The following is a 72,089-nucleotide window of genomic DNA, read 5'->3' on the forward strand; positions in this document are numbered from 1 at the left end:
GAAACAAGCCAAAGGAATAAAAAAACTGACAAGCATTCTTCTTTACTGTCATGCAAATAAGCTGAGCTCCATTACTCTCAAACATGACAATGCATCAATTTAACCTTTAGTTACTTTCTGATAATACTGTTTCTGTTAAATTGCTTTCTGGTAGTATTTTTATTTTCATTTTTTTTAAACAAATCATTCAAAATGAGTGTACATTTGGACAGATTGTGATTTTTAAAAGGACAAAAACAGAATATATTATTATTATCAGACTACCAGCTTTTAACATTTAAAAACTGTTTTTAGAATTTTAACATGTAATGTTACGTTACATGTTCACTTTGCAAATGGATAGATTTTTTAGATAGATAGATAATTCACAGAAATTACTTCACATACAACAAAAAGAAATGTATATATTTAAAAGGAAAAATAACTATAAAGCATTAATGTAAAAAACAATTTATGTACATAAAAAGAAAAAAAACACCAGGTTTAATTTTAAATTATGATAAATTGACAAGCATGATAAAATGCTGTTTTTTACTGGTTATGATATTGATATTTACTGGGCCTATCAGCAGACTTAAAAGGATTAGAAGTCAATTTGACTAATATTCATTGGAGATGAAATGTGCCAACAAATATGTATTTTTTGTTGCTACTCTCTAACAGGTCATGTGTTCACTTTTGTTTAGGGCCTTTCTTGATAGTGTGCCACATGGCCAGGCTATTTTTAACCTGACACTGACGTCTGGATGACATCAGTGACAGCTGTGTTTAGCTGACTATTAATCTGTAATTGATCAAAGAAGAAGAGGAAAAACTATTCAGGCTGCTGTTAGGAGGGATCTGGTTCTAGGCTGCTTGACATAAATCGATGTTTAAGATGCTCTTTTTATGTAAAACATTCTGCTGTGTGAATTTTCTCTGACTTCTCGTGCTTTTCTTGATACGTAATTAAAGATTACGTACCATGCATGCCAATTTTTGGGTATTTTATGTTAAAAACCACATTTGGGAAAACAATGTTGAAAGTACATAATTTCTGTCAATTATTTCCCTGGACATTAGTGACCTGTTTTCACTGACACTGAGGTCCCTGACCATTAGGAAAGATAGACTTTGCGGCAATTATTCTTTTATCTTTTCTTGCAACAATAAATAGATAAACACTGTAAGAGGGATGAACAGTCTGATTTCTAGTAAGACATGGTTTGAAAGCAGTGCTAAGAGCAGGTGGAGCATCCTGCATAATGATCCCCACACAGTTTATGAAACCATTAGAAGTGGTCGATTTAAAGTTGTGACAGTTCAAGGGAACAGGGAGCCATAACATATTCAGAATGGTCCAGAGCAAGGTCGGTGTTTTAGTACCTCTCCATGTCTATGCACTGAAGCAGACAAGGATGCAGCACATTTCATTTGGGATCGCTGGGGAAGACAATGTAGAGCCATGACTTGTCTAGACGCCTCGTGCTCGTCCTTACCACGGCGGCTTTGTAACAGCCCTGTGTGAACTGAGTCTGTGACCCAGTCCGTGCCTGTATCAAAGAACCAGCAGATTCTTTGCAGCCAGACAAAGCAATGTTCTCTGCCTGCTTTGTAATGCATGCACTTTACATTGCAATGTAACATTGGCTTGGACTTGCTTGATTGACCTGCATTCCAGAGCCAGCCCGCTCTCTCTCACCACACCTGGGGCCCCGGGGCTGGCGTGTGGCTGTCACCGGCCATCGCCACGCTTTGCGATTGATGACAGCTATTCACTGATGAAGCTGTATTCATCATTCCTGTCCAGGGCTGCACTGACCAGATGGACCCTGACCATCCATCCACTGTCAGGGACACATCTGTTCCCATTGTTGCTTAGAGTACTAACAAGTCACCTGCTCCCTGAAAGGCTGGTGTCAGCCACAGAGGGATGGATGCTGCTACGTGCTGTATGTTAAAAACACAGAATATCTCCAACGCTAAGCTACTGATTCTTTTTTTTTTTTGTCTTGCAGGGTTCTTTACTCAGCATGATGGCGCAATCAGGGGATGATGCGATCTTTAGTGAGATTTAACAAAAGTACATCTTACCAATCTTTTACCTTTATTAGTTTTGCCATCGTTAAATCATTGCATTACTTTTCTGCATTGAAAAAATGAAACAAAAAATGAAAATGTTTTTAATGTTTTTTTTCATTGAAGTGCTTAAAATAGAGCCCATATTTTAACCTAAATTCCTCACTCCTGTTCTCCGGCAGGTGGGCATCACTATAAAAAGAAAAGTGTGTTAAATATAAGTAGCTGAAAAGCTTCAATCAAGAAACACTATGTAACTTTTCCCACTTTGGGCCCCCTGCAGGTTGTCCCTTTTGAACTACAGCTTCTGTGGCTGTAGCTCCAGTGAGAAAACTTGTAGAGGAACGAAAAGGGAAAAGTTACAAAGTGTTCCTTTAACATGCAAATCTTGCATAATCCTTTAATTATTTTCTGGATGGTTAAATTTGAAATAGAGTGTACAAAAACACATTATGCCTGTCAACCTAAACATTCTTCATAAAGAAGAAAAAACAGCGGTTGCTTTGAATGTGCTATGAATATACTGAAGGAAAAGACATCATTCTGTCAGGTTTCCCTGCTTGCTGTTTCCGACCTAGTGACCTCCTGCCAGCACATGGCTTCCCATTCCAAACTCCACACACTAGGAAGAATAATTTGTATAAGGGCTCCATGTGGTCATCAGTGCTGTTTCTCTGTCTTTGGAAAGATTTGCGGCTCCTGGCCAATGTGTGTCTCTGTGTCTAAATGTGTGCTCACAGGTGAGAGCTGGTGAGTTTGGCTGTGGTGCAACACGGTCAGTCCCTCAGGATCTGCGCTGAAGTGGTTTTGAAGGCCTATTTAGCAGGTCTGAGTTCATTAGACTCCCTGCAAGGAGGCTGAGTGTGCCTGAGGAAGCCCCGTGAAGTTCTTCATTGTCTTAAGACTCAATTGTAATCACCTTACCCAGCGTGACTGACAGAAGAGCTCTCTGGCATGATTGAAAGTATTGATCTTTTCGCAGCTCTCTCTCTAGACAAGTCGGAGATTCACAATCACAGCTCTCAGTTTAAAAGAGAATACAATCTCTTCATTTGCCCTAATCATCTGAACAATAATTACCATCCAGACAGTGGGGGCTTTAGCCGTGTGCTTGGTAAGGAAAACTTTGGCCTCCTAGTGCCTCTCCTCTGTTTCCCATTGGGAAGGAATCTGCTGAGTAAAGCTGATCTGGTGGACTGGGGCAGTAAGGGCAGGGTGGTAGCCCGAACATCAATGACTTTCAGATTCACAAGCTCCACCCAGCTCCGTCTTTGCCTCTGTCCATCCCCCTTCACTGTCGTGCAAGATCGGCAAGATTTCTGTCACCTTCAGGGATGGCAAACAGCCAAGTGCTCTTGGAACCAAAAATCCTTCTCACAGCATCTTGTTGTAGCAGCATGAACTTGTTAATCTTCTGATAATTGCAGCTTTAAAAGAATATCACAACTCAGGTGGCGGGAGAACAGCGGGTGTACTTGATCACAGTGTGTCACGTTAATAAACATCTTTCTGCATCTAATTATCAGTAGTCTCTATGTGAACACAAAATGATGACAATGTTTAACTACTTTTTGTGTAATCTGGACAAGCAGTAATATGTTTTCAAGGAATTCATTATGCACGGAGCATTGCTGCAATCTGGCCCAGTTGCAGTCACTTAGTCAAAAGTTTACTGAGCTACACCCTCGTTAAAACTGTGTTTGTGACACATCTTTTCCATGGTAACACAATAATGACTGCCTCACTTGCTGACCAAGACCACAACAGTGTGGTGCTGCCGCCCCCAATGGGGCTGCCCTCAAAGTAGGACTAAATTAGTGTACAGTGACAGTATGTGTCAGTGTCTAGAATCAAAATCTGGAAGCCATTATCACTAACATTTTACTGCCAAACCTTTGATTTAAATAAAGCTCTATCCCTGTACGAACACACAATTGCTGATTTAGACAATAATGAATACAACCTGTTGTCTGTTAGTCTGTTTTTCTCTCTACCTCTCTATTTCTGCCCGGGGACCAGTACATTGGCCTTAGGGTGCAAAGCACAACAACCCTTGACAAAGAACAGTAACAAAACAAAAAAATAAATTAACACAGAACACATTGACAAATCAGACAACATAATGATCCAGAAAAGACAATCATGCTTCAATAAAAGCAAAATAAACTGTCTCTTAATTAAATGAATCTCAATTACATTTTTTACATTTTACATTAATAAACTTGGAAAATGTTTAAACTGACTACTTGATTTGACTGCTAAACCATCTTGGTTAAATACCAAAAACGTTTTGTGCACACTTTCATAGTTTCCAGATCAATTATCCTGCAACATTTGGGTTTAACACCAACACCTGCAAAACTAATCCAATCAGCCTTACCTGTACTTTGTGTTAAATCCTAATCAGAAAATGCTAGGATGTTAACAACAAACTACAAAGCTCAACATGGAAACATTACAGGCTAACTGCTATACAGCAACATGTTAGCATTCTTTTTTGTGAGCATGATAGCATGCAAACAGTCACAGATAGCTCAAAGCATCAACATGCCTAAGATCAGCCTCACAAAGCTGTTACTAGAACTGGACTCCTTTTCAGGCTATCTCCAATAATAAAGAGGGTTTCTTTTAGAGTCTAGCCTGAGCAAATTGCCAGAGAAGCAAGAACAACCTTGCAAATGAGGTTCCCGTGCCAAAACGTACAGCTTGAGCTACTGTAATTACTGTAAACCTTGTGGCACAAGTAAAATTCATGTGACTCATGGAGAATGTTGACATGACAAACTAAGGCATCCATTCAGTTCCTCCAAAAAGAACCACTTCCAATTCTAAGGATTTTGCAAGAATGGTGACGCTATTTACAAAAGAGGTGATTAGTGAGAGTGTCTTCACCTAGCCGATTACAATCCCAAACTCTGAACATTACCACCTTTGGAGCAGGTTAGGTGTGCAGCATAAGTTATCATGGTCATTTGGATTAAAAGAGAGACACCTTTATGATATTAAAAACTCGGACTTTAGGCTCAACATACCTCTCTAACCAACCCATTGTGACCGTGAAACACCCCTCTGGTCTCTTGTGTCTGTTGTTTGTACACAGTCATCCCTACCCACCTCTCTATGGATTATGCTCAGTTACATTCTTGACATTCATACAGCAATTATTATTCCTTCAAAATGGACTTTGAAAAACAATATAGTAGTATATCATCTAATTTTCTAGGAAAAAAAAGTTTGGTTTGGTGTTCTGTTCACATGTATTATAAAGTATTGTTGAGCTACCGCAGTCACCAAGTATCTGGAAGTTGAATGCGTGAGCTAATTCTTCAAGAGGAAAACGTGACTCATGGCTCATTATGTGGACATTTTGGACACTTGAAAACCTTTTTTGTACCCAACAAGTCCTTCTACTACAAGACTGTTGGAAAAAGGGATACTCTGCTGCATACTTGATATTACACACACTTACAACCTCAGCGGCAAATAATTACAGGAGTGAAAATCTTTCCGCTAAACTTCTTGTATACTGCATCTAGATTACTGCACCTCCCCTTCATCAAACACCATTTGATTATTGGTTTGTACTAATACAATGTTGTCAGGTAAGGGTTCTTGAATGCCAAGCCGAGCTCTTCTGAAAAGTCTCCTTGTGTTTGTGTTGATTACAACGCAATGATACTGACCCACAGCACAGACAAACTCATCAGCTAATTGCTAGGGGCATAAAGAAAGGTCACTAAAAGATTAAAAGAAATGTCACCTGCAGGGGACTGTGATGCCACACAGCTCACAAAAAACACAAGACAATCATGAACATGCTTCACGCAAGCAAAATGAAAAGTACAGTGTATCTCGCAAATTGGATGAAAAGGGGTAACAGATAAAATTGAGGACACCAATCACCAAAACCTGAAACCGATTTATCTGTCTCATATTTTGTGAAACAAGAATTTCAATGTACCCCATGTTTCCTGTGAGACTCAATTTAAGAGTTACAGTCCTTCAAGCAGATTCCTGTCTAAAGAAAGGACAGACAAGCGCATAACATTATCATAAAATAGAGAGCTGTCTTCTCTGGAAGCTACGATCACACCTCTCCCATGCAACAACACGTGTAAAGTGTTTCTGGCTTGGATTAAACTACGCTGAACGTTTGTATTAATCATTATCTGCTCTGCAGTACAAAAGCATGTAATTTTGTGGTGCATATCCAGATTGTGAATCACCTTCCCACAGGGCTATTCAGCACTGTATTGTCAGTAAAGCGATAAAACCTATTGATGATAAGGATGAAATAGAAAAATACCCCTCTTTTAAACCAACCTTGAGTATTTTTCAAAACTCAGGATTGTTCTCCCACTTTAACAATGACTTTGTAAACAGGAGGAAATTAATTCTGCTGGTTGTCAGCATGGATGCGCAGAAGTACGGAAAGGCATACATTTGTCTGCATTGTGACGGTTGTTTGTTAGCACAGTTTTGTCATTGTCAATTCAATTTTATTATTATTAATATAATATCATATGTCACCCTCTGTCTTTTCACCTTTGCATCGGATAAGGAAAATGTATCCCAAAAAGAATCTTTAACAAGTAAAAAATGTCATTACCCTCAGGAAAAGCAACTCAGGAGGGGTCCCTCTCCCAAGATGGACAAACATGCAACAGAGTTATGTATACAAAACAGCATAATGCATTATGTGTAATAATCCATTTGACAAAATGATAAATGCGTACAAGGAGAGAGAGATTCGCAGTTAAAAAAAATGGAATTGCCTTAATTTAAAAAAATCAAGTAAAACAAACAAACCATAAGGATAAATGATGAATATTTCTTTGTATGTTTTTTGGTTCTAATCGTTCCTTTATAGCAGTCATCTCTCTGCGGCACTTTGCAGCAGAAAGTACTCCAAGTTTGAAATGTTCAGGCTAGCAGGGAGGCTTTTTCCCTGTTCTTGCTAAGAGCTTTGAGCAATAGACACATGCAATTCTCAAACAATAGGCAAGGGAACCAATTAGTGTTTTCACATCAAGGAATAATTGAAAAAAAAAAAGATAATATGTTGTAATTTTCCACTAGGAAGCATTTAGTGAGATATCTCTTTGTTTGCGTAATTGTAAAGCTACTGTAGCATTGCCTTCCTTGGGGCCAAGTCTTTTTGGAGCTATGCCAATGGTGTTTCACTTGTTGAGCGCTTCACTGTGCTCGCTGCTCTAGCCCCAGCACACACAGTCCCGTCTCAGAGGCCCAGGTAGTTGCATTGTTACTATCTGCTATTCAAGAACTACAGATGACAACCATGTAGCTTTCATTAAGGTACTGCTCAGGATCCTTACATTGTTAAAACCTGGCTCTATAATCATACTTGTTGTCATGCCTTTACTATGTCTTATTGTGTATGCTTACATCTACAATTCTGCAAGTCACTGGATGTTCAGCTCTGATATATGTAAAACAGAAAAGACAGCTTTTATGTGGATTATTGACTTTTGTGAGTAAAAACAAAAAAGCAGATTAATCACACTCACACAAAAAGCAAAAATAGCGTACTTACATTTTTATGTGTAACATTTTACTAAACTAAGATTTTGTGGCAAAAGTTTTCCAGTGAAGGAAATGCTAACTTTTTTACTGCATGGAAGTAATCGGCAAGTGACGTGATGTCGTAGAAAGTGCAGAACTCTGATATCGGGGAAAGGGGTTCACAGTCCTGTGTGTGAAATATACAACTTTTATTAAGATTAGGGAAAGATGGGGGTTTTGGTTAGAGTGACTATGACTGTTGACTGTCTCCTGTTTCATTTAACATTATTTAAGGCAGTGCTTATTTACTAACCTAAACCAAAGGTTCTATGCCTAAACACATCAATAACACAACATTAATGAAGTTTTAGTTGCTATGAGCAGATATAGTAGAAAAACCAATTAAATTTGCAAGTTTGCAGATTTGTTCCATATAAAAATGACTTGTCATGGTCATAACTTGTCAGAAAGGTTCATAAATGTTTCGGAATTTCGGAATCTTATGAAATGATTTACGTGGCATTATGTATACATGAAAATGTATTTGCTATTGTCTATTAGGATATAAATATATTTTCTAAGAGACATGTGAGATACAAAAAGCTACACATTTCCATACCACTCCATTACAGACAGATTACCAGCTGATCTGACTGAGTGGCTGATCTTTAATGCAATACCTAAATTGCCCATTATCAGCAACCATTCATCCAATGTTCCAAAGGCCTATTCTGTTTACTGATCTGATATAATTTTAAAAAATTAACTGAAAAAAACATTGGAGAACCCTTTTGCAATTATGTAAGCACATAATGTAATCTGAAAACTGCTGCCTTTGTTAAAAAAAAAACAATGCCACTGATCTCAGCTGGTATTCTGTCTATAATGGAGTCCAATGGAAATGTCTGCACTGTGAAAGTTACCCCAACTTTTTGACTAGTAGTGTTGATGAACTGAGACAAAGATAATGTACACTGTAAAACAAGTCAAATAAATGAATTAAGTTAAATAATATCAAAATGTTAATTGTCACGTATAAAGTACAAATGTTTGTGTGAATATGTGAAGGATGCATTTGTGTGCTTTATGTCTTCACATCTGTGCATGTGCCATGTAGGACTGTGTGTTGTTGTGCATCCATATGTTCATGCCCGTGTACGTGTGTGGATGGGTGATTCTGTGCATGAGCTTGAATACATATGTTTGTGTGTGTATTTGTGTGTGCGTGCGAATGTGTTAGTTTATGCCTATTCTGTGCTCCTCTGCTCATGCACAGGCACTCAAGAGATGGCCGCGCAAATGGAAGCTGAAGCTGTCGTGGCTGTATTGATTGTTCAGACCTGCAGATTATTGCTGTGAAGAGTGACCAACAGCAACCCACTAAGGTAAAAACTTCTCTAACCAACAGCAGTACGGCTGCTCTTCCCTGAGAAGCAACATGTTTAATTGTTTGTGGTGTTCTCCGGCCCCTACTGCTGAGGGCCCTGGGGAAGAAAAGGCAAGTCCAGGGCCTGACCTTTCCCTTCCATAGCAAGCCTCATTCACACATAGACTGGGAAATGTATCAGTGCTACTCACTTCAACATTGCTCCAATTACCAGACACAAACAAAATTGGAGGCCTTATCAACCGGAATAGGAACACTGTATCCTTTGGAGACTGTGAGGCAGCTAATGCTCTGGATTCTACGAAAAGTGAAATACACAATACAAGTGAGTCATTTTATAGGTCGTATCTTTGAATTTATGTTGTAGCAATGTGTGTATTGTTAGAGCATGTCATTACAGTTTGTTAATCTCTACTTCCCAAAAGGGTGTCATGATCTTACTGATTGAGTGGAAAAATGAGTAAAAGTCTGATGCTCTTACAGAGACCCTCCAAAACACCTACATTTATTGCTGCACAGATGCAATAAAGAGATACATTAGAAAAGACAAGCCTGTGCTGGCATCCAAACACACTCCATCAGCATTCAGCTCAGCAGTTTGCAATTATAATGAATATTAATGACTGTTTTCTCATACATAATACTTTCATAATGACTCTACAAAGTAAATGCAGCCCTCTTAAAACAACCATTTATCATAACTACGTACCAAAGCAGGAACACTGTCAACCACTGGAAAGATAAAGACATCAGATATGCTCTTTAAATTCTCTCATGACAGGGGAAGCATGTATTGTTTTTTTAAGGAGAAATAACATTTATATCACATTATATTTTACATTAAAATCATCTATTGAAATGTAAATATCCATCCTTCTTTTCCCCTCCAGGTTATTATAGTAACTGGATGAGTTGTAGGAATTTTGGCATTTAATCTGAATTAAACAATATAGGTCATTTTAGTGCAAACGCTGTAATGTTAAATCATTCTCACATTGTTATAAACATCCCTTTCTGTCCAAAGAACATAATGCATTACAGCAACTAAAGCAAAATGAAATTCAGTGCTATGTATGTGCTTAAGAGTACTTCTTTACCTCCGTCAAATACCTTTTCCCGTGGGCCATTAAAACGGCAGAGGAGCCTAGCTCAATCCTCACAGACATTACCTGTGAGCGACTGAACCCTATTTTGGGAATTGGTAAAGCGTACAGAGAAATAGACTTGGGATAGAACAGCCTGGCAAATTCCATTTCACATCTGAAGTGGTCTACTTGTGAAAGATCATTTGGTTTGGAGTGAGTAAACAGAGGGGACTCCATCGCTCTCAATGACTTATGTGTGAAAGCTGGGGATTACAGACGATCAGGAAGTCTTGGAGCTGTTTGGAAAAGCATTGCCTTGCAAAATGAATCTAACTGCAGGCATTGTGTTTCACAAGCCTCTGCCTCTCTCACATTTGTCTGTGCCATGCTAGGCTGTTGTGTAAATGCAATGATGTTTTCCACATGTAGAGTGTTAATGTTTAATTTGTATTAATAATTCTTGTTTAGTTTCATGTAAATATTTTTTGGCTGAAACAGAAGAACAAAAAGAAAAGTTACAATTTTAAACGGTTGTGCAATGTGTATCCTATTTTAATTTCTATTATGTTATGATGCTGATTATATTATGACAATATTTTACTCACTAATTGCAGAGCTGAGATATTGGGATGTCAAATGGGTCAGGTCTTTAGAGAGCCAGCACATATTCAACACATACATGAATTTCATATTGTTCCTTGTTAAAAGTAGGCTGATCAATGACAGTCAGTGATCATCAATTATTGTTACAATCTTGCAAGATGGTTGTGCTCATACCTATTGTCTCTATACACATTTTAAAGACAAACACATGCAGGAAAACAATGATTTAAAACAATTTGGACATTCTGACACCACTGATTGAGGACTAGATTTGACCAGCCGGCTTGATTGAATAAGATGAAAACATTAGAAGGTGTGATATGGACCCAGGTCTCTAAAGATCTACTGTATTAAATGCATTTAAGAGTTGAAAAAGTCCCCAATTTACCCACATTATTTCAACCACTCATATGTATTTGAACTGGAACTTTACATTCATTTTGCACACAACTAGTACACTGGGTCTCAGTAAAACCATGAAAAGGCTGGACATGTATTAAAAATTTCGTTTTGGTTAATAATTTTAATGTTTACCTTTGTTTTCATATATTTTCATAACTGAAATAAACAGTATAGTAAAATTGAGTTAAAGCTGTCATAAAGCTGTATGTAGAAGTGTCACTGTAACTCATCGCTATAGTTCACCTGGTAAGTGTTATCACAACTGATACAAATGATGACCATACCGAATAAAGTAATACTCAGTTTGTACAAAAGAAGAAAAAAGTCTTTTAAACATCTTCATGATTTCCTTATTTCATCAACAATTTTTTTTTTTTAAATTGCATCGTACAATCACAGTGGGCTTCAGTCTTGGGCACAAAAGCACTTGAGTGTGATGGGCAAAGTGGCACTCAGTCACTGTGGATCTACTGAAGCTGATAAAAGGGAGAGACATTAATTGAATGACCTTGGCATCACTGGTTTAATAACCGGACGCACTTCAATATAAAAAGCCTAAAAAGAAAAGAAAATTGTATCTTCGTGGCTGTTTTAACATTGAGATATTTGACCATAGCTTGAATGCTTTTTTTTTGTAGGCTCAAATAATGTTTAATTGTTAACTAGAAAGTTGAATCAATGATGTTAGTGGAGATGATTACGTCATGCACATGGGAGTGTCATACGCTTTTAAGGGAAGTTTGGTAAAGTTTGACATAGACTCATGACTTCAAACACTTGACTGAAATTAAACAATTATTTCAACACTTACTGGCATAATATCTTAAAAACAAAAATTATCAGCGGTGCTGCTTTGTCCTTCAGACACATCAAGAAAGGAAGACAAACAAGAGAAAATACACTCAGACTCTAACCTGCGATGGTAACGTTATTGGTGGTGAATACCTGAACCCCAGCTGAGGGCAGACACTGCCTGCAATGGCTGATCCATCAAAACAGCAGAGGCTGTCTCTCCTGATGTGGACTCCGGGATGGGCTCTGCCTGCTGCTGAGAGCTGAAGCCTGCTCTGCATTGGCCACTGGCATCCAGCCAAACTGGCCCTGCTACTATTGTCCTTCACCCCCCAAGCTCTGAAGCCTGCTATTCAATTAAGACACATGAACTTTGTAATGCATGATTCAAGAGAGGCTGTAATAATCACAGTTCAACTATCAGGAGCCTATATTTAAATGAATGAGCGTTTGTCACTGCACAGGCTCTTTAAAGTTAGTTAGACAGTATAAAGCCCTAATGAAACAGTTTTTGTCGTGCTTTCTTGCGGACCATATGACACCGTGCTGTACAGTAGCCTATGCCTTGGACCAGACTTTCAAACAGTCCCTGCATCATCTGGTGTATCTGTCACATCCACAATTACATTATTGCTGTTTCACTCATATGAGCCACTGTGTCAGAGCTCTCAAAACCAAACAGATGGAGCTAGTTGGCAACAGAAGGCATGCAAATCATGGATCATTTGATTGGAGATCTTATTTAATTATTCAACCAAGTGGCCATCTTGAAGAAGACTCCATACAAGCTGCCTACTGTACAATATGTGTAAACAACTGTTACAATGTTCAACTAATAATGGGTTTCACAAAAAGATGAAAACTAAGACATTGTGTTCATTTACATAAAGTATTGTTGAATCCTGGACAATTTAATCAATTTTATGCGAGCCTTATGAAACCTTAGTATGTAAGGAAACAATAGTGGTAACTGGAAAGAAAGCTATGACAATAAACCAAAATTATAATCTTGTGGAATAAGGCCATTGATTTCAAGTAGGGAAGTAAATTAAATGAAAATTTGGTGTTCGCTGAAATAGTTTGGAGAAAAAGAGCTGCATTTAACATTCAGGCACAATGCTGAAAAGTGACAATTGCTTATCTCCATGGAGATCAATAATAGCTGCAGGATCATTGTGTAAAGTGTCTGCAGGTTTAATGCAGATAGGATGTCATTATTATTTTCTTTCTCCTAATGACCATCATTATGCACGGACACTGATTGAATTCCATTTGTTGCCTACGTTGAAGCCTGAGTGGAATAATTACCATTTAAGTATCTCCATTAAAATTCATGCACGGATGTTCATACTCAGACCTTTTAAAAATAAGTAAAATATTCTTTAAATACAAAATTCATCAGATACAACTTGGCCCTGCTTTAGTACTTCAAGTCTAATTACATGTGAGTGTTATTAAAGCATGTCTTCTTTTTTAGTTTGTATTATCTTTTTAAATGGTGGCAAAAGAAAAGAAAAAGTGTTCACTGCTCAGTTGCTATCAATGCAGCACACTCTCTTAATATTTAATTAAAATGGATCTGCTGGTAAGTGTGATCAATATCCAGCACCCTGTCTAAATTGCTTTTTCAACCTCTTGTGTCACATACAAAATAAATATGTTTTAATAGTAACATACATTTCAGTTTGTTTCCACAGAATAAAGGGCTATTATGCTGCCGAATGTTGACTGTTACAACATGGATTACAGCTTAAGATGTGATTCCTACTTCCCAAAACAAACCCGGCATAGGTCTGTAAGCCTGTTTGTTTATCCATTGGTGCATGAATTCAACACCAACAAGAACATGTCACTTCTTGTTTCTTGTTTGCTGGTGGTCATTTTGTGTGTATAACCCCCCAAGTGGAAGTAACTCTGTTTATGTTGCAGGTAAATAAGGCAGCATCTTCCCTAATACAGCCATCTTTCTGTAAATACACAGCTGTGGCTGAACAGTGAGCCAGTGGAGGAGAACGGAGAGGGGATTTGGCCGCATCTAATCAATCACTGACAGATTACTGCTAAAGCCACTTCCATACACATTAAAGAGGGACAAATGCAGAATTGCAACTGAACAAGTTCTAGTTTTAAGCCAACAGTGGGACTTCCTGGTGATTTATCAAAGTCACTGCTGCTGAGCAGCATGCCTGCGTGATTGTGGTTCACAGCAGACAGAACTGAGGCGCAGCACTGAAAGGAGTGTTTATGCCCTCAGCTGTGGCACTGTCAGCCTTGTGGAATTTACTGTAAATCACATTGCTTTTATTGCAAGATTTAGTAGCTTATCCTCTGTGGGCTCTATTCACTTGAAGCTTGTCCCTATTAGGATTTTAGCCCTAGTCTATACAGAGACTTGGATAGACATCTAGAAACAATGTGGGAAATCAAGGCGGTGATTTTTGCACTTTTTGCACATCTTTCTCTATATAATAGCATCTGCTGTTTTATAGTACAAATGTTTTATAGCTGTTATCAAAATTACAGTGTCTTAAGCCTCTGTGTGCCTATTATTTCTACTCAAAGATCTATATTCCTGATAAGAATCACTGCCTCTGATAGTCCAGAGATACTGTGCAGCATCTCTGCAAATTATATTGTTTACAGCATAATTCCATGAATAGCCCCAAATCAGATTGGGCCAAGATGTGTATTGATAAAAAATATTAATACAGTTTGGAGAAGAAAAGGCATTACATGTCAATGCCAGTGGAAATACTCAATATGTTTTTTTTTTTTCGGTTTAGGATTGCTGTTACGAGCTGTTTCATTACACAATGTCTAACAACAATCACTGTGAAGATGAGTCAATATTTCTACAAACCACTGATCAAGGGAATAAAATCTCTTTTGTTACACACAGATGCATGCTCCTGTGAGAAAAGGCTTGATGCAGCTGGTTTCTCCAAAGTCAGTGTTTCATGGCAGAAACAATAAACGCCCAGCAACATCGCTGAAGTGATCACACATGACATAAGAGTCTGTAGGCAGAAGGTTAAAAAACAGGCAGTCACGTGCCATGTAAACCTCTAACCTCATTCCTGCGTGTGTGTGTCTGTGTGTGTGTGTGTGTGTGTGTGTGTATGTGTGTTGGACAGGAAAAGGGATGTCAGCAAGTGTTTTACATTCATTCATTGTTCCTTAAAACGGGGTTTCCTTATCACAGGTGTAATAGACTTAATTTTTTAAATTCATCAACTCAATTTAATCTTACCAATTTTAATCTGTTTTTAGACACTCATTTACAAAACCCACCATCTGAAATTTTGATCTGAATTTGCACGTTCAATTCATGGAAACTGGCTAACTTTTTTTATTTCCTTGAGGTTTGATCTGTGTCAAGGAGGATTCAAGTGTGTGATGGACATGAACTGTGATCCCTGTAGCTGTATGTGCGGGTGTCTGCATGATGTGTGTATTGACGTGCTGTAGCAAGAGTTCAGGGAGGCAGCTGAGCAAAATAATTTAGAATGTCCTGCCTGCTGACACAAGGACAAAGGCACAAACTGAACATGCCCATATGAGGAAGGAGACAATGGACGTGGCTACACCTGGAAATGCACTGCTGTTGTTTTCACCATGACCTCCACAGCACACAGAGATTTTCACAGGCTGTTCTGCAAGCGTGGACACTGACTTCTGGTTGAGTCAGCTGCGCATTAACAGGACATTATACAATGATGAGCACTATGATGAACATTCTTGCATAATTAGCAGCCTAGCAAAAGAAATGTTATTATGACCATTGTCTTTACCTCAAATTATTTTTGGGGGTTTAAATCTTGGACAGTTTCAACACAATCTGCAATTGCTTTTGTGTCTAAATGATTTATTTGTTTAGAGAAATACTGCTAACAGGGACAGTAGCGGTGAATGATACTAAGTGTATGAGCTTAAACTGTCATTGTCCAGAGAAGCTCAGTGGCTACTCTGTGTCCTGCCTTATGGGTAGGATTTCTCCAAAGAGCTTGTGCAGTTGGAATTAGCATGGTGTAGTCAAGGGAGTACTGAAGGCTGAATCAATGCATCACTCCTAGGGCCTTGGGTATGGATTTGAAAGGGCATAATGGGACTTTTGGTGCCGATCCTCATATCATGTGTCGAACCAGGGTTTTGCAACGCTTCCCCAAAGGAAAAGATACCCCCCACCCTTCAAGGCTGGGTACAGATAGCAGAAAGGGGCTGGATAATAACCAAAAGTGTTTTGTTTTTTTAAATTAAGTTGTCTGGACAAAATCCCATTTCCTCTTACCTGTAAAGCTATTTATCAATCTAAATTGTATTGGTGTGAGTTGCCCAGTGTTGGAGATATCGTGGAGATGTTAGTCTTCTCTCCAATATAGGGGACTAGATGGAACGTTCGGCTTGTGGTGTTCACAGCACCCAAACAATTAATTTGTAAAAACTCAACAGCAATGTCTCCTTCCAGAAATCATGACCCAATTAGCTACAGTTACAGCTCAGCCAAGGAGGACAAGCCTCTTAACGTTTCCTTCTGCACGGTGATATGGTTTGGGGGTGTAGTTTAGGAGCTACATAAAACTTCTCAAAAACCAGGTCTGTGGATAGTCCTAAGTACCCCAGTTGTGATTTCTGGAACAAATTATTGCTGTTGAGCTTTTCAAAAGTATTTTTCTGGTGCTTAGAGCACTACAAGTCAAATGTGATCTATATTCGAGAGAGCATTTCTACAGCTGGCATCTCCAACACAGGTAGGGGGAAAAAGATACATTTTTGATTTTGGGGCAAACTGTCCCTTTAAAGCTGTAGTTTAAAATGTTGGCATTATTTACTGTCTTGCTGAGAGTTAGATGAGAAGGTCGATACCACTTTTTGCTTTTGTCGGGTAGGCCCTATCAATTTGCTACCAATGCCAGTTAGCTTAGCATAAAGACTGAAAACAGCTAAATTAGTTCTATCTGAAGGGAATAAAATCCACTAAATAACAAAAAAAAACAAATGGTTTGAATGACAAATTGTGATTTTCTAGAGGGATTCATTGCCAGGGTCAGAGACTTCTGGAGCCTCAATGTGAGGTTGCAAGGCAAGCGGAATAGATTCCAGTTTCTAAGCTAAGCTAGGCTAAGCTAAGCTAACCAGCTGATGGCATATGGCTTCAGTTAGCAGGCAGATGTGTGGTGTCGATCTTCTCATTTAACTCTCGCAAGAAAGCAAATACAAGTATCACAATATGTCAACCTTCAATATTTGTTACCTCAGATGAATGCATTCTAAAGAAAACAGTTAACCACACCAGCAGAGAAAGTAAGAAGAAAATGATAACAAAAGCTTGACAGATCTACAGAACAGAAGCAATGTTCAATAAAGCTGGCCAACCCTGTAGAATGGGCTACCACACCATGTTAACAGATGAATAGGTGTCCTAAATGTAGCCTACAGGCGGTCATACAAAGAAACAGCCTATGCAGCCTATAGGTGCACCTCAATTAGTGCCAAGCAGTGCAGATAGGCTGTAGGCTGTAGGCTACAGGGCCAACGAAGGCAACCCTCTGTAGTGCAGACAGTAGGCTACAATTAAAACTACATCAAATAGCCTGTAGCAAAAATGCTGTCATGATAGGCTACTTGTGAAGTGCTGCTTATTAAGGTTCTCTTTGAATTTGGCTCCTGCCGCACAGATCATGCGCAGTGTGCCGCGTGCTGCCTTCAGTCAGCGGAGCAGCTGTCCAGGGTTTGGAATTCCAACATGGCAGAGGCTGTGGTCAGTCTTCCCCTCACTAACTTGGAATGGTTTCAAATCGCGAGCAACCGCGCTTAACCTGAGCGAACCATTCATCTGCGCACTCATCGGATCGATGGCACTATAAACGCTGACGCTGCCCTGGCACCTACACAGGTAAGTCTGATGTCTATCAGCGATGTTGACAATTTAAAATAGAAACGGAGTAGATCTGCAAGCGCATCACAGATCTGCAGCGCAGTCTGTGCTAGACTGGTATAGTCAGTGTGCGTTTTCAGAAGCTAGATGACTTTGTCATCGTTTTAGAAAAGACCAAATGCACGCTATGAAGTTTCGGGATTATAGCGAGTTTGCAATGAATGATTTCCTCTCCGTAGTTTGAGGAGAAGGTTAGCCTACATCTAGGCTACGTCCGGAACCAGTCGTGTTAATTAACACTTTACTGCAACGAGAAGTTTTTGCATGCCAGCCTGAATAAAACTTGTCGCGATATCACCGCAGGCGGGAGGTTAATAGATGGGTTGTCATCGCGCTTAGTGGGACAACTGCTGGCAAGTAATCTATTTTAAAAGTACAGGGAGGGGGGGCATCACGCTGGTTTAGACTCTTCCTCTAATAGGCGGCCTGAAGATTGTGTGTTTTATGCCATCTCCAGTCTCTCACATGCTTCCTATTCTCTCGTTTTAACTCGCTCCAGAAGTGACAGGCTCCAGCCGTGGCTGTGTGGCTTTCTGCATCTCCCTCAAGGGCTGCTTTTTATTTTATTTCACTCGCATGTTCCGTTTCCCTTTAGGTTGGCATTGTCCTTAATTACGCGACCTAAATGAACACCCGAGGAAAGACCGAGGGACCGTGCGTTTTTAAAACTTGTGAAATCCGATAGCTGAGGATAAAGTGCCAGTAATGAGAAGCGACCTTTGGAATTCCTCCTCGTGAAAATTCCGTTTCTGCTGTTTTTCCCTCTCTTGTTTTTAGGCTTGAAGACATGATCACTAGCACCAGTATTTATGGTATGTTCCTTTTGTAATTATCATTAATGTCATTGATATTGTTTCATATTTGCCATGTTTAAAAACAGGATGCTATTGCATTAATGTATTTTTTTTTTCTTTGTGCATGTTTGGTTCATCTTCAAAAGTGTACTTGATGTAGTTCGTTACAATAAATAAGAGATGCGGGCACATTGTGTGATTGTCATCTAGGTTCAATTAAGGCATCTTGTGAAGGGTTAAAGAATTTGCCAACATTTTAATTTGGTTTGGTTTCTGTTACTGACATTCTTTATTTGCAGTTAAATTGTTTCTTTCTCATTGCATATATTTCATTATATCAATCATATTTTTGCATGCATGACTATAATAATGTTGTAATATTGCCTAATAGACAATATATGTAAATTCATCCAGAAGGGTTGCGCATTTCCATTAGGATATCAAACCCAGGTTTGTGTGTGTGTGTGTGTGTGTGTGTGTGTGTGTGTGTATGTGCGTGCGCGCACACGCGTCCGTGTGTTTGTTTGTTTGTGGAGAAAGTCTGCTATAACCCTTCATTAAAATCATTTATAGGAGATATTATTACGGTAGCTTAAAAATTCCATTTATTTGAAAATGTAAGACATTGCTGTACATGAGCTCTTGTTAAATATTTAGAAATGCCTGTTTATATAAAAACAATTATTATCTGCTACCAGTTGCATCACTAATAAAATGCATCTTGTGTTCAGTATTCTAGTAATTCTAAATATAAAGCATATTGGAACAGTACATAGCTACTTGTAATACAGCAATGTGATAATATGTGGCCAATGTTATTATTGTAAACTATATTAACACCCTTAAGTGATATCAACCCCTAAAATATAAAACATTCAGGAAAACTCTTGTTTTAAGTATCATTTAGGAAGTTGTTTGTTATTTACTTGTCACACTGTATAATACCACTGTATACTAATTTGCTACTGAAACTAAATCAAAGTAGCTCACAAATGAGTCAAATACATAGCTCTTATTCAATTTCCAGTGGAAATGGTTTGTGACAAGCCAGTAAATGGATCTGAGCATGGATACAAAGTAAGGAGGAGTAACAAGTTGGAGGCTGTCTTTTTTTGGCTAACACTTTGTCCTAAGCGAACCTTTTACACTTCCATAGAACAATTTACTTAATTGTGTTCACACATTTCATTTGCATGTTTTCCTTTGAGAGGAAATTAACATCATCAGCAGTGAGCTGAAGTATGTTTTCATTCCTCTTCAAAAAATAACAGCATTGCAGCATCCCTCACTCAGTGGGAACATGTACATTACTATCACATTCATTATGTTAGAGTGTTTGGTTGTAATGTGTTTTTGTAAAGTAGGTATTAAATCAGTTGGTCAGATTTTTTTGTCTGTTTCATATTTAGACCCCCCACTCCCCTTTCATGTGTGTGGGGGTATTTTTTATTGTTATTACAAAATAACTTTGATCTGAGCTGCTCAAATATGAATACTGAGCAGGCAAATAGTTTTGAGCAATTATTAACATTTAAATCTGTATCTCCACCGTGCCTATACTCGCATTCTGAAATTCCCTGTTGTTGCCGCATTGGTTTGAATTTCCTACCGAATTTTAAATATCAATCGAGAACTTCTACAAAACTAATGCGTGTATTTTCATGCTGCAGTATGTTCTCACCTATTAATGGCAGTTATTGGAAATATACAGTTTAAAAGTAGGTCTATCTTGAAAAAATTATAATCCATCGGCACAGCAAAAACAACCCTCTTGCATTTATTAAACAACTCTCTCAGACATTTCATCTGAAATATCACAATTATAAAGTACAGCCGAGGATATTTATCAGAGTTTAAAACCAGTGGCACCTGCAGCGTGTTAGGTGATTCTTGCAGGTCCTTACTTAACCTCAGACACCTCCGGTGTGCATGGAAAGAAACTGACAGTTGTGTTTATTTCTGATAGGATGGCACTTGTGATGCAAGCAATCAAAGCTGTTGCTTGATGTGAACCTCTGAGCCAAATTTCACGACAGATGCAGACCCTCCTGTATTCATCCCCCTATTTACTCAGTGTCACACATGCTTACGCTTTTATAAGTAACTGTAAATAATAACAAGAAGTTGTGTTAAGGAAACTACAGTAAATAATTTCATCCTCCGATATACTTTTATTTGTTATATTTCGATGTGTTATTCTGACAATGGAATTGGCCACAGTCAGTGAACCCTCTTTGTTTAACGCAGTCAGATAGATAAACAAAACAAAAATCACATTTCCAAAGTCATTTTAAAATTTCTAAATCTTTTTACTTATATATTTTTGAAAAGTTCTGCTTTACAAGCTCCTACTTATTTTTATATATTTTTATTTATACCACATAAATCAAATATGGTTTCAAGAAATTCAGTTTGTTTGCTGTTATAACCAATATAACATACAGCATTTTCTCATTGTCAGGTTACTTAATGTGTCTGTTTCAAGCAATTTAGCTGCTCTAAATGTTCTGTCCATAATGTGAACGGTGTAACACTATTAGATCGCTAAAATTGACAGCATGACAACCAAGCGGTACACGGCAGGACAGACATTTATATACAGTATGTGCACTCATGATGAGAATTAAAGCCAGCTGAATACCTTGATCTGACTCTGTGTAAACATCCCCTGGGATGTCTACAACGCTTCCTGTAAATTGATGAAATATTAATCTTTACAGATGGATCTTTTTGTCAGTAAAGAAAAGAAATCCCAATCAGCCCCTTGACTATATTTCAATGAGATCAGTGCATGACTGTCATCTTTAAGCAGATATGATAAGTGGTGTCTTTTCCGTTTTTTCAAATAAAAAGTGAGGGAGTCCCCAATGGAGTAAGACGGTATCAGAAGGGACACCAAAACTCCAGTCTTTCTTCTAAGTATATTATGTCTCCCTCTCTACCGTCTCTTTCTCTCTATGTCTCCGTCTCGTCTATCCCCATCTCTGTTGTTTCCCTGATGCCAGCTTTGCTGTGTTTTCTTTTTGTGTTTTTCTCTGTGCTGACAATTCTTGCAGTGATCTAAGTTGGACTGCATTAGAAAGTGGAGGCAGCTGTCTGTTGCTATACTGAGGGACGTGTTTGCTCTACTGCAGAGATGAAGGACCATGAATCCTTGACATCCTCCTTTTCTCTCCCCCTCCTCCTAGTCCTCCTCCTCCTCCTCCTCCTCCTACCATCTCATTTAGACACAGTGACTGTCTACTCAGACTTGTTTTTTTTTACTCTGACTGACAGCATATGGCATGGACATTTTCTAAAATGCATGTGCCTACCATTGGCTCATTGTACTCACATACTTCATAGGTTTCCTAGCTCCAGGCCTGTCGTGGTCTTTGTTCCTCTAATTCAAACAGAAATACTTACAGTTTAATCCAGTCGAACAGATTATTGTGGATAAAACAGCACAGGTTGCATATGCAATATATATGACCAAGTGGAGATTTAGGCCTACTATATCACTGCAGCCCACAACAGAAATTGCTCCATTCATTTATATAGTTGTCAATATTTTATCATTTTAATGTTTTTAAATGCATGCAGATCATTGTATGAGATTGTGTGTCTGTTTGTGTATTTGCCTGCCTGTTTGTCTTTGTGCATGTTTTTTTTCTTTCCAAAACCAGATTGAGTATGCATTGTGCCTTGTTCTCGTTTTTTAAAGAAACTAATCTTTCACACCTACATCTTATGATGTTTTGTTATGACCCATACAATAATGCATGATGTGCCTACAGAGTTTACGGTTCACTAAATGAATGATTAACAGAAACACGTTCATGAGTCATGTTGTAAGGCTGATTTATTTAGGTCATATATGCCAGGCACATTAGTTACATTGTGCGTGGCATTTGTTGCTTAGTTCAAATGCCTTGTTCTCCTCATTTCCAACACATTGAAACAGAGGCTTTGTTTCATCTCCTTCACATGAGGTGTCTGTGCACTCATAAGGAGACGAGGCAGCTCTGCGCCTGTTGGGGATTGGCTAGAATAGACAATCCCCAGGTGTACTAAACTAGGTTTAGCACTAAGGCTTTTAATCTGGACTTGTTGGAGATTCATGTGCATTCATAGATTTGCCACTGTAATTATCATACCCCCAGTGGCAGCCAGAGAGACGTTTGCCTAAATCACTGATGTCCTCATTACACTGTTTACATTTTAATTAGAGGTGCTAAATTCTTGTTTTTTTTGTGGCCAAATTGGAGGTTTTCCTATCCATAGTTCAGCAAAGATAGACAAAGCTTAGTGTGTTGCCTGTCTGTAGGTCTTGCAGTAGTGTGTGTATTTCACATTAAAGAGAATTTTCTTGTGTGGCTCATGTAACCTTCTTTACATCCCCTTAAAATATTTTATAGTGTAGGTTTGTAGCTGAGAGCAATATTTGTAGGTGTATGAAAGTCTGAATAGCTTGGCAGTCGACAGTTCAAGGTCAATATTCTGAACATGTTATTTATCCTCAAGAATGAATGTATATAAATCATATTTATATTGTGACTACATCTGCTTCAATATCTTTAAATTATTGCCTTGTGACGGATTATTTATTGTGACTCTCAGGCAGTGAATACCCAACCCTCATGGACTATGATTAACAAAATCTACAATTCCACGACTTTTGAAAATGGCACTTTAGGCTGTCATTATGTGCCTGAGTACTGTTGCTTATCATTGAATAACCTTGGTGAACAGAGGTGTTTTTTCCTGTCCTTCTTCCAAGGTGGTTTTTTTCATTGCATGCTGTTGGGGAGTTTCGTATTGTGAGAGCAGCAAGCCTTTCACAAGAGTAAAAGAGAAAACTCAATATTTTGCTGTATTAAAATTCCTCTTGTGCCCTTACAAAACAGTTTCTGACTAATCTGGCAATCAAGGCCGCCATTCTATGTCGACTGAACACCCATGCAAAAGAGCACCTTTTAAATATTTTTTCACCACACCACATTTGTCATCTACATTACTGTAAATCAAATGTTTTATTTTATTTTATTTAACCTCTCAAATTTCTTAATGTTGACCTGTTCTGGATCAATATAACTACTTAATCATGATAACATTAAGAGGCTGTGATCCCTCTGCTTTGATTCCACAAACATGACGGTCGCTCTTAATTTAATAAGATATAAAATACATATGTGACTGTTCGATCAAAAGCATCAAAATCAGAATTAGAATTTATTTGTCTCACAGAGTAACGCTGTTTGTCAACCATTTTATTTGTCATTGTATAATAGTATAATAGTGTTAAAATTCATGTATTGAAATACATGCTCTGAATAAAATTTGATATTTATATTCATGAGCATGCTAGGATTTGCTTTGAATATAAACGTTAATCTTTTGACAGTTTTTTATTGTCCCATTTTTCACATCCCATGCTAATCATCTCAAATTGATATTTGAGACAATTAGCCTAGACGATGATCAGGCGAGATGTGAACTATCAGTGTTGTTTTTTTTGCAAAGTTCGGGTGCTGACAAGTTGGCATTGTGCCAGGTGCTGGCAGAGAGGGCCTTGAGTGCCTAGGACGGGAGAGGATGGGTTGAGGTCTGCCTGGTGGCGTGGAGAGGCGGAGGGTGAATGGAGGAGAATAGAAGACGGGATAGAGGGGTGAGTTTACGCTGCCACAGAGGTTTAAGGTGTCAGGCTGCGGCAAGGCAGCGGGGGTCTACAGTGACACTGTGATGTGCCCACAGCAGCATGCACAGAAGTGAAGCAGCGTGACTGGATATTTGGGGACAGCCAGGGATATTATGTATTTGTCGTTGTAGTGCCCATCTCATTAGGGTGTAAGGTGTTGTTTTAGTTAACTGCATAAACCCCAAATTTGAGATAGCTGTTAGGGATGGAGGTGAACCTGTGACTGATTAGCTACTCAGAAATAAATATGAAACAATAAGAAAATGTTAGTGGTAGATTACTGCATATGGGCAATTTAAAGTTACTTGTTTCTCTCCCAACAACTTAAGTCTCACATGCAGTGTGTAAGTGGATCACTAGAAGTCTACTTGCCTGCATGGCTTATGGCCTATTTGCCAGTCCCTCTTAGAGTCCACATGGAATTAGATTCATTTAAATCAGAAAAATAAGAGTGCAAATCAAATGAGTGCTCAAGAGTTGAGCATCATCACAGAGCTTTATGAGGGCTGACACTTCTTTTTTGTTCATTATCAGGAAATCACCTCAGGGAGTTGTGTTGACTTTGCATGGTCTAAAATAGATGTTACAGTGGACTGCCACATGCTCGCTCGCTTCAACTCAAAGTATCTGGGCGGCAAGATGGAAATACCAAAACCAAGGTTTGGCTGAGAGAAGCTGAACGTAGTATAAACTCCCACTTTAGCAAAGAAAATCAAACCATTTGTCCAGTTGCGCTGTCAATAATGTGAACTAAACAAAGGCTGTGTGTTGTGTTTACAAAAATAGGATTCCGGTGTGCAATCTAGTATCTATATATAAAACGATTTTAGCTGGTTGTTGCCGCAAGCTCAGTTTGGCCACAGATCATTTCTTTCCTTGGGTGATGTAAAAACTAAAAAGTATATTTTGACCCTGATTTAAAGGGAAATGTATTAACATTATGTCATTGTTGGCATTAGTAGGCCTGCACACGGTTTATGTCAGCATTTCTATACTGTACAGAACAATAGTAGATTAATTTACTTGGAGCGTGATGTTTCTGCAGTCCAAACCCTGACTGCATCGCCTCTCCCACATCTTTAAATGGATCCCATGAGTCTTCAGCTCTGTTGTTTCCATTATTCATTTTTAAACTTCCATGTAGCATGGAGAGGCTAGAGGGGTGAAAAATAATTTTGTGTCTGAAAAAATTGATGTAAAGCAAAGTCACTGCTTTATGCAAAGTGTGCCATGCCTGGGGAGCATGTGAGCTGACGTACTGTATAAGGAGTGAGTGCTTGGGCGAGGGACCGCTTGTATGTGTGTGCGCGCCTGCCTATGTGTGTCTGCGTGTTCCTGTCAGTCTGTCAGTTAGACCTAATGTGGCTCCCTAGAGGTACCTGGGGGAGACCCATCTAGCACCCAGTCAGCCTCTGCTGGCGGCCAAGTGGTGACAACGGGTTCCCACAGAGAGAGGAAGTGTCATAGCATGTATGTAAACTAGTGACAGATGACTGGAGACATGTGGCCTGTAGACACTGGGCCTGAAAGTAAAGCAGTTTTGCCTTTTCGTCTTCTTTTCTCTCTTCCCACTTGAGACTTCAGAAAGAGAGCATCAGGCTCCACCACAGCATGGAATACATTGACAACAAGTCAAAGATATGAATAAAAAGGATGCAAATCATTGTGTAAAGGTTTTGTTTGCCTTTGATAGGCTGTAGCAAATAAGTGAGGAGTTTTAGTTTGCAGAGCTTCGGGCAGATTTTCTAGGTCACAGGTCATGTGGGTCAGTGTTACACTCCCTGCAGCCTCACTTCAACCCTCGGTCTGGAAATAGAACATGCAACGTCACCTAGCCAGGAGGGAGGTAGATTCCAGACCTCAGTGGCCATCGGCTGCACATGTGGAATCTGTTTGTGTACTTGACCCCAAATGTTTGAAACTCAGAATGTTCCCAGTAGGATACGGTTGTTTCATGCATACGCAAATTAGCAAGTCTGTACGAATTGCCTTGTACGTACAAAGTGAACCAGTATACTCAGACTCTTCACTATCGGCTGTTCATCAAGGGATCTCACACTAGCCAGAGGCATATTTATTTATCAGTATGCACATAACCCGTAAGAGAGGAAAAAACATAACAAACCCTGGAATAGTTGTTATTTTAATGCATATTTAAGACATCAGGCCATTTGCCCACTTTCCTCTTTTAAGCATTTTTTGTAATGGATCGATAGCTGGCAGATAGGAGATAGACATTCAACCAGTGTGAAGAATCAAGCAAGTTTGTTGTAAAGACTTCCTACTATTGTATGGAGCACTTCAACTATTATTATATTTGTCACAAAAAGCAGTTAGAAGGCTTTTTTAGCTCAGCTTGCCTTAAAAAAAGAATTACGGTCGATTCTAACATGTAGCTCTGTTTGTAAATTTGGAGTGCTGTCAGTAGAGAGAAAAATGAAAACAAGCGGTGCTACCTACACCGTGTTATTCTCCTGCTAGTGTTAGCACCCAACAGCCTTAAACAGGGCAAGTTTTAAATGTGTTTTTAGCCTCTTAAAATTTTCAAAATGTCATTAAAAGTGCCTACCCATGTTCAGTGATTCCTTCCGAGTAAACACAGTGAATCTGACTGCAATAGATGTGAGAGAATTGCATGAAGGTTCTGCTAATTCAGCTGTGTTTAGTTTCGGTGTTGATACTGCAAGGAGTGCAGATATACAATCATATTTTCATAAATTAGCATGTGCTTATTTTTTAATACTAAGTGCTGTAGTACAACTAGCAAGATCCAAGTTATAATTGAGGTCAGTTTTGAGACACTACCTTATTTCATCATTACATTCATAGCATATATATTTTTGTTTTTATCTCTTTTCTGTGTTGTAGTTTGTAGACGGCCCCTAAGCACTCTAACTGTGGTCTTAACACCGGGACGATACAAAGCGGAATTAGCACAACTTTCATGCAATTCTTTCACATCTACAACAGTCAGAATTACTGTGTTCCTCGGAAGGAATCACTTCACACGAGAAGGCACTTTTAATGGCCTTTTGAACATGTTAAGAGGCTAAAAACACGTTTAAAACTTGCTCCGTTTTAGCCATTTGGGTGCTAACTCTGGCAGGAGGATAACACGGTGTAGACTGCACCGATTGTTTTCATTTTTCTCTCTACTGACAGCACTCCAAATTTAAAAATAACATAGCAACGTTTTGGAATTGACCGGAATTCTCCTTTAACATAATGCAATAAGTGTTCTAGATATTATAACATGTGAATTAGATGTTCTAGTAGCTGTAGTTGTTGTGGTAGCTGGTAGTGGTTTCACTCTGTGAAATGGCCTTACATCAAATTTAGGTTTTGCTAAAAAGTTTTTAGAAAGAACAGACAATGAAAAATGGGTTAATAAAACAAAAATACAAATAACATGAACACACAGACCAACATTGCTAATTATTTCATTCACACTAGTATTACCTGGAAAGACAGACAAGGAGTCAGTTACTCCATAGGGTGCAGTGAAAGATCACCAATTGAAAAAAGGTAAATTGAAAGACCCAATACTTCATTTGTAAATTTTTGCTTTGTTTAAGCACTTTAATGCAGCAACTAGAAGATTTAAGTTCAAACTCATGCAGTTAAGTTTGACATTTGGAGTTCTTTTAATTTATTTGATAGTTTTATTTTTTGTTGTGGCACAGTGGTACAGGATTTATGGTAACAATAACTTTATAATGCAACATAGCTTGAATACAAAATTGCAGATTTTTTTTTTAAATCATGGTTACCAGTACAGAGAAAGAGATGAACAATGATTCTAAGATTTAGATGCTATAGCATTAAACATTTGATCAGTATTTGCCAATAACTGTAGAGTACAGTATGACTGTAACATATGAGCATTCGTGAGTTGTGATTGTGAACACCTGCCCTTTTTCCTTATAGTGATCATTTGAGAGAAAGCTTCATGTCCAAGCGACCCCTCCTGGCCCCGCTTTCTATCCAGGGAAGTAAAATCTATCAGCGCTGATGAGTTCATGCTCCATCAAATATATCCGTGCCAAACCATTTATTGTGAGCTCCAATACTGCTATTGTGCTGTTCTCTAGTCCATGTGGTGCAAAGAGCCAAATCACATGTGAGTAATGGGTGACCCTAGGTTGTATGTATTGATGAGTGGGATTTGTTTCTTAATAGAATTGTGTCTAATTAATTTGCTTTTAATTGGTTGAACTCTGTGCATGCAAATGCAGCACAATGTAGAACAATCATTTCTTTAAACTGCGTATTGAGGTCGACTTAATGAAATGTGGGAAACACGTGTTGTGTCTGTTTATTCTAATTGCACTTATTTCCAACTTACCTGAGGAAGGGATTTACAACACCAGAATTGTGTTAGTTAAATAAAGAGAAGGCAGAAATATTTGAAGTACCTACCTCTCAATTTCTATTAATGAACTCATTTGATTTTCCCGATTTCTTTGTTCCACACGTTAACCTTTTTCTTTCCTTTATTTCATAATCTATTAAGGAATAATTTCCATTGAAAAGCCCTTCTTGCTTTTTTGTCTCATTTCTGTCAAATTCCTGACGTCTTTGAATACTGCCACTATCTCATCCACTTGCCTCATTATGCCTCTGCCATTTATACAAATTACACTACTGAAACAAACCCAGTGTTGCCCTGTTACAACATGAATACTGACATATTGTGTAATAGTTTAAGATATAGTTATGCAAAAGAGTAATATTTGTAAACTAGAAGGGCATTCGGAGAGTGCAGAACTCTGCCAAGGCAAGCCCTACCTCACAATGTTAATGCAGTGTGAATTTTCCCAATTGGGAACTCATCCGACACTACATGAATGTAGCACAAAACCCCTTCTTCTGCTTTTGTTAATCTTTCAATGTTAACAAAAGTGAAATATAATTTGTGTATCCGCCCTTAAATTCAAGTCTGCTCCAAAAGTAGAGGTTCTTCCTCGGCCATGCACCCTTCTACCAAGTTACATAAAATTCTGGCTTGTAGTTTTGCCGTAACCCTGCGGACGGATCCAAAAACAAACAAACCGAACTGGAAACATAACCTTCTTGGCAGATGTAATATTTCACATTTAGTTACGTTTAAGTTCCAGTGTAGAATATTTAGTTTTGACCAGTAGTGACCACAAACAGCTCCAGCTTTTGCTTGGTTTCACTGAAATGCTTGTCCTATATAGCTTGAATGGCCATTTTCAAGAAATAGATTGAGCCAAATACCAGTTAAAATGATACAAATTACACAAAACATGTGAAATATTATGGAATTTTTTAAAACCTTTAAAGGTCCCATGAATTTATTCAAGTATTATTCTGCTATTACCATATGAATAATACATGCAAACATGCATTTACACAAAACTGTTATAATAAAGCCACACCCTCAATGTCCTGTAAATTGGATATAAAAACTTATGAAATAATAAATAATGAAAAGAGAGCATAGAGCCACCCTATTTCATAAAATAACACCTGGAAGTTTGGCAAAAGTAACATGACTTTAGATATTAGGTTGGAAAAGGATATTTTTTTTGTCATAGTTTTACTTAAAATACATTTCCCACCATCCCAGCATTTGTTTCACCTTTTTCATATTGAAACATATTTAACCACAGAAGAAAGATCTTATCTCAAAGTGTATTTCATGGGAACTCTATATGATAACATTCTTTGCTTCCACTTCTGGCAAAGCTTGTAACAATTACGGTCACAATTATCCCAATGATGAGAACATACTTGAAAGTAAACACTGCAATTAGTCAATTGATGATTTTCTCTTTCCACTTAATACCAAATAAGCTTTGACTTAATTGTAGTTGTGTGTTTTTATATATTACATTCTTAAATTATTGCTGAATACTAGAGCATACTTTTTTCTCATTATGAATGCCTTCTGCCCCATTACAAACTCAAGTGGTGTGAACAGATTTTTTTCAAAATTAAAGATACCCAGTGTATATCGGTTGGGTATTGCGTACAAAATTCTGCAAAAACATCTTAAATTAAACGGTAGAAAACAGGAGCATCACAGATGCAAACAAGCAGTTACATAATATGTTATGAATGTGTGCTTCTCATTTTAACCCCATCTCCTAAAAAAATTACGTTACAAAAATACATTCTCAATCATGTTCTAAGGCAAAATTATTTTCTCCCTGTCCTTACACGGTCACAGTTTTTTAAAACAGATAATTAATGCTCTGAATTGAAACAAAACTAGTTGGATATGTTTTGAAAGACCATGGTTTGAGTTAAAATATGTTTGTTTTACGTAATTTGCGTTTTTTACGTATGTAAGTTAAAATAAGTCAACATTGACTTTTGGTTTCAAATGGACACAGACAGGAGTGTTACCCGACCTCCTCCTATCCAGACTTTGAAAGAAGTATATTTGGGATTGGTAAAAAACGAAATCTTGTTTTCAGTTTCCCCCTGAAATGTAATTGAGAATGCAGTTTAGTTGTATGGGAATGTAATTTTTAGAAGACAGGGCTGCTCATGTTATTTCTTAAAAACGACTTCAAGGAAATGTTAGGAACATATCAGGATTCAGAGACTTATTTTTTCACACTTTAGATTGCAAGATTTTTGTCACATACATGAAATAAAGTAATATTAAATTCCTTGTAAAACTAAACTTACGTTTAAGAGCAAATGCTGTAGTTCAGCTTCATGGTGCTGTACTGACCGTGCCACCTTAGCTTTCACAAGCCATTGTTTGCCAGTGGGCGAACCAATCTCCTAGACAGCTCTTTCCTTGTAAAAGTTCCCCTTTATGGTTTCACTACTGCACTTCAGTAACTTTATTACAGTATAGCTGAAAGATTTCTATTTCATATGGACCTAAGATTGCTTCAGTTGTCTCATTTCACCTCTTGTCTGGCCTGTGTTGGAGAAGTGACCTTCTTTGAAACTTGCAGTCGATACTGCAGAATGCTTCAGAATGCTTCAACAAAAATCTGGCAGTGGTTACAGGCAAACATCCTTTTTCTGTTCACTTTGGTATTCAATTATAGTTCAATTCAAACTTTGAATCAGTTTAATTTGTAGGAAATAATGAATATAACAACAGATGGCCCTGGCTTTCCTTGTGAATGCAAAAACAGATTTCGTTTTGTAACTCCACAAGTGCTTTGCATTAATTTCTGTGTAACTGTGTGAAATGATTTTAGGCTAATTCCAACAAATTCAATTTTGTTTGGGTTCCGTGTGAGGGTTCTGTCAAAGAATAGTATTTTTATTGCACATATTGTTAATTGTATTATTGTTTACCGTCCGATCAAAGCACATACAGTGTGTGCCATCTACTTGTATTTTCTAAAAATGCTTAAACGTATATCAACTGGTAGTTCTTTGTTAGCTTCCGACTAAACAGCAGCGGTTTCTCTGTGAAATGTTGAAGTAATACCACAGGGTGTGTAGCTAGCTACAAAAAATACACTTTCACTTTCAGATCACACTGTGAAGAATGAGATTTATTGTACAATGCAATTTCCGTCCTGTTTTAACCTGGTTAACATGGCTGTAAAGTCTAATGGTTGGAAGTGTAATCACAGTTGTGAATCGGACCAGTGAACAAGGTAATCTGTTAATTTCCAATGGGGCTTGGCCTGTTGGTTTGTAGCTCAGATGACTGTCTCTTTGTGCCATTAAACTGCTGCCTCTCAGTAGAAGTCAAGATGTGCCAAATGTGATAAGAAATCCCCCAAATCCTCCAAATTCTTTTCCTGTTATTTTAATTTTTATTTCATCCCATTGGCCTGTGCCTCTTTAATTCGAGTCTTCCTTGGGGTAACAGGACTAGGGGGAATGAAGATGTTAGTGAGTAGCTTTTGGTCAATGAGCCTCATGTATCAAGGTCATAATCTGCCTCTCTTCTCTTTTGAAGTGTGTAAGTGATCCCTTGAGAGGCAGAGTAGCCAATTTCATAGAGGCTCGCAAAAACCACTGCCTCTACTGTACATACAGTTTCACCATGTGCTTGAATTCCCCGATTGTGTTCTTTTAACTAACAAGCCATTTGAGTATTCATCAGTATAATGCACTACAGAACAAAATGAAGCCTGTCTCCTATAATTGTCTTACTTTTATAATTGTTCCACTCGTGAGTGGAGAGCTGTTAGTTTAGCATGTGTGTGAATTTAGTTATACTTAGGGTAGTAATAGAAGATGTAGCCTCGAGTCGGTTTATTCGAGAGTTGGATGATTTAATTAGTATCACTAAGAGAGAGGAATCATCAACTTCACAATTCATGGTAGCACAATGAAAAAAAAGAGAAGTACATGTTCCCCTTAAGCCAATAGAGTTTATAATTAGCTCAGCCCAAAAACCCATGGTACTTGAGAATATACAGTATATTTAACAAAAAATGCATGAATAATTCCTCTGACCTAAAGTAAAGTGGAACCATTTGGACTTGCCATTAATGTCATAAAAGTTGTATACCAGTTTGACGACAGCAAAAACAGTACCAAAATGATTAACGGACTCCTTTATGTTTACGACAGGTGTCATGTCTTGGTTTTGACAGTGTCATGGCAGTCTTATGCACACCCTTTTAAAATAATGTTTAAGCAAAAGATCAAATATTACAACAAAACAAAAATTATCTTTTGTGTATTCTTCTGTGTCTTCTTTACTTTTATACTCTGTTTATGTTGCTCAGCCCCAAGCCCATTTGTTTAAACAGACATTTCTCAAACAGAAATTGAAATAGTGGTTATGTTGGGAAGTATTTTTCCCTGCTGACTAATACACAATTAGTGCCTCAATGAGTACTAGTATAGTGACCGTTCAAAATGTTCCTGTTTGGAACGGCCGATTGCTTGGCCTGTGGTTTTGCTTCTTATAGCTTTCTCCAGAACCATTCTACCCCAAAACAACTTAAAGATGGACCCCAAAGCACTGAAAATGCCTGTGTACTTCTACTTCAGAGGGTAACATTGTACATTTTACCTGACAGAGACTGTTGGAGATTCAGATTTTACTCACTATAAATAACACAATTAAAATGGAGTGGAGTAATCACAGACAATTGCGTCATGGACTCAGGGCAGTGCACTATTCGCCACCCAAACGGCCCGTTATAAGAGCCAATCAGCAGAAATCTGAATTAATCAACCACCATAACCGGACCGAGTACAGAGACGGCCTCACAATGGACTCACAAAGACTAAGTGAGCTGGCTCTGGAATGTGAGTGTGCGTTGCTTTAGAGAGAGAGAGATAGAGAGAGAGAGAGACACTTAAGCAAAGGTGGAAGGCAATGATAATAGTTTTTCAAAAGGAGTTTTTGTTTGACTTCATTTTAGTATTGTCTTTTTGACAACAGAACATGTTCATACAGTCAGCATTTAATGACGGCAATGCCGAACTCGTCTTGTCATAATTATCATTAACAAATTTAACACTTCAGCAGAGGTGTTCATTTCCAAACAGGCTTATGGGCTTGACGGTTAACGTTAAAGTAGGCATTTGATTCACAGGGTATTTGGCCAACAGTAATGTTATTCGTGTTATAAGTTAGCAGCACACTTAAACAACTTGACCAAAGCTCAGTCGGAAGAAATCTGCTCTTTGCCCGGTCAGCAGCTCCAAGATAGTTTGGCATTGCCAGAGCGCTGCAGAGGAAGCTCCAAGATGAAGTTATGTTCCGCGGCCTGTTTAGAAGTGGTGAATTTACAGCTCACAGCAACTTATTACGATATAGTGTCTGGCTTTTGTTTGAAATCTAGTGTTGCCAAATGCCTTTTTACTGAGTTTCCTCTTAGCAAAATGCTCCTTGTGAATTTAAGCTGGGTTTTATTGTGAAGGGTAAACCCAGAAGAGCCAACGTTATGGTTGGTTATCTTATATGGTATGGTTATCCAGTATTTATGTGACAGTCATGTAACGTTGGAAGCAGCAAAAGTGTTTCGCAGTCAAAAGCCAGTCAACCTCCACTCTCTGCTGTACAGAGCATCGTCAACAGCCGGCTTGCTTCTTGCTGCGTGCTGCGTCTGTGAGCGACGTCTTATTTTAAAACATTTTTTTTACTTCTTCAACCTTTATTTTGCGGTCATTTAGTTTTATTCACAGTTTATCCAAATCCCAAAACTGGGTAAGTTCATTGGGTGCCCAGGAAACCAAGTGAGAAGTAGATTCACACGTCATGAGATATTTCAAAGACAGAAGCACACACACATACACACACACACACACACACACACACACACACACACACACACACACATAGATATAAATACAGGGATTCCCCGATTTATTAGAAAGATTTCAGCAGCAGGATGGTGTATGTAGTGCTAACTCAAAATGAACTACAGTGCCCATGTTAATGGTAATTAAGGAACACGTCAACATCAACTTCAGGACTTTGTGTTCGTCTGCTCTCATCCTCACTTCACAGTATCGTTTTTATCATCACTTTTATTACCATAACATTTACACAGTACAAACTTATGTGTTTCATTCTACCTCTAACAGCGGAGTACTTTAACAGTGATTTAAAATCCAAAGTGGGCCAATTTGTACTGCTGCAAGAGTAAATTTACTGTAGCTGCAGATAAAACAGGTATTAAAATGTTTTATACTTTTATTCTGAGGTGAAACCATGTGGCATTGAATGTCTTCCCGGCATTCAGTTTTGTTTCAGCTATATAGAGAGGGATCCTTCTCAATTGTTTAATGAATTGGGATGCGGTCAACACTAGTCCAAACACACCTATTGTTGGGCTGTCCCAAGGCATGGCAATATGGCAAAAAAAATGTGATCCCATTATAGTTTCTGATTTTGATCGATATCGAGGAAAGTTAATGTAGTTGGTGACATTTCTAATTGAATGTATGAAAAGAGGCTATGAGCGGTGGTTGATTTTTGATGACTAATTAAATCTAGAATATAACTTGAATGCAGGCTCAGTAATGGTGATCAGAAGTAGTGATTTTTGTGGTAACTATTCAGAATGTTCAGTAGAAGGGAATTAAATACCATTTTTACAATAAGAGGTTGACGTTCAACATCGCAAACTGTACTTTGACATCTGGCCTCTTGTGGTGTGCTTTAAAGTGTGTGGAGGTAAGAGGTGTTGGCTCCAGAAACTCCCCCCTTCATCAGACAAAGAGTACAGATTGCCTCATTAATGGTTTGTGAACACAGCCTCCCTCTTTCATTCCTTCAACCAGCTTCTTGAAAAGGTTGACGTGGCAAAATTGGCTCTTATCCAAAAACCTGTTGATATCCAATTCACCGATCACGTTTAAAGAGTGTTTCTCCACTTTTTCTTTTGGGCATGCATCCCTACCACAGCCTTGTAAACTGTTGGCTGGTTGATTTGTGTATAACAACCATAACAATGCACAGACTATAAGCCTTAAAACAGGCAAGAGGCTGTAACCTGGTCGTAAACTGCAGTAAAAACCCAGAGTGAGACACATATTCCAAATGAGCTGTGTACATTTCCAAAGAATGAGCCTAAAACCTGAATAATACCAGAATATCCAACATCTCAATCGGTGTTTCAGACGTTTAGGATAGCAGTTTTAAGTGACCAACCAGTGTTTGGTAAATTTAAGTGAATACAGCTCTGTCACAATGGACTGTCTAACTCACTTTGCTTCGTGTACGATCATGATTACAAAGAGGGGCCCTGTTACATAAATAAAACATACTGTATGTGCATGCTCACACAGTCATTTTCAACCTTTTTTATTTAGATTAGTATAGAATCCACTGGGATCGGTGGACTTTCATAGCATTGAGACGTGTAGTAATTTGCTGCCAGGGGTTTTCAGACTGTGAAATGTATAGCCAGTAGTCCTGGAAAAGACAGTGACTGAAGGCATATCTTTTCTAAATGAGGGGTTAAATGGCACCCTGCCGTCTAAAGATTGGAATTACTGCCACATGGAGCCCTAAATTGAGTTTAAATAGTCTTAACTTGATATGTGAGATGAATGAGACTCTTTAGCCATAAAAATTCACATTGTGCTAGAATGTTTTGCCCCACCCCTACTTAGAATAACTCCAGTCAATTTGAATATGAATATGAGCTTGTTTTTATTTATAAACCTAATTACTGTCTGTCTGCAATATTTGCGCGGTTGTCAAGTAGAGTGGTCTGTGTGTGCAGAATAAAAGCAAAAGCTCCAATAATTATGTTTACGTCCGGCGATGAAAATCCCAGGGTTATAATGATCAGTAATTATAAATACTTTTCAGGATGTCTACTGCCTCAACTGGGACTATTATATGGTTTGAAGTGCTGAGTTTGTGCAGCTTAATTATGACATTGTACATGACTAAATGTACCAGTCTGCTACAGCTCTGCTAAACACTTCCAGTGCATAATCACGCTCAAGTCTGACTTTAAAGAGCTCATTACAGTTAGTTTTCTAAAGAGCGGCTTATTAAACACAGTTACCTAATAAGCATCTTTGGTGGTGCAAATTGGTAAAAATGGTAATGAGTCTGATTAGTCCACGTTTCAATTACAACAGTTTTCACTTCCCTCCCCCTTTTCCTCAACCCTCCCACCTTCCCCTCCCCCAAACCAAAAAAGACGATGGAAAGTCCAGTCCTTTATGCTTGGAAATCCTCCTGGAAGGCATTTTGCTCTCTCTCTCTCTCCCCCCCCCCCCCCCCCCCCCCCCCCCCCCCCCCTTCTATCTCTTTCCCTTTTCTCTCACGCACACAGAAAGAGGAAAAGAAAACCGCTCTGCCACCTCTGTGCTTCCTTTCAGCAGCACAGTAATGAATAGAGAGTTGTGCAAGCGGCGGTCCAATTTACGCACTGGGAAATTGGATGGACAGAATGGAGGCCCACTCTTGTTTGCTTAAAAACAGCCTAGGCTACCAGATTAATAGTTCCCAAAAAGGTCAGCATCTCTGTTTCATTGACGTTGACCATTCAACCAGAAATTAAACACCGTAGCACAAAGCCATGGCACCACATGTCAGATGCATTTCGCCTTTACCTGGTCTTCTTCAATGAGCTTGAGATCATCTTTAAAGTATATGATAAATAACATAAATTCTCACTTTTAATCACAGTGATGATTCTATAGAAGTTTGTGCTGTTAAGACAAATATGTTTTCTGAAATTCAGCAGGGTGATAATTTTAAATATGATTACCAATAAGATAGACACAGATGAATACAAAAATTGGATAAATGACACACCAAAGAATTATTTAATTATATATTACCATTGTGTTAAATTTACGATAGGGGATTGTTGAGATCTAAAAATGACAAACACAATAGTCCAACAAAGGCTGTATTTGTTGGTGGCTGATCTGTGGAATTTGAGCCGCAGCCCCGAGGCTATCTGAAAACATTCCGCTAATGGAGCGCTCTGTAATTATACCATTTCAAAGAAAGACAAAGGAACCTGTGGATGTTATATTTCAATTCCCAGGCAGGTGGAATAAAGGACAACCGTTTTACCGTAATGCCAAAGTGCCATCATTATGCTAATGCTGTGCTTGTGTGTACATGTCAGTGCACTGTCTATTTATGTGTTAGTGTTCATGTGCATATTTGTGTTTGGGTGCATTTACTATCTACTCCAGACCTTTGTCAAAACCAAACTATTTAAAGTCTGATTCCCAATACAATATTATGCTTCAATTATATCTTATAAAGAGAAAACTGGTTGATGCACTCAATCCTTTTACACACAATAATGTTTTGTTTATAGTATGTAATACTAAAAAAAACTTATTTTTTTATTTAACATGAATAAAATTGTATATCTCTCTGTGTAGGTTCCTTTGTTAATAGAATAAAAATTTGTAGTTACTTGTAACTAGCCTGTTTTTAGCAGTGGGCAGTAGACAATCATCTTGGATGGTTTTCCTTATATAAAATACCTGTTTAAAGATCTAAAGTACACTTTGAGTGTAGCACTCCTTTGATTGTGGGAAGTGGCACATTGTTAAGAGAGGATTAACAGTAATGGAAGAATCTCACTCAATAGGCTGTGCGCAATTTTCTCATTGACAAAATGTGTCTTGGGTGTTAATGAACTCTACTGAAGGATTTTACAAAAAACAGGATCCAGCTACTTACACTCCACTGTCAGTAAAGGCTGTGAATGGCTGAGAGTTTTTGGTAGACAATGCGGCGCTAGTTGCTCTAGCGCTAATGCTGTTTCGTATGTTTTGATAGGAATATTTTTCCAGCATTAATGTGGAAAAAAATGTTGAATTACACACTTTGTAACAGGTATTTTATTGCGTTAATAACATGAAGAACAGGCTGCGCTGGGGAAGAATATTCCACGTAAAAATCAAACTTTTGCATTGCAACCACCTACAAACCTAATTTAACAGCTGACTATTTTGGATGCCTAATACGTATATGGATGTAGATGCTTATGGATCTAAAGCAGTAGTTAGGGAGACTTCTGCTATTCTCAAAGTTGTCATTCATATATGTTATTCAGTTCATACACATTTCAAGTCAAAATGGGTTTAGATTTAAACTAAATACATTTTGTAATTGTAGTTATCTTTGCCACTATTCCTCAATAATACAGGTTGATGTCATATTCTATTTTCTGGAGGTTTCTGTTCCCTCCTGGGCTTTTTCCTCAGCCTTTTTTTCCCTTAATCATTAGCTTGGGTGATTGACAACCATGTGACTGAAACCTTGTAAATTAACGCAATTACTGCAGCATCATCCTGCTAATTAGCTCCCGGTGTCCATGTGGCGGGTGGGCAAATAGCTGGAAGGGAATCAGAAGGGAATCCGCAGACAAACACTGCATTTGTAATCTGTCTCTGGACAGTGGCTGTTTGTTGCCTAAATCCTGTGATATGGACTTAACCTACTGAAGTATAAAGCACAGCACTGCAGAGCCTGATTAGCAAAAGCATGGACCATTGTAGCAGGGAGGGTTGGTTAAATGCGTCTCACATATCCCCTTGTAGCTTTTAGTCAGATTAGTGTATACGTAAGATTTGTGAGGATCTACAAATTAGCTCTTAATTGTTTTGAGCTATAACCTCAATAATGTACATTCAGTGGGGTTAGAGTCTCTGATAATCCCAAACAGATTAAAAAGATTATAGCATTTGTAAAAACTTTTATTTGGAGATCGACTTTAGGATTTGACTTGATTTTGTATGTCATTCAAACCCTCAAGGCCACGTTGAGAGGCTGAGAGATGCTGCTGAGAAAAAGACAAGTGATGCATGTTTTTATTCCTTTCTTCACTCTGGACCAGGAAGCAGTTGGCAGACTGGATTTGGATGTAATTCATGCTGGGCTGAGGGGTTTGTGTGATGAAAGCAACAGAGCACTGCCAGGGAAGATTGCTTTGCTGCTCTCCTCCAAACAGATCTGAAACTGTCTCAGATGAGAGTTGGATTATAGACTGACCCGCACTGTCTGTGTCATTCGGCTCTGTGTTGGGTGGATTATACCATGCTAACCAGGCGTTGAGTCATACATCCTCATACTGACCATGATGAGTGTTCTGTTAATGGTGTCTATTTGTCAAATGGAAGACATTTGGACATTAGGTGCAAGTTGTACTTTAAGTATTTTCTGGATGATAAGGCCTTTTTCTTCTTTGTCCTGTATGTCAGAATAGCCTCATGCTTTTTTTTTTGTAATTTCCCACCTTTTTCCACCCAAACCATTAAAATTAATTCATACAGTATGAACTTTTTCCACGGTGCTTGACTAACACTATTTGATTAATATGATTAGAACCTGTTAAAATATTATTTTAAAATGATTTATACCAATGATTTAATGCTTTCTTTGCAATGTTTCTTCCTTATGGGGAATATCTAGGTCTAAAGATGCAGTGGACCCCAGAGCACACACAATGGGCAGAGCAACACTTTGACATCTCATCCACTACCCGCTCGCCAGCACACAAAGTGGAGGCCTACCGGGGGCACTTACAGCGAACATACCAGTATGCATGGGCAAACGATGACATCTCAGCACTGACTGCCTCCAATCTGCTTAAGAAATATGCAGAAAAGTACTCTGGCATCCTAGAGGGCCCAAATGAGAGAGCCCTGCTGTGTTCCTACTCTGATAGCACTACTGGACTCATGAATGGAAGAAAGTCAGAGAATGAGTCCTGGCAGGAGGGGATTTACCCAATGAACTGTGTTCCAGATGTTATATCTGTGAGCAAAGCTGGAATGACAGCTGCCCTACCCCCTACAGATGTGTCGGCTAGCATAGGCAGCTCCCCAGAGGTGGCCAGCAGCTTGTCTGAGCCTAGCTATTCCAGCAGTAACTGTGGAAGCCACACAGCCACTACTCTCCACTCGGGCCTCCCCTCTCAGGAATATACTGCCAGCTACAACGGCTCCTACCTGCATTCTAGCTACAGCAGCCAGAGTACCCCAGCCCTCCCTTCCCCACACCCCTCTCCTTTACACAGTGCTGGGCTTTTACAACCACCACCCCCACCTCCTCCCCCTACCTTAGTGCCGAGCTACAACGCCGGGTCTCCAAACCTTCCCAACTACAATTATCCTCCAACAGGGTATCCTTCACAGAATGCTGTTGGCCCTGGTTATAGCCCTGGGGGAGCACCCCCTCCTTCTGCTTATCTGCCGTCCGGTATTGCAGCTCCAACACCAATCCCTCCTTCCACACTGCCCGGCTACACCTACCAGTCCCATAACCATACACCTATTACACCAACACCTTTGAATGGCAGCACATCCAACTCATTAAAACGAAAAGCTTTCTACATGAGTGGGCATGGAGATATGGACTCTAGCTATGGTAATTTCACCTACAACCAACAGCGCTCTTCTCAGAGTCCAATGTACAGAATAACGGACAGTGTCTCAGACTCAAACAGGGGCAATGGCTTTGACAGAAATGCTGAGGCATCGTCTTTAGCGTTTAAGCCAACTAAACAGCCAATGTCTTCTGATCAACACAGAAAATTTATAATACACTCTGGCAGAGCACTGACTCCTCCATCCTATGGAGTAACCAAAAGCTCTGTTGGTGATCTCAGAACTGGTGAGCCTTACAACAAGTTTGGATCTCCAATCATGAGCGAGCAAAGTGAAGAGCACAGACAGCACCTCTCTCACTCCCTTACTGGACCTGACATTGGTACAGCTACCTCGTCCATCCATGCTGCGGAGGAACAACTGAAGAACAGTGACTCCAACCTGGTGGAGATGGTGACCACAGAAATCCTTCAGCAGGGCCCACCAGTGGACTGGAGCGACATCGCGGGTCTGGATATGGCCAAAGCAACCATCAAAGAGGAGGTACTTTGGCCCATTTTAAGGCCAGATATGTTTAGTGGACTTGCCACATTACCTCGGAGCCTCCTTTTATTTGGACCTCAGGGAACTGGTAGAACACTGCTGGCCCAGAGCATGGCCAGCCAACTGGGGGCTTCCTTCTTGCGACTCAGCAGCTCAGCTCTGGTGACCAAGTGGCTAGGGGAAGGGGACAAGATCATCCAAGCTTCTTTCTTGGTGGCTCGATGTCGCCAGCCAGCAGTAGTGTTCATCAGAGAGGTGGATCTGCTGCTCTCAGCCCAGCTCAGTGAGGAGAGTCCAGTGAATCGCCTCAAGGCTGAGCTCCTCATGCAGCTTGACAGTGTTCTGACCTCTGCTGAGGACCATGTCCTCGTGGTCTGCTCCACCAATAAGCCCGAAGAGATCCCAGAATCCCTACGGAGGTACTTTTCCAAGCGAGTGCTCATCCCCTTGCCTGATGGGACAGCACGACACCAGATAATCAGCCAACTGCTCTCACAGCACAACTACTGTCTAAGTGACAAAGAAATGTCACTACTGGTTCAGAGGACAGAGGGCTTTTCTGGACTGGACGTGGCTCAGCTGTGTCAAGAGGCGGCAGTAGGTCCTCTCCATGGCATTCCTGGAACTGACCTGTCAACCCTCCACCCCACTCAGATGAGACCGGTTTCCTACGAAGACTTTGACAATGTGTTTTGCAAATTCCAGCCCAGCATATCACAAAAAGAACTTGACATGTACACTGAGTGGAATAAAATGTTTGGTTGTAGTCAATGAAAGAGGCTAATCAAACACAATTTCTTTACACTCAGTAGTTGAATACAAATCAGTGTTTGGCATTCAGTGAACAAGACAAATAAACAGTATTGGCATGAACATAATATATACAGCAAAGGAATTGTGCTTGATGGCTTTAGACAGAAAATTGCATCATCCACCATTGTTAAAAGTTAATTAAAAGCTGTATGTGGCTGACGCCATGTGCTCACTAAAACTCAAATAACTTGGAAGAAGATGCCCCCCGTTTTTGTATATACATATATAAATATATATATATATATATATATATATATATACATAAATATATATACATACTATTCTGCTGATCTTGAGATTTAGTTGCTATTAAGTGCCTGAGGTGGTGCTGTTTAAGTTTTGTTTTTCTTTTTGCCTCACAATCTTCTGGTGACGTGTTAATAAAAAAAAAGCTTTATAATGAGATTAAAAACTTGCTTTCTCTTTTCCTTTAGTGTTATACAGCTGTGTCTGTTTCATGTTCTCTGTGAACAGTTGTGGTTAATTTGAGCGAAATTAAATACATTGGCTTCTCTTCAGTTGGGCTTCATTACCTTGCACAGGTTTCATGTGTGTGTAAATCCTTTATTAACAAACACTTACATACTTTTTTTGTGGGAACAATCCAATTTGTTTTTCTAACAAACCCAATGCTAATTTAGTTCCTGTACTAGCCGCACAATTGAAGTTGACATTACAAGACAACTATTTTACAATGGGACTTCAATCTAAACAATACATTACTATGTAACATCTGGTAAAACATTGTTTCAGTAGTAAATATAAAATTCTGCCAATCTTTTGATTTTCTATATTTAAAAACTCAGGAGAGTGATGATATGTACAGTACCTCATAAGCTTGTGTCAAAGCACTACAAACTAGAAGAACATTGGGCTTGCATTTGAAATCCCATCATCAAACCATGTAAAGCTTTATGATACCTCAAGACACTCAAAATGAAATGAGAACGTTCCTACAATGAATGTATGTGAGAAATGCTGGTTTATTTACAAGACAAAAATAGTAATTTGTTTACTTTAGCTTTTGGTGATGCAGAGCTGAGAGAAATTTGAAAGGTGCAGACAACCATCTTGGGGTTGAGGAAGACAGCTGCCCCAAGCTATTTCTTTCCATCCTGCTGCTGTTTTATCATTAATGAAACCTAAGGATTATGTATAGCCTAAGTTCCTTTCTACCTCAGTTTGTTTGTTATCTCTGATAGACAAATACATGAGAGCAGCAAATTGTCAGCATCTATTCTGCTTATTTGTTGAGGAAACCTATTGAGAGAACACCAAACTGTATTTTGTTGTGTGCAACATCTTTTAGCTTTACATTTTGATAACTCCCAAGAACAACATAATGCACTTAAAGGGGAATACCACTTAATATCAGGTTTGGGATTTACTATGCCTTTGCCTTAGGACAAATTGGTCTGTAGTTGTTAACAGCGGATGTTGTTGCCATTGCTTGTTTGGCCCCTGAATCTTTGATGTCAAATAGAAAATCTAAATGTGACAGCATTCACAGTGATGTTTGGTACGCATTCTTTGGCTTGAAAAAAATGACATAGTTTTAATATAAAGTTTACAGAAGAATTACTTTGTCTGTCTTAGGCCATAACTGTAACATTCATGAATTGAGTGGCATTCCTTTTTAAGAACATGTCTAGAAGGCTAGTCTTACTGTACACAAAACTGTTATTTTTACTTTGTGTTACATTACATTACATTTATACTTTTGTGTTTACAGTGCTATTAATCACTACTTGCAGCTATTAACCAGTACATTTCCATAGAGTGTTTTTTGGCAATGAAAGAGCAGGACTGACAGCTGAATTGGCAACTTAAAATGTTATTGAATGTATTACCTCCTCTGAGCACTATGGAAAGCAAAGCACTCGCACATTGAAAAAGGCCACTGAAGTAGAAACCACTGTATGTGTAGGTGTATGATACTGCAGAGGAGCTAAAGGACCTTGTATTTGTTTTTCAAAGTAGGTCCCTTCATGTTTCTTTTCTATTGCACATGTTTTACCTTTTTTTTTTTTATTAGACAGTGTGCATATGAATTTCTGCCACCTGGTTTGGTATTATTAACTCTTCCAAAACTGTATTAGGATGTATACAGAGCATCCAGACAATAGCAGAGAAACTACGTAGCAGCAGAGAAAGCTAGCAAGCTTGTCAACAATAATATATTGTTGTAGTTTCACATTATCTGTGTTTTATATTTATAAATATGTACTCCAGTCATAAGATGGGGTACAGTTTTCTTTGAATGCACACAAGGTACAGTCATTGATAAAAACATTAACATAACCCCTCATAATTTGAATAACTCAGAAATGGGATCATTTCATTTGTTAAATTTGAAACATTCAACATATAATCATAGGCTGTATAAAAGAAGGGGACTTTTGAAGGATATAATTTAACATTTTGGATGTCACTATCTTGGTTCTTTGGAGCTAGAAGTGACCATATTTGGATGAGAGGGTGAAGCTAAATTATCAGCTAGCATTAGCTAGCTAGCTTGGTTAGCAAGGGGCATAGGTTAACTGTGATATTATTTGGTAATTAATTTTGGCTAGCAAAGAACAGGATTAAAACAAAATGTACCTAAATGAGCAGCTGTGTCCAACTGTCTGTCTTTTAGTACAACACCTTACACCACATCTAGGGGGGCTATAGTCCAATTTGGTTTACACAAGAAAGTGTCCAGCAATGTTGTTTAGGAAGCTTTAAACATGAAAAGTATGTGGTTACACAAGAAACTTAGACCAATGTTAAAAGGCCAATTACATTTCTGATATTTGTTACTGCACTTTGAGGTGTTTATTGGTTGAAAACTTCCTTGAAGCCAAAGTAAAACAGCTTTCTTTTGATTATGATGATTTGTTTGAAGAAGTTGTGAATGTCAGTGACCTTAATGCCACAGTGTGAGCTGTGAATATTTGAAATTGGCGATTTTATAGTACTCGCACTGGGCATTGTTGAAATGCTGTATCACAGTATGTCAAATATTTTTAAGAGACGTGAGTTTTGTAAAACATATAAAGTTTTTCAGTTTTATCCTGTTTGAGTTTATTCACCAATAGAACTAGACACTTGGCTAATTTCTTTGTCTTGAAAAATTGCAACATAGATAGCTATTAGCAAAAAACACTGGAATATAATTATTTCTCCATGATTTTAGTAAGTGATTATAGTCATTGCAAGGTTTTTGACAAGAAGGCGATAAGAAGCCCTAAGTGCCATTAACAAGCGCAGATTTCACAAGAGGGCAATTGTTCATGAGAAATGTATGTTAAAAAGGGGAAATGGTCTACTCAAATTAAGCACTACTTGTAATCACTCCGTCAACAACTGACATCATACCAGTCACATATTTGCTTCTTTTTTGTTTAATAGAGCACGGTGTAACACAAGGCCCATTGATAATAAGTTATATTGGTGTGTTTTTAATTTGCATTACAACTAGAGAGTAAAGCAACATACAGACAGACCTGATATAAGGAAAACAAATGACAGCTATTCAGATAGGGTGTATATTTCACATGTTTTAGATGTTATCATTAAAAAAGTTATTTGTTATTGAGAGTGATGTGATAAAAGGGCCAACAGTCACAACCAATCCATGAGCTGAACCTATGACAAGCACACTGAGTCTCACAGGGATGCCAACTTAGCCACTTGAATTACTTTTTTTTCCAACGACTGTCACTATCTCTGTAATTACATTGTGTTGAGAACTGCTTAAGATTTTGATTCCATCCTTATGTAGTTTTATATATTGTATTCTTTATAACCATTTCTACCTCATTGCTACATATTGTACATGTAGTACTTATGTCCTGTCATTTTGAATGTCATGCATTTGTGGATAAAAAAAAAGTTAAAACTAAAAAAAAAAAGGAGAAAAGAAATAAAAGCTTGACCTTGAATCAGCGCAGTCTACCTCACAAAGACTGTCGTTGCACTGTCAAAGACAAGCTGCAGAAAAAATGAGGCACCTTGAGGGCAAAGATGAAGTCAACCTGCTCATTCTGACAAACAGTTTATTTACAATACCATGATTCCATTGAATTGCTGTGGGCTGTGGAGGTGCAAGATGTCCAATACAATTCCAATTCATTCCCTAAAAAGTAAGAAACTGCTTTAATCCTTTGTGAATTGTTGAATAGTGCGCATGTTAACGTGTATGTATGTGCACTTGCAAATAATTCTTCATGGAATAGTATGAGGAGATAACATTAAAATGGGAAAAAAAGTTTTTACTTTTCATATTCATGTACAGAGAATAAACTTGCACATAGCTGTACATATTGTACATTTGCTAATGATATACAGCTAACATACGACAAACGCACCACATACATGTTTATATGTGTGTATGTATTGCCATACTTACAGTACAGTCGGTTTAAATGTATTTTAATTTCAAGGTACATAAAGGTTATTGAAATACTGAATAAAGATGTTTTTTTCTGAAAAGTGGATGCATTTTGTACCTTTACTTGATTAAATTTGCAATGGTGTGATTGAGCCTCTGCTATTTTTGTTTCCAGCTATTTCTTGTGGAAGACAGTATTAGATCCATCACGACTTAAATCATAATTTTTTTGTTCCACTGATGAAAGTTATAGAGTTTGCAGCAGTTTACAGTGGCTATTTTAAGGCCTCCTTTTTATTGCACTCCTCCCACCAGTACAGTTGTCATGATCCAAAATAATTTATAATTCCAAACTGGCAGGTTTTTTGTTAGGAAATGAACAGCTATGATTAAAATTGATCATGTTATCATTAATTAGTAGGCAAATAACTAAATAGTAGCTAAATAACTAAATAGTTCTTTGCAAATAACATAAATGAGAAAAGACACAGCATATTGTGTCAGGGTTGGTAATTATTTTGTATTTTTATCATGTAAATATGTCGATATCAGCTATCTGTTTAGTGTATCAACATATCTAACATGTATCTACAATGATTCTAAACATGGGTGAAAATACTGGTTATACAGAAAACTACAGTAAATCTTCTACATTTTGTATTGTATCTGTATTATCTCATGTATGTAAATCATTTGGGGAAAAATCCATACTTTGCGCCGAAAATTGTAAATAAACAAGGTTTCATTTCCATAGAGCCCTTTTAAATAAAAAGTTGTGCTTGATGTGGAGTAAAATGAACTCACATTTACGAAAACTAAGGAGTGTGAAAAAAATAATTTTAAATTATCAGTGCACTGTCAGTGTCTGAATACACTCAGCAATGATAAGCCTGTCAAGGTGAGAACACACTTAAAACAGTGTAGTCTCCCATGGAGAACTGTCCTTGGAGGATAGTTGACTATTGTTGTTCAGCATGGCTATTATTTTGAAAAACTAGAAAACATAAGTGATAAATTTAAGTTAATTGGAGACATTCCATGTTTGAAAAAAACATAATTAAAGTAATGAACAGATTTTTTTAATTAAAATTACACTTGCATTTGACTCCTACAATGCAGGTGTAGCCACATGCAGAATCAGTTTTAGTTACAGAAAAAGATATTCTAGGTTCTATGAAGTTCAAGAAATACAAACCAATCCAATAAATCATCACTTTGCATGGGAATTTTTTTTGCTAAATTTAATCTAATCCAACAAACTACATGCTAAATTCAGTCTGCACAAAAAGGTAAGTATCTAGACAACAGCTAATGAGTATACAGTCCACATCCTGCTGTCTCTGAAATTTCAGCAGCAAACACACCCTTTGTTGCTTTCCACTGAATATTTAAACAAGAGCCATTTGACCAGGAGGGAAAAAATCAGGACTGATAAGTAAAAAAAAAAAAAGTTGAGTCAAACAAATTACACTCAAGTTATTAGTGGCTATTTTGTAAATATCAAAGATCCACTTGTCCCAGTGTTCTGTGCTTCATTTGCATTCTGATGAAACTGGAGTGGATGTGTGTGAACTCCGAGGTTATCTGTGGAGCTGCAGCGCTGAGCAGCCGAATCAGACAGCTTCGCAAACGCATGGCTCAAGAGGATGAGCCACAGACCTCTCTCAAATCACTTCCTTCATAACAATTAAAATATGCAAAGTGATAATTTTCCTTAAGTAGCCTTAAATGTGCAATCTATTTAAATGTGAGGGAAATTGCCTAAAGCTTGCAGTGTGTGTATATGTGGGGGGTGGGGTGGGGGATATATTATGCAAATAACAGGAAGGACTCTTGGACGTGTAATTTTTCTGTAATAAGCATACTGTTTCATTTAAATCTTTGCCTCTTATTAAAAGTGACAGTTCTTTTGCTCTGTCTGATGGCTATATCTGACACGAGTCCGTGGAACTGACTGCTAAACTAAATGGTAAAGCATTTTTGTAGCTTTTAGATGATGGTTACATTCACAAAGTAATTATGCACTAGAGAGTCCAGAAATAAGGTTTAATTACACAGTAATCACTTCTGATGGACACTGGGAAGTGTGTGCACTGCCAGACTGCAATCCATCAATGACAAACCTCTGGCCAGTTTTAATTCCTCCTCATTTGCATCATAACCTCCGCACCAAGTTGCACAAATGCTGTTAAATGTTAATAGGACCTGTCTTTCTACTCAAAATGGATTCTTAAGCCATTCCAATTCTCCCTTTCTCTCTATCTCTTTCTTTTACTCCATCTCTCACCCACTCTCCCTCATAACACATATAGACACACACACACACACACACACACTCTATCTCACACAGTCCATATCTCGTCTCTCGCCTCAATTCTCACGTTCTCATGGGTCTTCACATAAATAGCCCCTCTTCAGAGGGGAAGCTGAGCACAGGAGACAGTGCACGGTCACTGCTGTGCTAATTGGGAGCAACATGTAAAGTTTTATCTTTTGAGTGCTAACAAACCATACAGACAAGTATAATTCCTTGCTGTGTGTGTGTGTGTGTGTGTGTTTAAGACAGCGTATGGTTGATAGAGTTTCTCACACACTCATTCACACAGCTACAGGTTTGTTCACACCATGTGAAGTAGTAGGGCCCTCAAGTTATACCATATCCCCATCCTAAGGGACTGGACCAAATTATGTTTTTATTAATTGAAAATTGTTATTGGTGTGGCAGACACATTTCTGCTCCTCTTCAGACTTTTATAAGGTTGATTAGAGCCAAAATGTCTCATTATCATTCCATCTCCTTTATATATTGTAAGTACACTCTTTATTACACAGGACATCCCAGTGTACTGCAGTGCATTTTAAAATGTGCTGGTCAGCTTGCAAAGGGTGGACATTGGACCCAATGGACCACTTGTGTAAACAGAGTGAACTGTGTTTATTTATTGAAATAATGTGGACAACAGCACATTTTGTACTTTGCTAATCCCCCTGCAACACCAAACCCACCATATACACTTAGATACTTTTGATTTTCCCTTGTTAATCCCTAGGCATTCAAAGCAATTTTATCTTGATTTGAAAGAATAATGAGATATATGGAACCTAAGAAAAAAATACATTCACAAGTCAAACCTTGACCCATGAATATAATTAGTTTGTGGATGTCTTCAGTATGATTTTCTCTGTTTTTCCGCACAAATGTTAACCAACCTAAATATTTACTTTTATTGCCATCCAGACTTTAATGTCAGGGGTAATTTCAGAGATCCATATTGTCACTTGTTAACTTCTCAAGAGCTATACAGAAATATTTACGAGTGAGAAAATAAGGCTTTAATTATTTTCTGTTGTTTAAGAGCTTTCTCAGGTGGTCTACATATTATTAACCTGCACTTGGAAAAACTGCAAGGCTGTTTCTATTTATGACGTGTGATCTATAATGATTCTGACTTTGTATCTGAAGTTTGTCACAGTCTACGTGCAGTTAGTAATCCCATTGCATTTACATAATTTTATGCCTTAGATTATCAAATATTTCTACAATTGTTAATGGTACTTCCATAAAGAATTGTATGTAAATCATTTACAGCATTGAGTTCAGTAGTGGAAGAAGTATTGAGATATGTAACTCAGTAAAAATAGCAATACAAAAACACTCCATTACAAGTAAAACTCTAAATGCACTTTAAATGTACATGAATAAAACTACTATTGGCAAAATGTACTTAAAGTGTCCAAAGTCAAATCATTCATCCTAATTGGATTTACCTTTACAGGTAAATCAACATGTAAGCAGCATTTGTTTAAAAGTGGAGCAAACAACTTGTCATACTGTTACAGTGTATCATATTTTATAAAATATAATTAATCTGAAATGTGACTAGTAGCCAGCTGTGAAATAAATGTTGAGTAAAAAGTAGAAATTATTGTTGTGAAGAGTAGGTGTAAATGGAAATATCCAAGTACCTCCAAATTGTACTTAAGTGCAGAACTTGAGTAAATATAATAATATTAATAAAGTTGCTTTACAGGGTAGGTAGAAAACATAAGCAATTGAAACAGAACAAAACAAGACAACACAAAATAAAAAAAATTAAAATAAGATTCAGGCGCAGATGAAACGGGAGGGGGGTGTAGTGCTACAGATAGGCCGAGGTGAAAAGATGGGTCTTCAACTGGAAGATTGTAAAAGGAACTCAGAGGTGTGGATCTCTTGGGGGAGGGAGTTCCAGAGCCTGGGTGCTGCACAGGAGAAGGCTCTGTCCCCAAAACTGTGGAGGTTGGACTTTTGGGTGCAGAGGAGGCCAGTTGAGGTGGATCTGAGGGGCCGTGAGGGTTGGTAAGGGGAGACGAGCTCAGTGAGGTAGGAGGTGCCGGATGGTAGAGGGCTTTGCAGGTGAGGACCAGGATTTTGTAGGTGATCCGGTGGGAGATGGGAAGCCAGTAGGGTTGCTTTAGGACTGGAGTGACATGGTGCCAGGATTTGGAGCGGGTGAAGAGTCGAGTGGCTGCGTTCTGGACCAGGTGGAGTCGGTTGAAGTTGATAGAGCTGATGCCAAAGACAAGTAAGTTGCAATAGTCCAGTCGGAAGGAGATGAAGGCGTGAATCAGTCTTTCAGTAGCAGGGGGTGTGAGAGAGGTTCTGATTTTGTTAATGTTGCGGAGGTGAAAGAAGGATGTTTTAATGACATGATGGATGTTGGGCTCAAGGGAGAGGGTAGAATCGAAGATCACGCCAAGGTTGCGGCCCTGGGGAGATGGGGAGACAATGGTGCCGTCGATGGTGAGATTGGGGTTATTGATTTTGCTGAGTGTGCATTTGGAGCCCATGAGAAGGAATTCTGTTTTATCGCGGTTGAGTTTGAAGAAGTTGTGTTGCATCCAGGTTAAATGGGCTTAAGTCACAATCCACTGTGAGTTTTGTAGTCAAAAGATGTCCTCCTGATCTTCCTCTTCTTCATTTTCCTTTGAGTTTGAAATTATTGGTGCATGATGGCACTGGTGATTTTCACATTTGTAAGCTGGCCCTGAGAGCTTGACAAACTGCAAACAGACACCACACACCAGCTTGACAACACGCAAAAAATTTGTCGACAAATAAAAAAACATCAACTTCACAGCACATGCACAGGCAGCGTTAGAAAAAGCGTTGCAAGAAGCTCACAATGGAAACTGGACACAAAGAAATGATGCACATGGCTGCAGATTGCATAGATGTGTTAAAAAACCTACATACAGCGTTCCAGGTGGAGCCCTGTTCATTCCTATGAGAGTTGCTCAGTGGTGCATGAAGCCAAAAAAGCTCAACTTCCTAGTATACAATTATGATTGGTGCTGCTTCCGCATTATAAGGTCCACATACAAGGTGCAGAGACCTCCGCTGGATGTTGTGATGATGGAAAAAATGTATCCACTGATGTACAGATATTTATCTTGTGAAAAAGTCATGTTGGGCCCCATGGCATCACATGAAAAAAACGGAAGTTACAATTCCACTGTTTGGCCACTATGTCAAACTGGCTAAAGCTTGGCGCACTTCCTGGGGGCTTGCAAGCTTGTTATTTCCATGGTAATGAGTTTATAATGTTATTTAAGTCCAGAGGTGTCAAAAGTTTTCACATTCAGTACTCAGGTAAAAGTATAGATACTAGGGTTTAAAAAGTTTTCTGTAGAAGTTGAAGTATCAACTCAAGCTTTTTACTCAAGTAAAAGTGTAAAAGTACTGGATTCAAAACTACTCAAAGTACAAAAGTAAAAGTTATGTAAAGAAAAGTTTTGGAAACAATTATCTTGTTGTTCTTGGGTGGGCAGAGGTTGCAGCACATTCAAAAGGTTTTGTTTTTACACCCAACCAAATCTAAAAATTCTTCTAGGTACGGCCAGGCATGTAGAAGCATGGGCCGGTCTTCCTGGCTGCAAACCTCCTCGCTGGTGCTTGGTTGGGACATTTTGCTTGAGTTCTCTTGAGACTCTGCCATAGACATCTTTGTACTAGGCTACATACCTCTGCTATTTCCTTGCTGGAGTGTTACAAGATTTGTGTCTTGTGCAGGTGTGATGGATTGCGTACAAACCAATAGGGTGTCGGAATGGTATATGTTTACACTTCTCATCCAATCACAATCAAATTCACTCTATCCTGACGGCTCACTTTATTTGGATAGTTTTTTTTCGTTTTGGTGTTTTTTTGGACGATGACAAGTCAGAATGAAAACAAGCCAACAAGGCTATTTTTAAAATCTAAGAAGTAGAAAGTACAGATATTTGTGTGAAACTGTAATGAGTTGAATCAAAAAGTCTGCTTTAAAACAATATACCCAAAATTTCTTCTTAAAGCAACAAGCCACCGTTTGTTTAAATAGGGCTTATCACTTTCTCCCCTAGTTGTAGATAGGTAGGCCAACGGTGAGGAAAAATTAGCCAACAAAAAAACAACAACAACCTAAGTATTTGTACTTTGTTACTTAACACCTCTGTTAAAGTCAGCTATCATTCAGTAGTGTTGGAAAACCTAAAATGTAAGTTTTTTAAGGCAGGTCTTGCTTGATGACTTGATTCTAACACTAGTTAGATAACTTTGCCTGTGATCTTATGAATTTGTTGAGTTGACAGTCTAATAATAAGCTAAAGGCTAATAATAGGTTAACAGATTTGCAATCTGCAATTATATCTCCATGTTAAAATAAGCAAAACCAAAATTACATTTTAGGTGATTTTACACCATACACCAGTAAGCCCCAAACCGCGGCAACAACAAGCATGTCCCAAGTGTGTTTGCATCACCTTTTAGTGTCCCCTGCAAAAGATTCTGTTGTGTTTTGAGCTTTTTCTAAATGCTGTGCATTGTATATCATGAAGTTGATGTTTTTTGTGTTACAAAGGTTTATGAATGGCTTCTAAATGCTGTGCATGTGTTCAACTCTTTAAGTTTGTAAAGATGTTTCTTAATTTGTTTGTATTGTGTTGTGTCTAATTGCAGTGCGTTGAGACCTCAGGGCCACCTCACATTTGGTTGCATACATGATTTGTTCTGTGTCTAGGTGAAATTAACAGTAAATTGCAACTATCTGATAACCTTGGTTTCCAGTTTATTCATTACTGCCCTCTACAAATTAACAGACAGCATTAACAACTTTTTCCTCCAGCCATGACACAGAGAGAAGGCTGTTAGGCTCTGGGTGTAGAGGTCAGTATTTTCACATTCAACAGCCTAAAATAGGCTAAGTGAAGAAAAACTCTGCTGCAATCACCTGTAGTTGTAGCCGCGTATATTAGTGTTGCAGCAGTGGGAGAGCTGTCCCTTTCTCTCAGCATATAACGAGCTTGATAACAAGTTGGCGCCCTGCACCAGTGTGATCACGTCTAAATGTCCTCAGGTGGACACCGTCAACTATCCACTTCCCGTGTTTATAACACATTCTGGACTGTGCACTGTAATATGGCTTTAAAATGCAGTACATTCCTGTGTTTGATCTCCACCGTTCAGATAATTCCCTTTCACATTTTAACAAAGTAGCCAAAGTGGCATGTAGTTACTATTACTGTATGATCCCTTTTTGAAAAATATAATGATGGGCTCCCACACCATTCCTGTTACACCGGGCCAGTGCTACACAAAGTCAATGGGATAACACAGCACTACAACAATATCAGTACTGAGGGATTTTTTTTTCTTTATTCTCTTCTTTTATTCATTCACTAATAATATGACATTACATTGGTGTAAATTGATTTCTCTTTAGCTGTTGAATAGTCAATCACTGTATTAATTGTCTATAAATTGAAGCGTAACATCAAAAAGTCTGATTTCTTTTTTAATCTTGCAATTATAAAATCCCTAATTATAATAATTATAATTATTGTAATATCTGGAGCTTTTCTGGTCTGTAGGTCACCACAAATGTAAAACCTTCAACACAATGACCAACCAGTTGAAATTATGTAGCTTTATTACAGTTTTATGATGTATTTATTTGAAAGTGTATACTGTTAAAATACCATCTCTGACACACATTGTCTTTGACTGGTCGGATTGGTGGATCGCTTTAGTCTGCCTTAACCCCTATCTGGAAACAAGTGGAGCTAATGGGGAGCAAAGACAGAGGAGTACATGTGCAATAGCCACACATCCATCGAGTCAAGGCAATCATGGGAAACACAGATCGTCACTCTTTCAATTTCATCCTTTCCACTGTGCGAGCCGCCCTCCATAACGTCATTATCTCCAGCAGATCTGCAGGGTCCTCTGACAGGGCCATGTTATCCAGGCACCAGGGGAAATGCAAATTGATTTCATATCAGCCATGGCATTTTTAAGGCTTCCACATGTTACATAGACTGCCATTTTAGGCAAAGATATGAAAATCAGAGGGAAATGTCAAACTGTGGAGCGACTATATTATACACAGCGTGTTGTTTACTCTGATCACCGGCTCATGGAACAAGATACTTCTTAATGCCACGTTGTCTGTGGACTATTTACGGTAAGAGGGCTCCATAATGCTTCTGATATGTTATATCACAATAACACAACTTCCTAACTCAAATATACAGGATTGACAGGCAACAGCAGCTGACAAGAGATGTTGACTTGAATGGCACCTTCTAAGGGGATCCCAGGGATGTTTTCAAAGCTGCCATGACACATATTTTTATGTTTACCATGGCTACTTATGTGTGAAAGGGGTTGCTCATAGAGACAAACCCACAAAGAATTATCATCTCACTCCCCAGTTTCTCTCAGCTCTAAGGCGGTTTTTAACGTCTTTGAACTCATTGTTGTGCTTTTCTGCTCTGCAACTTAATAGTTTGGGTCAGTCTTACCACTCTCATAGTGTTGTTTTTCCCAGCACTAAAGCACAAACAATGTTAGCGACTAGCAGGTGAACATACAGTAGTAGAGCATTTAGCTAAATGTATTCTCCTCAGGAGTTGGTAGAGACCAAAATCAAAGCTAAAAGTAGAGTGAATGTTAAACTTACGTTCATGAAAAGGCTAAAAACAAAACTCAAAATGAATACTAATGTAGTTCTTTATATGCTGTATGTGTGAATGTATGCTAACAAAATAGCTATAATTTGAAAGGGGATAATATGTCTGAGTTCTGTTGACAGCTTGTTTCCTTGCATCTAAGGTAAATAATGGCTAATAATTGTAGCCCAAACTCATAACTTCCTGTTGTCAAAACTTAACGTAATGCTAGCTTTTAAGCGTAACCTATTTAGAGTACACAATTACTGTGGGTGAAAATATATAGACTGAGGAGGAGATAAAGAGAATTAAAGCAGATGGCCAAAGATGAAGGTCAAAACATATTGAAAGGTTTGTCAAAATTTGATGACATAAGCAATCTGTAAGCTGTTATTGCACCCAAGCTTGAGGTACAGAGAAACATATTGAAATTATAAAAAAATAACCTGCAGCTGCCAGCACACTGCCAGGAATGATTGCCCTGAGTGTTATTTTCTTGCTTTGCCTCTCTTTTTCGGTACCTCAACCCCCCCTTCACACGCATGGCTGCCTGCCAGATGTGAACAGAGGCATCCTGAATTTAATGATATTACAAATGCCTTTCTTTATGCTCAATAATAGCTCAACTTTGATTGATACACAACTGTCAGTGCATTATCTTAATACAAATAGGGTTGTCTCTCATCCAGCATTGAGTCATCAATTTTAGCTGTTGATGAGGCTCGTTTGCCACACCTAATCATCTGTCTTGTTCGGAAGCCTCTAAGGCTGATCAGATAGCACTTGTAAATACTTACAGCAACAATCATCACAACACAAGCTTTCAGGGTAAATTGAGTGGGCCCCATTATTGGCTGCACTCTTAGCAATGTCCGAGATTTCTTCGTACATAAAGCAAAGCCTGGAATAAATCATGCAGTACACCCACATTTCTATTGATTAAAGCCATTCCCATGCCTGCATCTGGTGAATTGTCCACAGAATAAAGAGCAGCTTTATATTTTGTCCTGTCAAAATGTTAGGTCATTCTATCAAGGCCAGTTTGTTCCATAGCACAGTAAGTCTTCTGTTGAAAAACACCAAGAGGCAGAGAATGGGTTCTTGTATTTTCTGCAATAAGAACCTGCTATCCTTTATTGTGTCCATTTATTATAGCTTAGTACTGTAAGTAAACAACACATTTTGCCATTTTGGAACCAAGATAGTTTATCTACAGAAAGTGGGCAAGTATAAACTAATTAAAATAATTACTGTATGTCTATAATGTTCGGGATTATACTTTACCCCCTACTGTCTTAGTATCACCATCTAATAAGTTGTTTATTTTACAACAGAATATAGCTGTAAGCCGGTTTAAGTGTTAATTGTGTATTTGTGTCCAACTCCACCTGTGGCACCCTTAAGTTGAAGCTGGTGTAAATTATGAATGACGGGCAGTATAGTAAATTGTCATAGAAAAAGTTATAATTGGTGAAAAATACCGTACAGTGATAAACACTTATTTGTATCTGTATAACTGATTACAACCATGTTATGTGTTTTAAACCATTTAATAAAGAACGAATGGAGACCTTGTGATAGTAAAAAATAAAGTAAGTTTTCAACAGTCTATGACCACCAGTTATTATACAGCAGGAAACACATGTTATAACTTTATAATCACCAAAGTGAATGTACCTCAATCAGACTGATGACAAGTGCTGCATGGCTCCTCTGAAACACACTTTACTGCATCCTATACATTTATCCTGATGAGAACTTGAAAGACCTCTGTTAATGTGGGAGTGTGAGAAGGCCTGTAGCCTATGGACCCTGCTTTCATTCATCTCACTAACATCAGGGAGCTCAAGCTTGGCGTCACTCAAAGCTTTTTTCCTTTGAAATTCCCCAGGCAGACCCACAAATTAAGCTCACTCTGTTTGACCAAAGATGAGACCGGGCCCTGAAGTAAGGCAGCTTTCCCTCCCTTTTCTCACAAGAGTTTGCAATCTATCCCTTAGAACTCTGCAGACCTATAAATCTCTTCAGAATCTCTCTAGTCATTGTCAGCCCGCTATAATGAAGCATATGGAAATTTCTTTCAGGTTGTGAATGTCAAGAGAAAACTGGTCTCATTTTTAAATCATGTTTTGTTTAAACGTTAAAAGGACTGTAACTGTAAACATACCTAAAAGCTAATGTTTCCAAAAAGCAAAGAAATAAAGGTAACATGTTTTGGACAGCAAGCATTGCTTGCATTTAGGATGTAAACATGTAGGTCTGCTTGCTTGTGTATGGTGTTGAAAATGTGACATTTCAATCCATAAATGTAAATAGCCTGCTCCCTCATTTGTAATGATAATATATTGTTTGGATGAAGCTTGATTTCCAAGGGAAAAAAATAACAACAAAAACACTTTTTACATAACCTGGTGGGTAGAATTTATTGATTGAGGATTCACGCAGCTTGCAAACTAAATATTCATTATAAAGTATAATTTTGAAATCGAAAACTTGCACAGATCTTTTTTTGGGGGCTGCATCCATATTGCATTTTTGTGTTTTTAAAAGAATCAGGGCCAGGGTTACATCCTCAGACACCACTGCATGTGTGTCGGAGAGTTTAAACCACCCCAACTTGGAGGACATCTCATGACAAGCAATCACTCTTAATGGGATTCTTCTCCTCCAGAAAGATTCACAAGGAAAGATTATCTGAATCTATTCTGAGCACATTCAAAGGCAAGGGACCATGCACTCCCCTTGCGAGTTCATTATCATTCTCAGGTTATCCCAGGCCCAGCGAATCTGGAACGCAAATGAATTAGTGAGAATTAAGAAGTCTCTGTGGTCTGAAACCTCTCCAAATCTTCTCCAAGATGAAAGGTACATAGCTATGGCTTATGCACCGTTGCGCTCTTCGCCTGAGCCCCAAATGTAGTCCTATATCTATAGACCCACCCCGGGACACCGCCACACCCCTCCCCCCCCTCACACACCACCACAAAAAATGGAAATAGTACGAGCAGTTAATGTTGCCTAACGTCTCCTGACCGCAGGTTTTGTCGTGAGGGAGAAGTTGAGCAGGGCTGCAGGACTGAGGCTGTCATTGCTGGCGATTAATTACAGCACTGTGGTACTGGCACCTCAACATGGTTGATCCCTCTGCAGGCAGGGCTTCCTCTCATCTACCTCTCTGTAGCCTTCAAAGGGCTCTCCTCTGCCTGCAAGACTGAACCTAGGCCAGGTAAGAAAGATGCCATGGCTCCATTGTGACTGTACTTCAGATATTTCAATGGTACTCCAGTTGTAGATTGTGTCACTACCACGCCAGTATCACTCTATCATTGTCCAATGTGTTATCATGGACAGTTCCTAGTCATAAAAAAGCTGACAGTAGATACAGTTTTTAAAGCAACATATTTAAAGGGCTGACAGATAATAATGATCCTTTTCATACATTCTTGGATATGAATTTATTGGGTGTGTACAGTGAAATTCCCCATGTTTGCCTTACACTGAATACCTACATGTACTTCACGAACATTTTCTCTCCGACAAAATAGATAAAATATAGTAATGGTCTGTCTGTGCTCAGGATTTTCCTCCTTCCCTACCCATCAGGCCGGGTCTTTGTAACAGACTGCAGAGGCTGTCTCTCTCCCTCAGCTCATTCAGCATCACACCCTGCCCTTGTGCTGGACATCAAATGACCAGCTCACCCCCTGAGGAGCTCTCAAGTTTCTTCATTTCAGCAGCCGCCTGGCTCTCCCCTGGTCAGCAGCCGGCCACGCAGGGAGAGAGGACGTCTGCCTGTCTGAGGATAAGGGACAGGCTGGCTCACTATCCATCGGTCAGCCCCTCACACTGGACCCCTCACGTCACTGCTCCACTCCCTCCTTGTTATTCTGGAGAGAACGCAGTGATTTGATACGAGACATTGTTTGTGCCATACTGGTCAGAAAGACAGAGGGGACTAATACTAACCCACTGTAGGCATGATCTGCAACAGAAAATGTGACTGTTTGGCACAAGCTGCTTACAAAAGAAAACCTGTAAGCACATCGTAAATGGAGAATCATCAAACATTCAATCTGTGTTATAAAAACTAATAATAATCCATCCACACATTTAAGTCATGAGTATAACAAATTCTGGTTGCATGCAACATATTGTCTTTTCTACATTGATGTAAACATGTTCCATTAGTGATTATTCTGTAACGATTCTCACTATCTAATTACATGCGGTTTTCTCCATCTCGTTCCATCAAAGAAAGGGAGAGCATTCGATAGAGACATATTTGCATACAAATCTATTTCACTTTAACTAAAGATCAAGACTGACCTCCCAGGATAAAGATGCCTTTGGCCTTCTCACCCATCTATCACCCATCTAGCCTGCGATTTGTTGGCTTCCTAAACTTAATATTTGTTCTTTTCCTCCACTGATTCAGAAATGAAGTTAGAGTGCAGTAGCATGTGGCTAAAGAAAGTGAGCACTAAAATCCAGTACAAATGTTAATTACCACTCAAGCTGGTAGCCTACTGCTTGAGTTTCTGTTTTATTATAAAACATTTTTGGATTAAATAAAACCTATTTTAACAACATTTCAACATCCATATACAATTTATACAAGGTTGCTAATCACTACATCTACTACAAATTGGTATATGCTCATACTCATTTGTGCCTGGCTTTTGCCAAAGCAAAACAATGGTTTAGAATCTGACACCATGGTGCACAGAGAGGAGCAGTGTACTGTAAATGATCATGTGCGGTGCAGCCACATATGAGCAGAGGAGGACCACTCCGAAGAGCCTACACCTCCTGGACCGAGGTGAAGGAGAGCGTATCACACTCTCCTTGTCAGCTGCAAGGGTAATTACTACTGGCTGAAATTACTCAACATTTGTTTATTAGCTCCCCAGAGAACACTGTAAATAGATTGTCTGTTATAGTCCGATCACATTAAAATCTGCCCCCCCCTCCCCCCGTTTGCTGTGAACCAGCCTGCTCACTTATTGAACAGCTAGAACCAAGGAGCCATGTTAAATGTGATTGTTTTCCATTAGCTACATCCTGTCTAATACCTCACTTGTGCGGTGCAATTACTGAATTCTGCCATGCAACATAACCTTCATTAGCTGACTGTAGAGTCCTGCAGCTCCAATAGCCCCTTTAACATTTTCATTTTTGTTTTTATATTCATGAGTGGGGAGTGAGTTTTAATTCAATATTGATTTCTACATGAACACTGTGTGCCTGTGCTTTGTGTACTGGATGGTTACAATGCTTTAAGTATATGCAGTGATTGAAAAAAAAAAAAAGAATGAAAAATCAGCAGGCCATGTCTTTCCTTGTATTCATCGTGCTGGTGGGTTCCTGTCAAAGATGACATTCTGAAACATTTGACCCACTAAAAATGAATTCTTGGGCAGAGCCCATGTGACAGAGGATAGCAATTCATTCCCCTGAAAATGTAAGGAGATAAAAAGCGGAGGCATCCAATAGTCCTGTCAAAAGTGAAGAAAAAAAGAGAGGGGGGGAAAGATGTAGAAAAAAGAGAGAAATGGAGTGTATTAACGTGAATTGAAAATGTGAATGAATTTATTTTTACCGCTGTCTGCACGGATATCCTTTCACACTGTTTGAAACATTACACCAAATAACTCATGTGCAGACAATGCTGGAACACTTTGGTGATAATAGCCCAAATGTTGTTCCACAGACAGAGGCATTTATATCAGGGATATTTAGCCGTAAAAACTCAACTAAAACTAAAACAGCATGCTTTGTGTGCCTGTGACAGGTAGAGCACGGCTCCCTGGGAACCAGAGTAATAAAACGTTATCTTTCTGTGGCATCTTCCCTTTTCCTCTAATGTTACCCTAATAAAAGCCACCGCTGAGGTGACTGCGCGCAAATAAGGGCCTAAAGCTGCAGGACATCTATCCCGGCCCCCTGGAGCCACATTACACACACCTAATGGCCACTCAAACCTTCATTAGGATATTAATTCTCTACATTTCTGAAGTGATTCCATCTGTAATGTGACAGTATCTAGCTGCTAGCAAGACAACTTGTTGTTATTGTTCTCACTCCATTCCACCCATTTTATCCTCCACCCCCTTTCTTTTCTAAGCATATTGTTATTCGTACAGTGGCACTGTCTTAGTTTTTCTAGGGAAGAGAAATCTAATAACACTGGGTGTCCTTTGAGATGGAGGCCAAAGGAACAGCTCTGCCAAAAGTGTAGCTCCATCTGACCAGGGGAGCAGATGGTCAGGTGCAGCCCTGGTCGGGGAAACAAGAAGCAGCATTAGATGTCATTTTGCATTTTTAAATGCATATCACCTTCTCCCACCTGCAGGATGTCAGAGAGAACATTTACAGCCAGCAGTCATGTGGAGTGCATGTGGCAATAAGAGATTTTTTTTTTAAACACAGCAGAGTCAAAGAACTTAATGGTTACACTTTGTTTTAACAGCTCCTATTTAGCATTACAAGCAGTAAATTAACGCAATGCATCTATTTATAATTCAGTATGTTTTATTTGCAATCAAATACAAGGACTAGATTCAATTCTATTTATGTTTGTAGTATTATTTTTTTAAAATTGGTGTTGATGCTTTAGGAAGACGATAACCTATTTGAGGCTGAATTGATTGGTCAATTAATTGACTGGTTGACTGATAGAAAATGATCAACAATTTTGATTAAATTTATCAAGAAAAATCCAGTGACGTTTTTTGTATGTCTTTACATGCCTCATATGTGAATCAAGTTTTGTCAGTCCAGTTAAACAAAATGCAGGGGTTACATTTTAAAAGTTTTGCAAGGGGGCGCTAGCGAGCTATTTTTGTGCGCCTATTCCCAAAACCCGTAAAATGTGTAAAATTTCACCACAGTTGATGCGACTGCCAATTTGTTGAGTTATGAGTATGTTAAGCCCCTCAAAATGGCAATTCATTTGCCAAAAGAAAGAAAGTAAGAAAGACTAATTCCTTGAGTTTCAATAGGTTGGTGATCTTGAGCTAATAAAAGAAAAAATGCTAAACATTTGCTGCTTCTATTTCTCAGTGTTCACTGCTTTTCTCTGTTTTAAAGATATTAAATTGAATATCTTTGGGTTTTGGACTAGATTTCACCTTGCATGGTTTGAACTTTTGCTTAAATGGTAGAGTGTTAAAATCACCAACGTAATAATCATTAATCGAGGCCCGTTATATTGTACAGGTAATGTTCAACCATGCACTCACACACAGATAGGCTAATTCAAAGGCTTAATCTATTTCATGTTACAAGAATTTTATTCCATCACTGCTTTCACACCAATTAAAGCTAAATCTTGAAACCTCCCCATCAGTTTGATCCTATTGCTTCTGTACTATCCTGTATCTCGAAATAACACAGCAGGTTCTCTGAGAATATCAAAGTAGGATGAGATGAATTAGGGACATTTAAAATGCAAAGAAACTCTTCTCTTGTTTCAAAGACTAGCAGTATCTGAAGGTTTGGGGGTTGGTGGGAGAGAGCCACTCATCTCTGCTGGTGAAGAATTCCATTCAACCCAACAAGGCTCCTCAAGATACAACTGAAGTGTAGGATTCTGACATTTCTGAAGTGATATGATAATTGCCTTTAAAGACCAAGGAGGGAAAAGAGAGAGGAGATGAAAGATAAAAGGTTGGAACTAAAGAGAACATTAGAGTGGTGAGAGGGAAAGCAAGCCACAGAGAGAAGCCACATAAATAGTCATGAAATGAGAACTTTCTGCTTTGTATTGAAGTTAAGAAAGAAACATTCAGCGAGAGGCCAGCAGGCCAGACTAAATAATCCTTGACTGAGCCTTCCATTCTGAATCCCATATTAGCTGCCCAGATTTTAATGTAAATATGCCATTACGCTGTCATTACAGTGATCACACTGCATGGCTTACAGGTCAACCCAGCCAATGTTAATTTTGCAGGCAAAGGCTTTTTTTGTCTTTTGAAATGTTAATAACTTTCTATTAGTTAATGTAGCGTGACTAAAATTCAAATTAGACATAATTTATTTTAATATCTGTGACTAGCTTGTCTGACCATTTAGCAATGGTCTCCCGCTGAATACAACACTCTAAATTGTGGTAATTTGCATTAGATGGTTGAGGCACGCCTTGTCTTACTGTTGTGCCGTTGTGAAGTCGAGGATGATTCATTTTTGCTCCTTGAGGTACAAGTATCCAGAATTTAATAATGCCATCCATCACATTTAATGCATGTGCTTTTAGTGGGACAGTAATGCCTACAATGCCTACTAAAAATGGGACATCATTAAGATTTCACAAAGGTTTCACAGCCAGTGACCATCAACTGAAGCTTAACTTCTATGGGACTATATTAATGCTCTCATGGTTGGATTAACCTGTTGCTGTTGGATTCCCTTTGACCCTCCCACCCAATGCCCTCTTTGCATTGTGTTTGTACCCTGTTCCTCCAAAATCCCACCTATGTGGTGGCTTCATTATATACCCAGAGACCTGGGAAATGTCAACCAGTCCTGTGCTGGAATAGTACCAGGTTTTCCTTGTCTCAATCTGTTGTGCTTTTTTATTAAATACAACTTTATTTTGGAAAATCTACCACCAAAAGAGACAGAGCCAGGCCCTCAAAACACTGCACTGCTGCTTTTTATGGGACGATTCAGTAAGGGTAAAACACAACCAGCTTGTTGATACATCTTGTACAAAACGGTTAACAACAGCAACAGATTTTCAGAATAGTTGGTGTGCATTGTTGAGATTCTAGCTGTAATATTTGCTTACTCATTACAAGTATTAAATGTACAAGGTTAAAAATGTCCGTGCAAAACGTGATTCATGGTTCTCTAAACAGCATGCAATAGAACAAACTTGTACAAACTATTTACTCATATTCTACAGTTTGATGTCTCTATGTACTGTGAATGTTGATGTTAAGTAGTCTAAATCACACCTTTTCTCGGTCACTTACAGACAATGTCTGTGGGAAGAATGTGCTAACTTGTCTTAGACAATATTTCCTGCAATATTTCCTGGACTTTTAAATTGTGGTAACAGATTTAGTGTTATGTCATGTTTCATTTCATATTTTACGCACAGGCAGTAGCACTTGTTGTTGTATCAGCTCTTACAATCTGCAAGCTGTGCTAGACTACTGTTACACAAAGGATTAATCGAGCTAATGAGTTAGTCCTGATGATGGAAAATAGTCAAAAAGAGGTAAAGTTACCATCACTCATAAACGCTGTTAACATGCACAGCAAACAGATATGGGTTCAACATAAATAGGTTAAGAGGCATTAAAACACACCACAGTCGCGCACAGCACCCAAGCAACCAACACATACACACACACTCACACGCATGCAGATGCAAGCAATTAGGAACTGAAACTGTCATATATACAGTATCTTAAGACCCTAATTAAATAATTTAAAATATGATTTAAAGTTTTAAAAATGTGTACTTGAAAATCTGTTCAAAGTAAAGTCCACTTGCCCACACAAAAAACTGATGATTATATGCACAGTACTTAAAATTATTAATCTTTTTTTTTATATTTTCAATAGGAATTTAAATGTGCCAAGAGTTAAGGTGATGAGTTGTGCAGGAAAAAAATGCAAATCATCACTAGAACTGTTAGCATGGATCTCAATTAATCCGATTTTTTTTCTCAGTCACTTTTATAACATGTTTCCAGTGGTTGATGGTGGCACTCCAAATTCGTACGGTGAGGAAAGTGGGTGGGGAGGATGGGAGAAGCCCAGCTCATTGGAAACATCTGGGTGATTGTAGGGAGCACTCCCACATCATCCAACGCTGGCTGAGATTTGACAGTGCCCTCTGAAGTGACAGCTTTGACCTCGGCCAGTGTGAATGCGTGCAGCTGCCAGAGACCAGTCTGGCTTGAAACAGAGGACAGAGCCAGGCGCTCTAGGCACTGGATGGTACCGCTGCTTTTTGATGGGAGCTCTGTTGACAGCCAACATTTCAGTAGCGCTAAAATACAACCAGCGTGTATGTGCATTTGGTACCAAAAAGTGACCATGCAACAGTTTTTCAGACTAGTTGGGGCACATTATTGAAATGTGTGCCAGAACGTGTTGTTTTCTTTGGGATTAGCTGCACTATGCATTTCCTGCATGCTTATTGTGTGTAGATTTCAATGTGCCAAATAGCTCCATGTCAGTGAAATATAATGTATATTTTTTTGTTTTATCTCTAGAAAATTAATTTTCCATCATAGACTTGTGTTGTTTGCCAAAAACACCCCCATGTGTAGAGCAAAATGCAGCTGCTTTAAAACTAGTGATCTTCAGCAGATGTGCATTGTTATTCCAAACAGATGTGTCTGAGAGAAGCAAACACATAGAGAGCAGTGCCTTTTAGAGCTTACCTGCCTGCAACTCAGTGACAGACTGGAAATTGTAAGCATGCTAATTATGATTAGTGAAGCAGGTTTTGCATTTGTGAAAAAAATATTAGTTTTCCACAATTGTCGCACATGTTGTTTTTAACATATTTAAAGGCACACTTGAGTATTTTGTTTCCTTTTTGTGTGCAAACAATGCCATATTAAAGGACGTCATTCGATATTTCAGCTCTGCATCACCACATAATGACATTAATATTAATGTGTATGGTAATTCACTTTTTTAAAGACGAATACTTATTCATATTTGATTCATTAATGTAATGAATGCAAGGAATGATCAGATAACATGTTCTTGTGTCCTTGATATGCAATGAGGAGTATTAGACTGACTTTAATTCAAGATAGGTACGCCTAAGATGCGTTAATCGACGCTAGAATATAGAAGCTATAAACTCTCTGAGAATAGACTGCAGAAAACCTACAATGTTATAGATTAAACAAAACAACGAAATGGAGTTCATTTGCATCACCCTCCTCTTTTCAGAGGAGCTAAACTGCTTACCATTATTCAAAGATATCTTTTAAATAAGGCCCAAATATGCGGGTGAAACCAATTTAACGAGTGGCCACCAAAGACGTTTGTCAAATGATCTATATTGAGATTTTGACTGTGTAAGCCTCTTATCATAACTGCTATAAAACACACATCATTCTGTTTCAGGACTGAATTTCAGAGATATGAAAATACAATAAATGTGACATTTTAAAGCTTGGCTTACTTGTTAATTGCAAAACTGATTCAAATTGAACTTGGGGGAACTTAATAAGTGCATATTTATGTTAAGGAATGAGATTCACTCTGAAAAAGGAAAGAATCCTGGCTGATATCTTCCACAAGGGATCAACCAAAGGTCCAGTATTGCACGTCATTTGATTTAACTGCTAATCAAGTTGTACTGTATTGCAAGTGTTATCCTTATTTAAGTAACAAACAACCTCTGTGTTCTATAGTATATGCTATAAGTGTCATTTAGAAGTAAAAATAAAACAACTTTGCATTGTGTGTATTCTCTCAGCTTTTAACAGTATGTGCTTAAAAGGCATTTTACAAAAAGTAACAAAGGATTGAAAAATAATCACTTTTGCATGAAACAGGGGACAATAAGGACAACATCACTCGTGCGGAAGAGCTTAATTACCTCAGAGAAAAACCAATTAATGCATTGTCTTTAATTTTCTGCTGATAACCAACACGGAGGAAAGAAATCACTGCACACCATGTTCAACAGCAGCAGCATAATACAGCATGTGTAGGTGTGCTTAAACATTAGAGCATACAGTGTTGTGTCTTTAGCATGCTTTCATTGTAAACCCAACATCCCACCTAGCAGACACATTGTGACAAAAACAAACACTACAGGCACCAACCTGTCAACAGATGGTGCAGCTACCTCTTGTGCCTTAATTACAAATTCAACATCAGCAGTTATTCTTGTGTCAAGTGAAACACAAACACAGTGTCTTATGTATCAACAGGCCCTCATAACCAGTCTAATGTTAGTGGCCAAACATATGTCAATGAGCTGCTACAACATGGAGGTAAATGTATGTGTATGTAAGTGAATGTGGATGATTCTATTGAATTTTAAATGCTATATGAATGCAAAATCAATTATAAATGAAAACTCTAGAAGACACTGAATTTAGCATTCTAAACCAATGCCAGAAACCTAATGCATTACGCAACATTATACACATTGTGTCTTTACACCTACTGTGTGGCTTATTAGGCTCTCTGTCTAGTTCAGTAAACACTGCACACCTCACAGTAAAGATGGATGAGCAACACTCCTTGGTCACTACAGCCACATTTATTTAGAAACAGTGGGGAGAGTTTCGGAGGTGAGGAATAATTCCAACCAGCGGTTGGTGCCCAGTTTGAGAAAGAGGAGGAGGACCACCATGGGGCACCTGACAGTGATGAAGAGCATGGGCACATGCTGGCAGATTCATCTTGAGCCACAGCAAGAGAGAGAGAGAGAGAGAGAGAGAGAGAGAGAGAGAGAGAGATGAGCTCAGAAGGGAGGGCAGACAATGGCAGAACACAGGTTTAACAATAAAAAATAGCATAGAGTGTTGTCTTTGAGGTCTGTTCTGCAGCAGCAAGGTGCTGTAACTCTCTTTGCAGCCTGCAGGAAAGAGTGAGACAGAGAGGGAGAGAGACAAGGGAAAGACAATGAGAGAGCTTAAGATTTTATGTGACTTACAAATTGACACAGGGCCTTCAAAACATTACCTGCTACTAGGCCGGTGTTGGTCAATTACCTGTCACTCTACACTTCTTTTATTCTACAATTCCTCCACTGTGTCCCCCGTGTGGTATTGTGATAGGGTTGATGCTGATCACAGGCCCCGGCTCTCTGTGGTCCAGCAGGCTGTCAGACAGGGGCTGAGCGGTGTGCTGGGATATAAACCAGTGCATGCCTTTGATGACTGAGAGATGCACCCTTCTAGTTTGTATTTATGTATTCAAGCTGCCCTCTGCTGTTCGCATTCCCAATGACAGGAGATGGAAACAAAAGAAAATATACAAAGTTTTACCTCAAATCACAAATACTGTGATCAAAGTCTGATGTGTGAAATCAGTTGTACAACCTTCCGCTTTCATTCCTCTTCTTGAAAAATCCTTGTTGGTTTTTTCCCTGGCACATGTTTAACTTTTTTCACCATGTGACATGATAATGTCACTATTAATGGGACAATCAAAGGGCATTGTGTGTGTGAAGGGTTAATGTTATTACTGCTTTGTCTTACATATAAGTGGCACCAGTGATGTAAATGTGAGCAATAATGGTAGTGGGCGGAGGGGGCATGGATTGAAGCTATAGTAATAGATGAAGGTGATTAGGTATAAAATAATGTGAATAAAGCTTTAAGTATGGAATGGAAATTATCTTCTACAGACCCTTGCTTTGTATCTGACACAGATTGATGTTTACAGTAAGATGGTCAACACAGGTTTTTCAAGACATTTGAGCAGAAGTCTTTAGTTGAATTCTTTCATATTCTGTTAATTTATGTTGATCATTTGCTTGCACACTACAGAAAAAAACTTAAAAACATAATTTAAATGTATCTGATTTACAAATAAATCATTTCTTTCTCACCAAATTATCTTTGACCTCACTGTATGAAACTGAATGGTGCATTTTTTTTGTCCTATCATACAATTAGATTATTTCTGTGATTTTCAGAAATGTGCAGGCTGAATGATAATAACTTGTTAAAATGCAAGTGGCCCATATGTTAACTAGGGCAACATATTTCCCCTTCACATTAACATATCATCTGAATTCAGTTACCTGACACAATTGCAGAGATCAACACAGTTGATGTGTCAGCTACATGTATGTGTTGGGTTGTAAAATCGGCTGCACTCAAAGTCAAGTGGATGTTAATGCCCCACAGACCCGTCTGTCTGATTTCCCTCATAAAGTAGGAGCGCATTTGTGCAATAGCCCTTCTTACATCTTTTAAGAGAAAATTGTGGAGTTTAACCTCCCAATATTATCTCTCCTTTTTTTCTTTGTGCAGGGAACAGCTATATATCCACAAGGAATTTGGCACAGTCCACACAGTCAAGACGCTGATAATCCCAAGTCTTTGACTGCTGATAAGACAGCCAATTTAACATAATTATAAACCAGCAGTATGAATAGTAACGATTCATTAATTCTGTGCATAGAAGAAGATGATAATTCAAATCTAGCATTTACTCACAATTATCACACATGATTATGATTTCATTAAATCCTGCTCAGTTTTTTTGGCATTATAAACATAATTGTCACACAGTAAAAAAAAACAAAAAACAAAAACAGTTTAACATAATAAAACCGTAGAATGTAAATTAAATGATGTCTGTGCTGCATTAAAGGGGAGAGGCTGAGAAATCTCTCTTTCAAAACAAATGCTGTTGACCAACACTATTATTACCTCCACACTTAGTTACTTTTTCCTTTTTGGTTTAATTGCTTCAATAAAAATAATCTATAACGTTGTTTTAATTACACTTTCCGAGTGACCTATGTAAAGAGAATTTTATTATGTGCGCACAGTAATTACCCTGTCACAGTCCAGTTAAGGGCTATTGTCTAGCTATTCTTTGCATAGCTGTTACTGGCATGAGTAGCATACCTAATTCCCTATTTACTGAACTCGTAACTTTTTCAATAGTTGCACAATATATACAAAATGTGCAAATGTGTGCCATGTATTCGTAAAGGAAGTCAGAAAGGGAAAATTCAAAAACAGCAGCCAGAGATTGGCTTAAACATGTTTCAACATGATATGTGTAGAAAACCCATGTTGCTTTGCTCAAGTCATGAATTATACAAAACAAATCATAATTTACCATCACAGTTTTATTAGATGCAATGTGCATTGTAATTGTTTTTGGTGTGGAATGTGTAGGTGTTTTTCTGCTCATAAATTAAAATAGGTGTCTGAGGGGTTGTAAATTATAAAACCATATGTAATTAAATGGCTGAGGATATTGTGCAATGTGTATGTTGCTAATGAGTGGCTAATATGTACACAATAATTGTGATGTTTTGTCAATCTCATAAATGGCATGCTTACCTAAATGTTACTGTGGCTCATAATTGCTTTTAGTTCCATTTGGTTAATCATGCGGTAAGAAAGCAGCTCATAAACTGTGATAGATTTTAAACCATCTTTTGACTGCTGCTTTGTCGTTGGGCACTACTACACAATCCTCTGATCCATGATTGTAATTTAAAAACTCTTTCTTCATTTAAACACTGCCAAATGTTGTGAGCACCTCGTGAAAAGTTAACAGAAGCATCATTTTTTGTTGTATATGCTCTGTTGAATAAATAAATTAAGAGCATCTTGAGATTATATATTCATATCAAATCAAGAGATCTGAATATTACAATAAATACAAACAGGAAAGAAACAAGCAGCAAGTAGCAATGTAATTGTGTGTTTGTCTACATTTGTTATTGTGTAGATTTTCCTCCCTTCCCCGCATTGTATGACTGGAGGATGCCGGCTTTGTCTGTATGGGTGGCTTTGTCATTTTTCATCCAGTTCCCAGCAGCCACAGGCTCCCCAATAGCTCAAGCTCTCGGTTAGCAGCAGCTCCTCTTAGAATATTCTTCCAAGACGCCATGAAAATAAATTAACAAAACATGTGTTATGGCTATTTTGATAACAGGATCTACACAACACTTGTCACAGTTATATTGCATTACTTCACATGTACAGCATTCAAAAACTGATAATTCATAATTTTGCAACAATATTAACCAGACAACCAGATAACTTGTACTGATTCCTCAACTACTGGAGAAAAAATAAAATACCGCTTGTACCATACCATACACGATATGGCCACTGTATTAGGTAAAATCTAATGCAATCTAACACAACAGCTCAGCTATAAATTATGCCTTTAAAAAGATTACAATGTTCAGTTTTGATCAACACTGTAAGAAAGATATTAGATTGCATTGAGGTGTTTCTAATCTGTTGAATTGGACTTGACTGGACTGCATTTTGTGTAGCAGGGAGTGTATTTCTGTATTTTTGGTGTGGTTTAATCCCAATATATTTATTATCGTAGATGTTCTTATTAAATTCTTGTTAAATAGTTCTGTCAGAGTAATATAATCTATAGGCATCTTTATTATCCTCTAAGCCACAATATACATTTTATTGAGGCCTTGAGAGAAACAATGAATGAAATTCAGAACATCTTTAAGCATGAACCATATGGTTCATTTGAGCGGGTTTATAATATGACCCTACTGCACTGATCATGTTGAAAGCAGACTTTCACAGAAATTCACAATTTCCAGCTGTGCGATGCTATAGGTCTGCCTCAGAAATGTAAAGCCTCAAAGCAGATATATCGTCCTCAGAATCTCTAAGCGAGGGCTGAGTGGGGAGCGGTGGGACAGCCTTGGGACTGAGGGCCTTCTTCATGCTG

At 38.4% G+C, this 72,089-nt stretch overlaps 1 protein-coding gene and 1 long non-coding RNA gene across 2 annotated transcripts; one reads left to right on the forward strand and one right to left on the reverse strand.

Moving 5' to 3' along the window:
• The first annotated feature begins 17,461 nt into the window (after window positions 1–17,461).
• On the forward strand, window positions 17,462–45,465 carry fign (fidgetin). The gene is made up of 3 exons (XM_034886538.1): window positions 17,462–17,743; window positions 18,563–18,597; window positions 40,077–45,465. The coding sequence occupies exons 2-3, from the start codon at window positions 18,573–18,575 to the stop codon at window positions 42,308–42,310; spliced, it is 2,259 nt and encodes a 752-aa protein (XP_034742429.1). The 5' UTR covers window positions 17,462–17,743; window positions 18,563–18,572; the 3' UTR covers window positions 42,311–45,465.
• A 22,462-nt stretch (window positions 45,466–67,927) lies between these two features.
• Window positions 67,928–68,526, reverse strand: LOC117953507. Its single transcript, XR_004658626.1, has 2 exons — window positions 68,399–68,526; window positions 67,928–68,262 (listed from the first exon to the last, which is right to left on the reverse strand). It is a non-coding gene; the product is annotated as an uncharacterized LOC117953507 (long non-coding RNA).
• Window positions 68,527–72,089: the final 3,563 nt, after the last annotated feature.

The sequence above is a fragment of the Etheostoma cragini genome, chromosome 11 (genome assembly GCF_013103735.1).
Source record: "Etheostoma cragini isolate CJK2018 chromosome 11, CSU_Ecrag_1.0, whole genome shotgun sequence".
Classification (NCBI taxonomy): domain Eukaryota; kingdom Metazoa; phylum Chordata; class Actinopteri; order Perciformes; family Percidae; genus Etheostoma; species Etheostoma cragini.

What these genes read in the sequence shown, in the direction of transcription:
- fign (XM_034886538.1), top strand. Translation starts at nt 18,573, where the DNA reads ATGATCACTAGCACCAGTATTTATG. An exon ending in CACTAGCACCAGTATTTATG is followed by an intron (nt 18,598 to 40,076) that starts GTATGTTCCTTT and finishes GGGAATATCTAG; the next exon opens with GTCTAAAGATGCAGTGGACC.